The sequence below is a fragment of the Lucilia sericata genome, unplaced genomic scaffold (genome assembly GCF_015586225.1).
Source record: "Lucilia sericata isolate MDLA Ls3-8-SP2 unplaced genomic scaffold, ASM1558622v1 Contig000095F_arrow, whole genome shotgun sequence".
Taxonomy (NCBI): Eukaryota; Metazoa; Arthropoda; class Insecta; order Diptera; family Calliphoridae; genus Lucilia; species Lucilia sericata.
The window spans coordinates 295,196-367,284 of NW_023994127.1; the positions used below are offsets into that span (position 1 = coordinate 295,196).

The following is a 72,089-nucleotide window of genomic DNA, read 5'->3' on the forward strand; positions in this document are numbered from 1 at the left end:
ATTCACAAAGTTGTCTATCACACCCCATGAAATTAGGCCACTTTGCAGGTGTTCTCGGAAAGCAATCGACATCTTTGCGTTTATAGAATGTTTGGCCAAAATGAATCAATCAACATTTGCACGGGTGCTTTACGCTAGTTTGTGCAAAAAGTTCGTAAGACTGGAGTGATTGTAGAGTCTGCTAGAGTCATAGATTTTAAACTTAAATTACATAGGCCAACCAAATTTGAAAAAGTCTAAACCCAGACAACGAAGTACTTATCTAAAGGATTAGGCAGTGCTGAATCCGAATCTAGCGCCAGAATTTATCCATTACATCAGGATTTCCGGATACATATAGTCTCATGAAGACTGAAAAAACTCCTTTAGTTATAAAATGTAAATAAAACTCTTTTGTTTCAGCAAGTTCCTAAAACTGGATTGATTGTAGAGTCTGCTAGAGTCTAAACCCAGACAACGAAGTACTTATCTAATGGATTAGGCAGTGCTGAATCCGAATCCGAATCTAGCGCCAAAATTTATCCATTACATTAGGATTCGGATATTATATATACACCATATGTCATGAAGACTGAAAAAAATCCTATTTTTGGCCATATTTGAGACGCTAAAACAGCGAGAAGACGCCTTTAGTTATAAAATTTAAATAAAACTCTTTTGTTTCAGCAGAATGACGTTACTTGCCACACAGTTCATCAATCAGTTTTTAGTCATCAAATGGTCACCTTTGATGCGATTTTTAGACTTGTTCCTGAGCTTACCGTAAAAGGCCGATGTTATGCGAATAATCTAGAAATGATCCAATCTCGGGCAAACATCGCCCGAGATATTCGTGAGACCATCAACATAGCCATAAGAGTAGAGATACGAAATGAAAATAAGTTTGTTTTTTTATTTAATTTTTAAAAAGATACTTTTGTTTGGACCACCCACTATTTCGTTAAATTGTGTATTTCTAGGCATATAAACCCATTATGACTCATTTTGTTAGCTTAAAGTCTTGTTTGATTTTTTTCAATTATTTATCACTTCACTCAACTTTGCAAATTTTGAAATTTAAATAAAATAAACTATTACATAACTTCCTTCTCCACTAGACAATGTGGCACAATAATGTTAAGGAAATGTACATTTACAAATGCACATTAAAACTACAGATGTTTGAAATCATCCTCCCCAATTCCAGTAAATGCAATCTTTCAGTTAAGCATGCATTTCAAATAAATTACACACCATTAAAAAATTAAATTTATTTATTTTCAGTTTTTTTTTTTTTTTCTTGAACTAAAGAAAATACACACACAGTCAAAATATTCGTTCAAAAGAATTTGAATTAAAATTCATTATTTAATTCATTGAATGCGTAATATTCAGTTTATTTAAAGTCTAAAATTACGAATACGTACATTTCGTTTTGCATAAACACTCTTACATATAATTTTTTTGTTTAATACGCATAAAGACAGACATACGGATGAATGGACGGACTGGCGAACAAACAGTCAAAATATAAACTGTGCAACAAACAAACAAACATACGCATAAATTCGTCTATATGTACATACATATGTATGTATGTAGCTGAGTGTGTAGTATCTATGTGCGTTCACACTAAATTCGTATCTACTCTACGCATAATGATTTCATTGTTTGTCTATTGACTTTGGATTCAATTTGAACGAATGAACAAACGAACATAGAAAAAGCAAAAAAAATGCGTTTATATACATTTATGGATGTTGTATGTTGTTGTAGAAACTTGTGTCGCTGCTGTTGGTGTTGTTGTTGTTGCTGTAATTGTTGTAGTCTGCTGCGTGACCTAATTTTTTAACCCCCAACTTGCCTTGCTCCAATTCACTTTAATTTTGTTGTAAAAATGTGTGTGCGTTTCTGTAAATGACACAAATATTGAAAACGTTTTTCTTTGCACGAGTATTATTTCTATTTTGAATGCAATACGACGAAGAGTCTTTGAATGCGGAACATGAATGTAGGGAATGGAAAAGCCCTGTTGCCGCCTGCATACGATTCATGTTTATTTTTTTTAAATTTGATTTTTTTAACTTCACTGAATATTATGCAAGTTTTCTAGGAATATGAAACTTTTGTTGAACGAGCACTTATTTGGATATTTATTAGCTGACAATTAATGGAGAATTCTGCTTTTATAATACAAATGTTGGTCTAGATTTTAAATATTTTCTCAAAGATTGAATAAAAATTCGGATGAGATCATGAGATCAGTCGGGCTGCTTTGAAAAATTCCTTATATTGCCCATGGGAATCATAAAATAGCGAAGTATCTGTTAGTTTCGATATGCGGTTCTAAGAGTTAAAACTAACTTTTGTAAAATTTTAGCCTAACAGGATAATGGAACCTGTGCCGAAAATAGATTTTTTAAGATATATGTACAATCGCCTTTCCTTGGCTTTTGGAAGCTGCTATTTAATGGTACTACATATCGGACCAATTCCCAACCAATCCTTTGAGGAGTACTCTTTTCACGCGTTTGCGGAGTAGTCTCAATTTTTGCAAGGAGCATTAAAAAAGAAAATACCATTTTTCGAGAACCGGCCTTGTGGCTACAGCTTCCCCAATTTTGTAAAGGGCAGCTACACTTTCTTTTGGCGAGTTAGTGGTAACTCCCTCGCTTTTGGGATTTGATTCCTCAAAGTTATCAATAGTGGCTACTGATGCTGTTTTAATGTCCTTTTCGAGGCTTGTTGTAACAGCCCTTCCAATCGGCACCTTCCCAATTTTGAATATGACAGCTTTAGAGGCGAAGTAAGTCCTACCTTTACTCTCAGCATTTTGACCACCAAGAATTTCCAGTATACGTTCATTAGCCAGTTTACTGCCCCATCCTTGGTGTGTAGTGGTGTTTAAGAGCACCGGAAGCTGGCTCTTCTTTGTCAGTCCCCGCTTAGCGCCGTCCCAGGAAGGAGGGATGCTTTCCACCAAGTTCTTTAGGGTTCTAATACATTGGTGAGATGACAACCTCATCAACATCACGCCATTTCTGAACTCGCAGTTCACGCTCATATATTTGGATTATTTTTGGACCAGTCCCAGTCCTTTGAGGAGTACTATTTACACGCGTTTGCGGAGTAGTCTCAATTTTTGCAGAGAAATGAGTTGCGGTTGCCTTACACTCACTAGTGTTATACATAGCAAAATCCCTTAAATTGGAATAATTTACGTTTCTAGACAGTACCAAAAAAGTTGCGAATGTAATAACTGACATCATAATATCAGCTTTAGAAGATCTTGGTATTGACCTCTCAACGATCAGGTTTGTAAACGACCTGTTTGAATCGAGGATATACCGCTTCAGCATGGAATCGGCAAAGATCCAAAGAATGCCAAATAGGCCACTACTTCTGTGGAACGTCCCAATAAATAGTCTACTCAGAATATTAGACTTTCTGAAATACAAGACTGTTGCCTAAGCGGATGACGTTGCGGTAACAATATCAGGGTTTTATCAGAATACGATATCTCAAAGACTCGAGGAAGCACTTAAGTCATTAAGTCTATGGAGTATAGACACTGGAATAAGTGTAAATCCAGGCAAATCCGAGCTTGTACTATATACTAGGAAATACAAGATCGATTGCTTCAAGCTACCTTGATTGTATAGGTTTCGGATATCGAGTAACTCTTACTTGATAGCAAATTACTATGAAAACACAACATCAAAACCGGGGTGAACAAGGCAGTCGAGGCAATGAACATATATTTGCAAGACAGATTTAGGAACAAGATGGAGATTTAACCCTTAACTGGTAAACTGGAGTTTTGAAGCGGTTATTAAAGCGATTCTTTTCTATGCTGTTGTTGTTTACCCTATAACGACTTTTGTTGAAGATGTCAGCACGAACAGGAGGAAGAATCAACACCTTCATTGTCCTGCTTAAGAAGACATTAGCTTTAAATTCTTATCAGAAATATCCAGTTTCCTTTTCTCTTCTTATTATCTTTACAGGTACCATAAAAGGACCAACAGGACTCACGTTTGCGGCCTAGAAACTTTACCTAACTTATAGATTTCTATACAATTGGAGATATTTGGAAATGGAATTAAAAAAAAATCCAAAAAAGTTAAAAAGATAAAAACCTTCTTCTATACAACATTTGAAATCAATTTAAAGTTTTGTGTATCTAACAAAAAAACTAAACTTACAAAAAAGCGAAATCCGAACACTAGTATGTAATTTTTAGTATGTATTACACATTTTCTAATGCGTAACTATGATACAAACATACAGAAAATACAATATGTACATAAAATACATAAAAAGCATACATGGACGGACGGACAAATGGATGGATGGATTTTTGTATCTACACAATTACATAGACCTACAACAGTGTAGTCAAGTAAAGTATGTGCAATTCAACAACAATGAAGAAACGAAATTGGAAAAAACTGAATAGAAAGCACACAAGCAAAAAATTGCTATGAACGAAGCAAAAAAAAAAAAACACATACAACACAAGTCATCATCATCATACCACTCGTATAGCAAACCCTACGCAACATGAAGCAAAAAAAGCTGACTGAAGAAAAAAACTGCAGCAAAAACGTACATTCTACAACAGCAAATTATAGTAGAAGTATGTAGTAAGTAGGCAAAAAAATGAAAATAAAACAACCCAACCCAAATGAAGTAACGCACTAGAAAAAGAAAAATGAGGCATACTACAAAAACAACAACATCAGCAGAAGCAGCAACACAGCAATGTTGAGGCTCCAATAAATAAACACAGATACTCATACTACAACAACTATATAACGCACATACATACAACTACATATTGCGAAATAGTACGTGGTAAAATGAAAGAGCAAAAACGACAACAGCAACAACAAAAACGAAGTTAAAATATGAAAAACATATCAAAGAGCAGGAGGAGAATACCAAGAATATCTATGGGAGCATTAGGAATGCAAAAGGGGGGACAGAAAAAGCACGCACATACATACACTCAATCACACACAGAGTAAAATATCTGTATGTGTTTGTATTTGTATACAACTCTGCAAAAGTGCGTTTCCACGCATTATAAATTACACTCAGCAAAAAAGTTGAAAAAGCACACAAAATACACACAACCAGAAATCAAGAAAGAAATGAAAGAGGAAGACAACAAAAGCAAACAAAAAAAATGGCAGTCAAGTACAACAAAAAGTTACTGCTGCTTCTTCATCTCAAGTATTTACTTTATTTATTTATGTACGAGTATTTTCAATGAATGTATTTGAAGACAATGTCGAAAATGATGAAGATGAATTTAATTTATTGGAGAATATGGTGGCGCTTAAATGTGGAGCATATAATTCATGTATCGATGAGAGCTGAAGGAACTATCATGCACACGCACATAGAGCAAAAAAACACGAGCGGCATAATGCATACACTCTTTCTGATATAAATCAATCGAATTGAAACGAATACAATCATAGTCCATTAAAATATTATCTTCCCTAATTTCGCAGATTTTATATGTAATCCCTCAGAGAACCAAGCGTAACTTTTAAACATTTTGATAAATCTGAAGGTACATATCATTAAAAAAGCCTATACCAAGATATCCGTGTCTGCAGCATTGTAAAGTATTCACAGCTGCTGAAATAGTTATTACGATTAACCCAAACGTGATACGAATCCTATAAAGCTATTGAGCACTATAATGCTTTAGTACTTTCTTGATCATCTGCCTTGAGGGTCTTACATCTCAGGTGGACAAGAAACGTACCACCACCGCTCTCAAATGACTTAAGTGACAATTGTAGGACCTTTTTGCTCAAGAGCTCGAGCTACATATCTAATCCTTAGCTACGATGATGCCACTGCAGAACAGGCAAACATCGTGAACATCCGAATGCATTACTTGATAAAAGTCACGCAGCTTCACAGCATGAGACAGCACCTGTTGATTCGGAACAGAACCTAGAAATATATTTGGTAGCTCGAAATATGTCCCTAGTCTACAATTCAATCTCCTTGCCGCAAGAGTAATGCTGAGGAAAGTCAGGGAACTATCGGAATCAAGAACCATTGAAGACAAGAGATAGGGCCAAACCATGCCACCGAAGCCGGCCACTGATTAAACATATATAACTACTACAGAATGTTGGTTTAAGGGCTGATATATCTTATGCATAATGACACAGGTCTATGTACAAAGCAGCCTATGCAGAATTTCTGCACTCGATCGGTATTTCTTACCCATCGTTATATGCTGGGGAATTGTCAGGATAGCGTTCAGTAGTTGCCTGTCATTCCGTAGAGAGATCCTTATGATCATGGAAATGGAACTTATTCAAAAATTGGTAAAAGATTGGGAAAGTCTCCATGTATTGAAGATTAGTACTGATTTCGGGGAAGTTTCTCGGTGCTGTTGCCATCTCAACAGGATATATTGATTCAAGCTATGTGACTTTTTGTCGGGGCAATTATTGGGTTCAGTTGACTTTGGAAATTCCTACATCCGCAGATCGGTCCAGGAAGAGGGATCCTGATTTATTATTTTGGGTATTTCGTGCTACCCAATATGTCACTAGTTGCTGTTGCCAAACCAACAGAAGCCATCTCAGTTGTGTGGTTGTGCGACATACATATAAAGTCCAGGAATTCACTGGGGTGAGTCTTTAGATGATGAGAATGTTTGTGGGGACAAAGGCATTCTCATAGCATCAATAGGCTGTTTTCACCTGACGTTGGGTCCGCCCCTTCTATCGACCAGTGATTGCCTTCTCCTTGTCGGGGTTAGATTAAGCTTGTCTCATGACACCAATTAAACCCAACGCGGCTACTATGGAAAGATATTAGATAGCTCCAGTACTTGAGCAAAATGCACTTTTACTGGACCGGACATCCATATATGTAAATTGCCACCGGCATGTAAGATGCACAATGGGGCGGTGGTGAGTCGGTGCTTTTTAGCTCACCCAGTGGATGGAAAGACTTACCGAAACTTTAAAATTATATTCTACAACGCCGAAAACATTGGATTTCAGTCGAAATGAACACTTTAATACAATTCAGGTGGAAAAACTTAAGAAAATAGCTTTAACAGTGATCCAAACTTGCTACAAATCTATGAAAATATTTACTCCAAACATTATATACAGATCTAGTTATTTGTATCTACAACATGCCAAATTGAAATTGGTCCTCAAGCAGCAGCATCAAAACGATTTCTGCAATAAAGATTCATTTACTTGCCACGTTACAATACTCAATATACGCAACACAGAGCCACACAAAGCACAGCACAGTCATGGCAACATTAAAAATCTAAGCTCTAATATAAAATACATAGATACAGCAACAGAAAGAGAAAAAGCTAAAAAAACTACAAGAGGCATTAAATAAAATGCGTAAACAATTCACATAAATATATAGAAAGATATATCATCCACACAAATATATATATTCATGCAAACTTGCACAAAATTACTGCACAATGTTACCAATTATATGTTTGCATGTGCAGATAACAATAATGCTTCATTCCGATTGATTACATAGAAATATCCATTTGACTCTGCAGTTATTAATAAAGTTTAGTTTATGAAAGTTGACTACACCCTAGTTTACTAAGGTACAAAAGAGTATCTAATTACCTAACAAAACTTTACGCGATCAATTCGAAAATGAGGTAATGCGGTCAATGTCGAAATGCAATAAATTCACACATGCCCTGGAACCCAATTAATATGGGTTTCAGGACATGTGGGTAAATCTATTACCGACGAATGCGCATTTTATTGATCGACCTTTTATATACGAAGGTGGGAAGTGAAGATTATAGGAGCAACACTAAGTAATGGTTTCCATCTAGTTTAAAGAAAGAGACCGTAACGCCTCAAATATTTTGAGTACTTTCATAACCCCCTCCATAACAGGGGCTAAATCAACAATTTGTCTTTAATGGGTCTAATCAAGTTTGTTAGAAGCAGATGATGGTTATCTCGAGGGCAATAGGATAGAATAGTTAAAAATAAAGAATGAAAATCAAAATTTGCCAAATATTCAAAACAAAATATCTATGTTGTTCCAATATCGGTCCAAAATGGCAACGCTAATGCTCTCTACTCAAAACTAGAAGCAGATGATAGTTATCTCGAGGGCAATAGGATAGAATAGTTAAATATAAAGAATGAAAATCAAAATTTCCCAAATATTCAAAACAAAATATCTATGTTGTTCCAATATCGGTCCAAAATGGCAACGTTAATGCTCTCTACTCAAAACTAAAAGCACTCACAACAATTGCCTCCATTTCTAAATCCATTTCCAAACACAATAAATACACAACACACAGATACTCGTATACACACTCATACATATGTACATAAAAACACAATACAACAACAGTTGGAGACCGACCCTATAATTATCAAAAACCGACAAACGAACCGAAAACATGACAAACCAACGGACCGACAGACAGTCACATTGTTAAAAAAATAAATGAAGAAAACATGCAATTTTATTAGTGTGCGTGCAGTATTTGCTGAAAGCTTTTTTGCGCCATACAGATGTAGGCCGTAAACTTTGCTGCGTTTACAGCGAACAGCAAAAAAACAACATCAAACTGAACACCAGCACACCCCTCCACCAAACACTCGCTCTGAATATTAAACTTCTCAAAGGAGCAGAGGGAAGAACCAAGAAAGAAACCAAACAAAATAAAAATGTTCATAATTATGTTTGTAAATATTCTTCTAGAACGTCATTATCATCTGCTTCAACATAATTTAACATAAAACAACACAGAGAAAAGCACACACAAACAAGAAGTTCTTTTTTTTTGCTTCCGCTGCTTTAGAACGAACACTTGCTGCTTTTTACTTTTGTTGTTTAATTTTTTTGTTTTTGATTTCACTACCTCTCTCATTCTCAGTGCCATTCTTTAAAATAATATTATTTTATTATTTTTTTCTTTTTTTTTTCTCGGCTACACGTGTTTACAAAATTGCGTAAATTTTTCCATCGCTGTGAGAATTATTACTCAATTTTCGTTTTTAGTTTTTTTCTTTTTTAACTGCGTTTGCCAGAATGTGTATCTGTGTGTACAAAGTTTTATGCACAATTGTGTTTGAGTGTATCTATGAGAAATGTTTTTTTATTTAAAGAGAATTCTCTCTCTCTCTCTCTCTCGTTTCCCCTGTGAATTTAAGCTTTTTGTTTTTTGAAATGCAAATGCAAAAGCTTTATTGTGTTTGCTTAGTTAGTGTGTTTTTCTCCTATACACTATTTCTTGTATTTGTTTTATTTTTCCTCTTTATTTTGCAGCAGAGTAAATGTGTGAAGAAGAACTTGTGCCGTTTGCAATAACTATAGTTTTTTGCAGCAACTTTTAAAGCAGCAAAATAGAAGGAATGAAAGAATAAAAAATACCAGAGGATGTTATAGAGAAATAATTTCTTTAATTTTTTAAAGTTTCAATTAATACATTTTCGAAAAATTGTGTAAAATTTTGTAATTTATAGAAAATTGCAACATTCCTAACAATTTAATTTTTCAATTCAGATTAATATGTTACACACTTCACTACGTTTACAAGTCGTCACTCTTGATAAGTACCTAGAATACGTAATTTAGGGGATAAATAACGACTTTCTATAGTACTCCAACAAAAACTTGGTAATGACTTTTAGGTACTTAGTTACACAAGAACTTATTATTCAATGACTACTGCATACCGTCTACATTACTTTTAAGTACTTTTGTAATGACTTATATAATTGATCGCGTGCTAGCAACTGTTTTTTCACACACAAAATGAAACAAGTAGGAAAGTATAGTCGGCCAGTACCGACCATAAAATGTGAATATAATAGGTACGTCATATTTTACCAATTTATTAATGAAAACTTGAGTTTATAACAATTGTCTAATATAGGGTCAAATATGAGCCGATTCTCATAAAATTAGCAGGAGGGATTTACATATGTCTATACAAAAGTTATTAATGCTGGATTTTATCGTGATATTAATGTTTAGATATGTATATGTATGTACTACATATTTTTATAGATAGACATACATACTTACTACAGCATATAAGAAAATAATGAGCTTCAGAGCCCTATTCAGAAGGTACTGTTCTATGGTAGAGTGTCCCAAGAAACAGCCTTTTTAAGAATCTAATGTAGGAATACCTTTCAATCGATGCGTGTTAATGTACTGAACACGAGAAAAAAAATCTAACTTTTCGAAGTGGGTCTTCAAAGGTTCCGTAATTTTGAGCTATTTATGGGAAAAAAATTTTTTTAGAGTATATTTGGTCCATTAAGTAGTATATTTGGTCCACCATCAAAAAAGATGGGGTATATTGTATTTGTCATTCCGTTTGTAACACTTTGATATATTGGTTGTAGACCCATAAAAGTATATATGTATATTCTGGATCCCTATTAAATTCTAAGACGATCTAGCCATGTCCGTCCGTCTGTTTGTTGTAGACACGATAGAACACGATAGACAGCTGAAATTTTGCACAAATACTTTCATTGAAAATGGGCAATATCGGCCCACGTTTTCGGATAGCCCCCATACAAGTGGACCCCCGAAAAAAATCTTCAATGGACATATCTGGCTAATAAATATGAGTATAGCGTTGAAATTCAACATAAATAAGTTTCATATGAGCCAAAATCTCCCTACCAAATTTTATGAGGATCGGTCCATAATTGACCCTTCCCCCCATATAAGGTCCCCTTCAGAAGATGACTATAACGTTCATTACTGTCCTAAAAATACGAATAAAGCGATGAAATTTGACATAAATAAGTTTCTTACAAACCAAAGCCTCTATACCAAATTTTATGTAGATCGGTCCCATATAAGATCCCCTTCAGAAAATGACTTTAACAATCATTACTGGCCTAAAAATACGTGTACAGTTAAGAAATTTGATATAAGAAACTTTTATAGGAACGTAAATCTTCCTACCGAGTTTCATGCGGAAAGTGTCGTTAACTCTCCCTTCAATTCGAAATGTGTTGTTAATTCAAAAGTGCTCGGTCTATAATTGACTTATGTAAGTTATATTCTAAATATCACACTGATGTTTATAGGGGAGCATCCCTTTTACGGCATACGGTTTGATGGTGGGTATATGAGATTCGGCACAGCTGAATATAACACTCTCACTTGTTAGTATAGAGCCGATTTGTGTAGAACCAATATTTCTATGCATTAAGCATGTGTACACGGTTGTCAGATCTTTCAATGTTGGCAGATCTGGCAATGTACTGACAATGGAAAAAGATGTTAGCAACAGGATGGTCGTAAGAAAAACATACATATTGCCAGACAATAAATTTAACTGCCAACAAAAATTGTCAGTTCACACTGTTGTCAGATTGTTGTATTGCAAAAGTTGCCAGATTTTATTTTAGCTGCATATGTCCTTTTAAGTCACCGTGTTACCAATTGAAAACATTTATCTGACATTGGTTCCATTCGCACATCTGACAATAAAAATTGACAGACAATTATCTGGCAATGGGAACGTAAAGTGTTTACACGATTTTTAGATGTCTCACAATACTATTGTTTTACAATATACTGGCAATGTTTTTTCTGACAACGTTGGAGGACAAAAAGTTGGAAGTTGACACAGTTGTTAGACATTTTCTGAAAAATTGTCTGCCAATGTTGTAAGATCTGATAGCCCTGTATACATAACTTTACATACATCAGCTCAAACACAATATTCACTTCCCACTAAAGTGGTATAGGGTAGGGTAGTAGGATTCTCTAAATCGACTTTCGAACAATGGACTTTTTGTCTGAAAAAGTCGTATTCGACTATTTTGTTAAAAAATGCTTTGTACATATACATAAATCGAAATAGGATTTTTGTTTTTTTGCGTAAAACATTTTAACTCACTATTTTTAATGACTTATTTAAGTACACTAATTTGTGAGCCACTAGAATTTTGTGTATTGATAGAAGGCGGTCAATATCCTTTTTTCCCATACTTCCCTGGATACTTAGAAGTAACATTTGTAAAAATGAGTTTGCATAGTATAGCAGATTTCGGCATTGAAACTGGTGATTATATCAGTATTGATTTGTATCGTGCTCATACATATGTAGATACATATCGCTCATTTACTACAAGACTGGCGTGATGGTGACGGATATGATACCGGTATAAAGGTAGACAGTTAATGAATACCAGTGTTTATACTGAATCGTTATTGATAACGGTATTCAATTTAAAACGATATTTAATTGGTAACGGCATTAATAACGGTATCGGTTGCTAACCATAGTAATTTAAAAATAGTTTTTCTTTGAGATATAATAAATCGCGTCAGAGAATGCCGCTATTCAGTTTATAACGCTATTTAACCTGTATCGGTTCACTTTTCAAAAGATTTTTCCTTAAGATATCAAAAATCGCCTCAGACAAAATACAAAAATCAAAGTAAAATATCATTTTATTTTAAACTGATATTTCAAAACGGATTTTACGTCCCAAAATTATGTTGACTATACCCTAACTAAGATGCGGCAAAGTAACTAATAACCTAGTCAAACTTTACACCATCGTTATGGGCGAGGAGAATCCGAAAATTAAATCTTGAAACTTTGACCTATCTAGTCTCTCTCCCAACTGTATTACAGTCCAAATATACAATTGAGATTCAATTCTACCCTATGGGCCTATTGCTATGGGCCTGTTCTTCTTAATTCGAACGAACAAGTTTTTTCTAGTTTTATGTATGTTGAAAATAATAAAGAAATGTTTGTTCACATTTATAGGAACAGACAAGAAGTATCCAAATACATAGCTCAATAATACGGGAAATTTTGTAAAATTTAATATTACAAAAGTATTCTTGGAAAATATTAAAAATCTGGTAATACATATGCAGAACATTGTTAAATTTCATTGTCAAATTGTTAACATTTTCAAACAATACATTTTATTTACAGGATTTAAAAAATCATTAGTTTAGTTAAAAAACCGCATTAAAAACAATAATTTTATTTGATGGGAATAAAAAATCTAAAACTTGATAAAAATGTTCGACTTTCTTGAATAATACCAATTTATTTTGTTTAAAAATTAATTTTCATTCATTGTTATAGACAATAGATTTTCAAGAACTCTACAAAAGAAAGAAAAAATTGTAAATGAATTGAATAGCAACTATTATGCATTATTCATCTATAGAAAACTACATTTCATCAACATAAATAAATAGAAATCCGGTAATTTGCATATGAGATATTAGAAAGAAAAAATGAAATACACACAAAAAGGATTTACAACATTTCGCCTAGATAAACTCACCCCAAAAATCAAACATAGATTTCGAAAAAAAAGAAAAACAGGCACATAAGGATAATAATAAATGCACTGCAGACAAATGACAGGGAAAACATGCAATTTAACCCTTTAAAGAATTGAATTGAAATGAAACGAATGAACAAAAAAGCATAAAAAATGTCACAAATTGGAAAAACTAATAAAATGAAAATAATCAAATAGAAATATGTATACACACACACATGCAAACTCATACAGCTAGTAGTCACATAGTACATACGAAACAGGATATAAAAGAAAATCCTTAAGAAAAATCCAATTGAAAAAAGGGATACACACAGTAAAAATGCTGCATATTGCAAATGCGTTAAAAGGAAAAAATCTAGTAAAACATACACACACACTCACTCACTATTATACAAAATTCCAATTGTATTAATAAAGAGAACTTTGGAAGATTGAGTTAATTTAATTGAGTCAGCAGCAGAGAGTAAGAGAATTACATTTTGTTTCATTTTTCTTAGAGCGAGGGCTGCAAAGAGAATGGGAAATGCAAATACATAAAAACTAAAATAAACTTATAGAAAAAAATTCTGCATTTGCAATAAACACACTTACACACATTAGTACCCGGCAGAACATGGTACTAATTTACTCTTAAGGATTGTGGTAGCCTCCGGCCAGACTGATTAAAAAACAAACTATAAACCTACCGAATGCAAAAATGTTTGAACTAAATTCCTGATAGATAGATAGATAGATAGATAGATAGATAGATAGATAGATAGATAGATAGATAGATAGATAGATAGATAGATAGATAGATAGATAGATAGATAGATAGATAGATAGATAGATAGATAGATAGATAGATGAAGGCCTAACAATAACCATTCTTCAAGTTTTAAAAACTTTTTACTCTCTCTTGTATAATGACATGCTGATCGCCATAATTGGATGCTGTATGTCCAAATAGGATTTAATAGAATTTATACTTGTCAATACTCCGTTTTAATTTGTGATGGATTAGCTAATGCACAACTTCAACTTCATTATAATTCTTTTGGTGACTTAATCAGATGAGGCCATGGTAACATTATTGAATGTGATATGTCATGATCTTCTTCAGGAGCATTTAGTCGAATGAATGTAAGTTTAGCCTTTATCATATTATCTGCGATATCTTCCGATATTTGGAACTAACACCCAGTTTTAAGATTGCATTAAACAGTGATAGCAACAGTATTGCCACATTGGAATGCTTTTTAATCACATTTGGTCTTATTAAGTCATATCCTGGTTAAATCATTGATCAAAGAACTGGTTCTATGGAACGGTTCTGGTACCAGTTTTCTTATCAATGATTTTTTCCGAATTTGTCGCTTTCGGAACTAGTTCTACAAAAACTTACACATTATTTAGAACAGTTCTTTTCCCAGCGAATTTTATTTGAAATTGTCCTATTAGATTCTCGTGAATCGATCTTTTCGTCATATTTTACTACTGTCTGGAATAGGACCTTTAATGGGCGGTTGTGTCAATTATGAACCGACCTCTTGAATGTAAATAAAAAAATATAGAGGAAAATCCGATATTTAGAGATTTGGCCGATTTAAAATGCAAAATTTTTGAGACAAAGTATGAACTCATAGATATCTGGACCCTTCCTTTAAATACGAACAGAAAGACTAGTTAAATCGTCTTTGCTATATTATCCTATAGAAGCAATAAAAATTGGAACTGATGCCTAATTGATTTGTTAGATTTTCGGTTGTATATAGCTACATAAGGTGGACAACAGCAGATACTACAAAACCGACTAAATCTATTCGCTTAAAATATTTTAATTTATGTGAAAATCGGTGGGAATCCCTACCATAGATTACATTCTCTAGATCCCACAGCAGACACACGACATCGGTTCATGAATTAAAAAAAGTTGACAATTGCTTACTTTAAACTCGCCGGGTACGAATGTTTGGCATAAAACAAATTTAAGAAAAAACAAAACAAACCACCGAAATGTTTAGCACACATGTATACACCAACACAAGCGCACACACAGCTGACACAGTCGCATTTAAGCAGAGCTGCTCAAATTATACAGAGACAGAGAGAAAATAACTCTTTTTTGCAGAGAGAGAGAGGAAATGACTGTATTTGTTTTTTTATTTTGCTTTTGCTAATGCGTTCGTTAGTTCTGGGCTTTTTTTATGTTCAAAAGATTTGCACTTTGTTTTGTTGTTGTTGTGATGGTGGTGGCAGTGTTAGTAAGTGGCTGTGGCTATGTGTGAGTGTTGCGTTTGCTGCGCTCTCACAACTCTGCAAGCGCTTTTTATTTTAGTTTTTATTTTGTTATTTGCTTTGGTTTTTTGCCTATTGTTGTTATTGAATTCTTATACAAACAACAACAAAAAATCCACCTTTTTCAGACTAACTTAGTAGTGGTGGAGGTTGCTGTTCTTGTTGTTGTTGTAAAGCGTGTGTGTTTGTACAGCAAATGAATATTTATTTTTTTTGAGCAAGCAATGTTTTTTTCTATTTTCTTGTTATTATTGTTTCTCTTATGCGCTGCTTTAATGCTCTGTTAGACGCTGCTACGATTGTCATTCTTGTGTATATTTTTTTTGCAGCTTACAAAGTGGCGCCGCTGGCAGCGAAAGTTCTTCACACACAAGACTACACACAAACCCAAATATTTCTTATGAGTTTGACGCTGATTTAAAGACCTGGGCCGTTGTGTAGTGGAAGAAAAAAGTACATTGAGTTGGATTTGTAAAGTTTGAAAAGGCATTTGAAATGTTCGCAGCAACTGCAAAGCGTAATACGCGCTGCTCTCTAACTCTCTGAGAGCGCAATAGCGATGCCACTAATTTAGCGAAACATACAGACAGTGTGGTCTTTTAGTGGTGGTGGGCCAGAAACGCAATTCACAAATTTCATGTTCGTCTATTCGGACCTAGGTTTCGGAGGTGCTCGCTCGCTTGTCGCAGTGTGTGCACTAAATGTCTCGTAACGTTTTTTCTTAAGTTTTTGTTCAAAAATATCACAAGCAAAATTATTCAAAAAAAAAAAAAATAAATTAAATTTTACTAAAAGCTAAAAAAAACACAAATAAACATATGAAGAAATTAACAACAAAAAAGTTAAAAGATTTAAAAACAAATAAAAAAAATTACACAATTATGGCAAAAAAGCGGTAAATTAAAAATTTTTAAAAAATATTTTACAAAAACAAAAAATAAAAACATAATAAAAAGTGTTCAAAATATGTAATATTAAAGTGCTTTTGTTTAAAAATAAATTCTAAAGTGCATTTATTTAAAAAAAATTAATAAATTACAAACTTTTCTTTACCACTGTATTGTTTATGGATTATTAAACCTCTTCGTCATCATCATCATCACTTTATAATTTTTTTGCGGATTACTATTAAAAAAAGGATAAAGCACAACAACTACAAAAAACTATTTTTTACAATTCTCTTTCATTGTTAATTGGCGGCTAAGTATTCCTACTTTTCTTCTACTTATTTTCTATCACACAATATTTTTCTTAATTTACCAACCAACACATGCAAACACTAACTTTACACAACCAACAACTACACTTGCATTTTAAGTTCCGGGGCTTTTTAAAAGTTTCCACTTTGTGTTTTTACAAAAAAAAAAAAAAAATCCTTAAAAGCCAGCTTAAGTGCAACAAATCAAAGGAAAATTAGCGCAATTTTCGGAAAACACAACAACAGCAAAAACTTTGCAAATTATAAATACTTAAAGCACAAAAATGTTTTTCATTATTGGCGGCACAAAATGCAAAATAAAAGAAAGAAAACAAAAATGAAGTTTTCAAATACACTCGCGAAAAATTGTTAGTTAAGGTTGTAAACAAAAAGTTTCAACTTTCAAGAAAAAAAGAAGAAAGAAGGGAAAGAAGCTAAATTGGGCAATTAATGAATAATAATTAATACAAATTTTAAATATTCTTAACAAAATTTGAAATATTTTTAACAAAATTATAAATTTTTTAAAAAAATTTCAAAATTATAAAAAAATTTAATAAAATATTGTAAAAATTTTTAACAAAATTATAAATTTTTGGTTTAAAATTAAAAAATAAACATTTTGCAAATTTTATTTCTTCTTAAATTGAACCTAAAGCCACTTATAGTTTTAAAAAATTTTAATTTTGTTCTGTACTGTCGCAGAATTCTAATCCGATCGAAAGTGTTACTACTTCAGTATTTTGCTTCTTTAGAAAAAATATGTAAACCGAAATGAAACCAATTTGAAGGTTGAATTGAAATACATTTGTAATTGTTGTTATTTTTTAAGTTTTAATCAAGATACCTATTTAACAAAAATAATTCCAATATCGATTGGTATGGATCAGGCCTGATAAATATGGTATAAAAACCTGTAAATTATGGCCGATATAGTTGAACTCAGTTTGCAGTGGTGCAGTGAGTAAAACATTTAACTAACAAACCGAAGTTCCTTGTTCGTATTCTAGCTGGCTCTTTTTATTATTAAAAAATAAAACAACTTACTAAACAACTTCTTTGTAAGAGGAATTGCAAGAACTTCTTTAACTCCCTATTTGTAAGCGAGCTTAGAAGTACTTGCCTCCAATGACAACACCGTGTTAAAATAATGACTTAAAATGCTAATGAAGAAGTAGTTTTTTAGCTCATTACTTTTCAATGTAAGTTTGTTCACCTGAAAGATCAAAAATTTTTTAAAATATTTTCATCAAAATTTTTAAAATATTTTCATCAAAAGAATATTTTTATAAAATCGAAAGTTAAAAGCGCTATAATATTCTAAGGTTTTATAACTGGATATTTGTTATTATCATAATAAGCTATATTTTATTAAAATTGTTAGATAAATTCAAACTTTATTTGCAATTCAAAAGTGCAAAATTTCAAAACTTAAACAAAACTACTAAATTTTAAATAAATTCAATATTTCATAAATCGAATTCAATGAAAATAGGCCCATATATAAGCATCTTTTCGTTAAATTAATACTAATTTTTAAATAGTTTTTGATTTCTTATAAAATCTTGAAAAATTACAAATTTTCAAACTAGTTTTCTATCAAAATACGATATCAACACTTAATTCTTAATAAAATTAAAAATTTTGTAATAAAATTTAATAAAAAGTATGTAATTTGATTCATAATACATTAACCTTTGTAAACTCATTATAATATACAATTTTTGATAATTTTTACAATTTTAAAGAATTTTAGAAAAACTATTTTCAATTTTGCATTTCTTTGAGATTCTATTACTTAAATATGAAACAAATCAAAAGTTTTTTATTGATTTTTATATATATAACTTCAGAAAAGAATTTTTCATGAATTTTCGAAAATTTTTTTTTAATTTTTCCAAAATATGCTTATTTTGATGAAAACCAAATGCCATCACATAACTTTAAATAAAATCAATACTTATCAATTGATTTTAATTAAATTTCCAAACCTGAAAATGTCTTCTGCATATCTTTGCTGAGTTTAATTTTCAAATATTTTCAATTTTCAATTCAATTTTGAAAAATATTTTTAAAATTTTAACAATTTAGAAATTCATATTAAGAATTTCTTTCATATTTTTATTAAAATTTATTCGCAAAAATTTTGTTGTATTGGTGGTATTTCTTTTTTTAATTTATTAGTTCTTTTTATCTAAATTAATTTATAATTTACACATAAAAATTTGGTATTAATATGCTAATTTTTTTCGTTATAAATTAAGCAGCAAATTTTAAAAATAAACTTTAAAAAAGAATTACAAATTTTTTTTGTTGATGATCTTATTTGAATATTTATGAAAATAATAAATGTCTAAGATTGTTAGATCAAGAGTTTAAAAATAACCTGCTATAATTAGAGAATAACTTAGAAAATTTTCAAAAAAAAAAGGAAAAATTAAAAAAATGTTAAATTTTAAACGAGATCTTCGCTATATTTTTGGCAAATGATAAAATACAATTTCAAAAATAATATTAAGGGAAGCTATAGTAAATAATATTGAAAATAGTTTTAAAAAGAGATTTTTTCCTAATTTTATAGGAAGTTTTTTAATATTTTAATCTATTTTAGCAGCTGGCCAGTGTTGTCAAGTGCAAAAGTCACTACTTTTCACTCAACTAAACTTTTTCGTGCAAAATAGTTTTCTTTACAAAACATTTCTTTTTTAAAGAATCAGTTTTTAAATCTTCTTCTTTCCATCCTCTTTATTTTTTTTTGCAAAAATTGTAACTTTTCAAAACATTTCCTTTGAAAAGAATCAGTTTTTATTGGGTTTATGTAGGAAAACTAGACTTAGTTCCACAACTAGTTATGGAACGCATGGTAATACCCTGTACTCGGTTAATTTTGGCGTTAAGACCAATCTTTTAAGTTCGAAATTGTCACCACTGGAGCTGGTTCTACGGTAGCTTCACAGCGTCGACACTCGTTCTATAAAACGGTCCTGAAACTAATTCTTTAATCAACGGTTCAAAACTATAGTTCTAGTTAAGCTTAAGAGATCACTCAACAGCCATTTCTCAAGGCAATATTTCAAAATTTTTAATATATTTTTCTGTTTTGTAAATTTTTTATTTCGATGAAAAGATATTTGTTTAATTTTTCAATTGAGAAGTTGTTTCAGAATTTGTTTGCGTTCCACTGAACTTCTTAGAAGTATATATTTGCAAATCTCTACAATATTCCATAGAACGGATTTCTGAACTAATGCCGCCATCACTAGTTACAAGCAATTTTTCTATTTCGATGAAAAGAATTTTTTTTAAATTTTTGAAAATTCTTCAACTAAGAAGTTATTTCAGAACTTTTATAAGTTCCACTGAACTCCTTAGAATTATTTTGGAACCCCGATAAATCCTGAAGTGGTTCCGTTTGTTCCTTTTCTAGATTTCGTTTTTTTTTTTTAGAATAAATTCTAAAATTGTTGCTGAGTTTCATTTGTTACTAGTGGTGCCCGGTCCGCCTTGATTAGCCATGTGAACTCTACACGTAAAGATCATATATATACCCATCAAATTTTAAAATAATCGGTTGATCGGTTTAGGTGTATTTGACTAATTGACCATCTGTCCATCTGTCGGACAAATTTAAAACTTTACAGGAACTCGTCTCACGTTCCCTGGAACATATATTGGAAATTTTGTCCTATCAGGCACCTGATTTATTTATGTAGGTTATTGCAAGAAATTCATTTTTGCAAAACTGCAGCTGATTTTGCTAGATTTTTACCAACATTTTTCTATGAGTGTTTAACAAACTCATCAAGTACTCTCACACAGTCATTCTCTTCTTTCTTTTTATTATTATATTATGCTTTTTTATTCATATTCAAATTTAAATTTTATATGCTTATTGAAGCATTATTGCTGTTTTTGTTGTTGTTGGTGTTTTAAGTTATCATTTTGAGTCATGCAAGCGCAATCCTGTTTCTAACAATATTTTTTTTTTTTTTGAGAGAAAACACAAAAAAGTAAAAACTGCATTAAACAACTTTTAATAAAACAAACAAAATCAAAATAGCAGTAGCAACAACAACAAGAAAACAAATCAAGTTTCTTTTTTTCTTACCACCACAAATACAAAAACTAAACTACTGCTGCTGCACTAATATTTATCCTTTTAAATAAAAACCAACCCCCTTCTCTTAGTATTCTCAATAAAAGAAGAAAAAACTACTCTTTAGATATTACAGCAAAAAAATATGTATATAAATAACAACAACAACTAAAGCCGCATGCAAAGTGTATGAAATAAAAATGTCGTTGTTGTATTTTTACATTAAGCAAACGAGTAATAATCACAATGATGATGATGATGATGATGAACGACAACGAACACGATTATTACTCAATCCTTATAAAACGAGTACAAACTCGTGTAAAAACAAACAGCAAAAACAAGTTTTTTTTTGGCATTTGTTGGTTATTGTTGTGTGTTTGAAAGTGTGTGTTTTCATGTGAGTTTTGTGTGTTGTGCATGTGTTTAAAAAAACTGCAATGCTGCAGTTTACAACCACCCTGCTGAAGCTCTTACTTCTTGGGAGTTGTAATAAAATACATTTTTTGTAAAATATCAACATATTGCTGCACATTTTCATATTCTTAGTTGAAGTATAAAGAAAAATTGTTTTAATTTTTTTTTTTTTGGATTTTTGATTTATTAACTTGAACAGGGTGCAGTTTTCTAACCCCTAAATGAGAAATGTTTGAAATTCTTATTGGAAAAAAGTGAATAGTGAAAGAGAATTTATTATTTAGCAAAACATACTATTGTTCTGGTTGAAACAATTAGGAAAACTAAATTTTTGGAGAAAAATCTTAAGCAATCAGATGTTTTTGGTGAAGAGGTTTAATTAATCCCAATATTTAAAACTTATTTTCCAAAATTTCTATAAAAATCCTTTAAAATGCTAAAATAATCCTTTTCATTTACTCTTTCCTTACAGAAATTTTCGTTTAATGTAAACAACAACGCCATTTTAGGCAATAATTGACACAGAGATTTTTGAATTTGGAATAAAAATGTCAACGCAGGAAATGCAGCAACAGCAGACAGCATTAGCCACAACAACTTTAAGCAGCAATAAAAATAATGCAGCAATTTCAAAGGGTCAACAAATCTCATACAATCATCAAGAGAAAACCCTAAAAGTTGTAATGTGAAAATTAAATAAATTGAAAACATGAAACATTTTTGGCATAAAAATTAAACAAAATTCATAACAAAAGTTTCAAAAACGAAAAAAAAATTCAAATAAAACAAAAAAATTTAATAAATAATTGGCTTAACTAAAACAAAAATTCAAAATAAATCTTGAAAATTAAACCAAAAAAAAAGCAAGAAAAAAAGTTTGGCTAAATATAAAAATTAAACATTTTTTGGGCAATACTATACAAAAATCAATTCTTTTTTTATAAAAAAATAAGTGTAAAAAGTTGTATAAAATCTAAAAAAAAACAAACAATTTTTGGCATAAAATCTTTTCAATAACATAAAAATATTTAAAAATCTATAAATTTATTTAAACAAAAAAATTATGTAAAAAAAGGATAAAATATTTAAACCCTAAAAATATAATTAAATCACAAATATATTAATATAAATATATTACTTATAACTATTAAAATAAATTAATCAATTACCTTACCCTTATATAAAATATTTAAAATTTTTGTATAAATTTATGTAACTTTTTAACTAAACGCATTTAATACAAAAGAAAAAAACAACACAAAAAAGCAACAAGTGTAAATTTTCTTTTTTTGTAAAATTTAATCTATAACACAAAAACAAAACTAAAACAACAACAACTTTTCACAAAAATTGGGACCTATTTTCAAAATTATTGGTTTGGACTCACCACAAGCAAACGTTTCCAGCTTTAAAAGTTAGAAAGTTTGTGCAAAAATTTCGTTTCGATCGTAATTATAAAAAAAAAGTAAATAAAATATTTCATTAATAAAAAAACTTTTTATATAAAATATTGAAAAAAAAAAAAATTAAAACAATTAAAATTATTGTATATTGTGAAAAGTGTAAAAACAACTTTAAAAGGACAACAACAACAACAACAAATTTCAACAAGGAACAACAACACTTAAATATAATTTTGCATTTGATAAAATAAAGGTGAGTTTGAAAATTTATTTATAAATAAAAAATGTATAAATTTTTGTCAGCATTATTATTTTTGAAAATTTATTTAATTTGTAGCAATTGTAGTATTACATTCAAGATCTAGAAGGTTTAGTTTTTGGCATTTTCTAATTTTTTTTCCAAAAAGAAGTCTTATTACTTAATTTGAAATAAAATTAATAAATAGGCATCGTTTTTAATAAAATATACCTCATTAAATTCATAATATATTAAGCTTGATAATGATAGTAATTTCTTTAAATTCTATTAATTTTTAAATTTTTTTACGAATTTTTAAAAACAAACTAATTTTCAATTTAGAGTTATAGCCAAAATGAGATAACATTACATAATTACATAATTATAAATAAAATCAAAAACTCTACTTTGGTTTCAATATTATATAGCAGATTTTGTTTGTAGCATAAACAGCTTTGGGATCTTAGAATAGTTTCATATTTTGTTACTTTTTCGAATTTTTACAAAAATTTAAAAATTTAAAATTTGTCAATTTTGACTTTCAAACTAAATGAGTTTCTCTCACCTAATTTTGAATAAAATCGGTCTTAATGAATCAATTGTAATAAAATATATCTCATTAAATTTGTAATATATTTAGCTTGATGATGATAGTAATTTCTTTAAATTCTATTCATGTTTAGATATTTTACGAATTTTTAAAAACAAACTAATTTTCAATTTTGAGTTATAGCCAAAATGTGATAACATTATATAATTATAAATAAAATCTAAAGCTCTGCTTTGATTTCAATATTTTATAGAGGATTTTGTTTGCAACATTTTTAGCTTTAGGATCTTAGAATAGTTTCACATTTTGTTACTTTTTCGAATTTTTACAAAATTTTAAAAATTTAAAATTTTTCAATTTTGACTTTCTATATAAATGAGTTACTCTCACTTAATTGAGAATAAAATCGGTCTTAATGGATCTATTGTATTAAAATATAGATGATTGTATGTGTAACATATTTAGCTGGATGATGATAGTATTTTCTTTAAATTCTATTAATTTTTCGATTTTTTATGATTTTATAAAAATAAACAAATTTTAAATTTTGATTTATAGCCAAAATGTGATAACATTACATAATTATTAATAAAAACAACATTTCTACTTTGATTTCAATATAAAATATCAGATTTTCTTTCTAACATATTTAGCTTTGGGATCTGAGAATAGTTTAACTTTCTGTTAATTTCTTGATTTTTTACAAAATTTTATAAATTTAAAATTTTTCAATTTTGACTTTCTATCTAAATGAGTTCATCTCACTTAATTGTGAATAAAATCGGTCATAATGAAACAATTGTAATAAAATATTCCTTATTGAATTTGCAATATATTAAGCTTGATGATGATAGTAACTTCTTTAAATTCTATTAAGTTTTAGATTTTTACGAATTTTTAAAAATAAACAAATTTTCAATTTTGAGTTATAGCCAAAATGTGATAACATTATATAATTATAAATAAAATCCATAATTCTGTTTCGATTTCCATATTATTTATCAAATGTTTGTTTGTAACGTTATTAGCTTTAAGATCTTAGAACAGTTTAGCATTTTGTTACTTTTTCGATTTTTTACAAAATTTTGAAAATATTAAATTTTTCAATTTTAACTTTCAATATAAATGAGTTACTCTCTCTTAATTGTAAATAAAATTGATCATGATGGATTGAATGTACAAAGCTATAGCTCATTTAATCTACAATATTTTAAACTTTTTGTTCTTAAAAATTTCATTCCATTTTGTTATTTTTAAATATTAAAAATAAATTCAATTTAGCTTTTCCACCAAAATCAAATATTCTCACTTAATTGTGTATAAAATTAACCATTTGCTTTGAGTTTTATGAAATAGGGCTGCTTTAATTGCCAACAGTTTAAGCTTTAAGCTAATAAAACTATTTTATCATTTTGTAAGTTTTTAGATTTTTTACAAATTTTTAAAAATTCAAAATTATTTTCGCTTTTGCTATTGAGATATTATTACATAATTGTAAATAAAATCATTATTTGTTTAGCAATTTTAATAAATTATATTTGGTTTTATTGGCAATATATTAAGGTTTATTACTGGTTAATTATATTTGAGTTTTGTAGGTTTTTAGATTTTTTAGCAATTTTTAAAAATTAAAAATTTTACAATTTTACTAGAAAATTTTTCTGCCAAAAAATTTTTTTATTTTTTTAGTGCTAAGAACTTTAAAAAGTGTAATTTTTTAATGTTTATTTGAAAATTTTTTACTTTAATGTCTAAATATTTCTTTTATTATGTATTTGTTTAATAGAATCATTACATTTTATAATTTCCTTTAACAATAAGACCATATATGAAATAAAATGAAAATAATTCCAAAAAAGAAATTTCCAAACATTTACTGCATATTAATGTTAATTAAATTAATAATAAAAAACATGAATGAATAAAATGTAATTTAAATGCATTAAATTTCACAAAATATAGTCAGGCCACACAGTCAAATACTCATATAACGTACAAGTACATTTTCAAAAGTAACAAACTTCCGAATTTTTTTCCAAAAAACCAACCCCAATAATGCACAAGTATATAACTTTATTAAATGTATAAAGAAAAAACTTAACTGCATAAATTAAATAAACATAAAATAATAACTTTTCTTTGTAGGTTTAATATTTTAGTAGATTTCTAAATTATTATTACTACAACTAAAATAAAAAAAATAACTTAAATATACACAAAGTTTGAGTCAAACAAAAGTTGCGTATTTTTTTTTGTTGAACATTTTTTTCTTTACAAAAGTGCGTTTAAATGAATGAAGTTTTTAGTTTTTTATTTTTTTTTTTTTTTTTTCATTTTACTATCTACATCTAAATTTCGTTTGTTTTTTTATTATTGTAATTATTGCCACATACAGTCTCAGTACAAGTTAAGTGTAAATTATACTGAATTGTGCGTAACGCATAGATACTTTGCTTGCTAACAACTGCACACATAGTTACATACAAATGTACATATGTAAGTATGTATCTGTGTGTATATGTTTGCTGTTAATTTTTTTTGTATGAATGACGTTATGTTGTACTGTATATATTTGTTGTAAATGAGCTCATTGCGTTGTTGTGACCTACTTTTTTTCTATTTTTTTTAGATTGGTTTCACACACAAACATACATTTCTGAGTTTTTTTTTTCTGTAGCTCTCTAACAAAATACGCACTTTATTAAATGCAGCTAGCGTTAGCAAACACGCACATTACAATTTTATGCTGTTTGAACCGCATGTTTGCTTGTCAGTCTGTCTGTCTGTCCCTCCGTACGTCCGTCTGTCTGTCAATTTTTCAATGTTGTAGAGAGTGTAGCCAACAAACCCTCCCCTCTTCTTTATAAATTTAATATTGTTGTTCCGTCATACATGTTAAACAATGAGAAATTGTTTGAAAATCTGCTTGCAAACATTTCAAAATTTTACAAAAAAGCTTTAGTTACAATACCCTACACTAGGCGTTAGAAGTGGGTAGAGTCATTCTCAATTTAAGGATAAATGTTTTAAAAATGAATTTAAAGTCTGCAGTTTAAAATCACATGAATTCTTTTAAAAAGATCTGGAGTCACTTTTAACAAAATATGTAAAACTTTTGGAAACAAGAAAATTTTGAAAATGTTTAAATTAATCGGTAATAGAGGTATATATGTATATGAGTTCCTCCAACTCCCACTGGAGCATAGGGCACCAGCCGACCGCCAACGGATCCGGTTATTTGCAATAGCTCTTAATTGATTCCAGGTTAAGCATAGGTTGTTCATTTCGGATTCAGTGGAACGTCGCTATGTTTTACGTGGTCTGCCGGCTTTTCGATCTGACTGGTGAAATGGATTCCATCTTAATGCATGCTTGGTCACATTGTCATTATTCCTACGCATAGTATGTCCAATCCACTGCGACTTGCGTACACGTATGACTGTAGCTATGGGTTTTTGGCCAGTTTGATAGTAGCTCCGAGTTTGAAATGGTTCTAGGCCAGAATATGCAGAGTATTCTTCTGAGGCAACGGTTCACAAAAGTTTGTAGTCGGTGGGTAGTGCTACGTCCAGGTTGTACATCCATAGAGAAGTAGAGGTATGAGTGAGTTTAATTGAATCAATAGTTTTCAAAGTAGAGTACTTTTCTTAATAGAATATATGTATTCAAGTCGTTGTAATAACAATACAAAATCGTTAAATTAATGACGATTCATTTATATAATGAAGCGTTGTTATTATATTGACGAAATTTTATTAGTTATTTAATGATATCTTATATTTTAAATACATATGGTGAAGTTATTTATATATTCTATATTAATAACAAAATTTCTTTATATTTACGAAAATGTTCATTAATGCAGTGCCTACAATAATTGCAATGATTTCAATTACAAAATCATTAATATAATGAACAAAAACATAATATTTATGAAGTTTTGTTAGAGTAAAATCAAAAACATTGTTTTCTAAAACATTATTTCCTCCATTTATTTTACTTAATAGCGATTTCTTCATTATGATTTCGCCATTTTTTCTCTATCTAACTATTACATTAACTAAAGCTACGCAATTTTTCTTTTTTTTTTAGCTTAATACACAATTTAGAAATTCTCACAATTCTCTACATACACACACCAGCAGGCCCCCATTATTGGGGTGTGGTTTATGGTCGTATGTAACTCAACATGAGAAACTTTTTCTGCTGCATTTAACTAACAAAAAAAAAAAAAAAACTATGCAAATATTTAACACTTTCAACACTTAACAAAATTAGTAAATAATAGATATAAACATTTTAACACATTTAAATAAAAACCGGGTATTGAAAACTTGAAAACATCTAAATTTGTTAATCTACCTTTATATAAAAGTTTTACTTACCAGGTAAATATCTACATTCATATGTACATAAAAAGGAAATGCGTATTTTTTAAATTTACAAAAAAAGTTTTTTTGTAAAACAAGCTTTTGTTAAGTTGTTTTAGATTTTGAATCTAAAGAAATTCATTTACACAAAATACTCAAGATTTACCTAGACAGACGGACGCAATTACAACTTTGTTAACGTGTTAAGGTTTCCGTTTTTAACGATTTCCCGAAACGCTTGATTGTTTTAAACATTTGTTGTTTTAAGTCTTTGTTTTATTTTTTACATCTTTAAAGTTCTTGGAATTTGTTTTGTACTCGACAATAAAAAAATCTAACTGAATTCATTACATGAAGTACATTTTCTAAACGAAATTTAGAACGCAATTTAATGCGCATTCAAGGCCTTGTTCTTTAGTAAATAAAAAAGTAATCTTTAGTGATCTTAACCACATCTCATTTTCAATTAACTTCGCATAATTTGAAAGCGATTTGATTGAATATCTAGCAAACAATCTCTAAATGATCGTTGCCATGATAATTGGATCTTCGATCCGAAACAACTCGAGTCATACTCGGCCAAAGTTTGACAGCTCAACGACAGCTATATCTAAAACAAGTTTTTCCCCCGGAAAGAACTCTAGGCCACAGTTGAACTGTTACAAGCTTTGGTAAAAAGTATTATGGGAAAATTTAATAAAATTTTAATTTTGAAAAATTCATAAAAAATCGAAAAAAATCTAAAATTAAGAATTTGCTTTAAGGTCATAAAGCCAGTTGACTGGCAAATAAAATTAAAATAAATTTCTTTAAAATCGATTAGTAAATGTTGCTTTTATACACAATTAAGTGATTGTAACTCATATCAGCTGAAATGAAAATTTGAAAATTTTTACATATTTTCAAAAAATCCTAAAAAATCGAAAAAGAATCAGATAAAAACAGAATTCATACAGTTTAAACATAAATATGTTATCAACAAAATAAAAATTATTTTATTAAAATTAAAGCAGAAATTTGCATCTAGTAAGCGATTAAATGATAGTAATCACCAGAGTTAAAATACAAAATTTTGAATTTTTTTATTTTTAAAAATTCATAATAAATCGAAAACGTATTGAAATAAGATGAAATTTTTACAGCTTAAAGCTTAACGTATGGCGAATGAAATAAAATATATTTCATTAAAACTAATGCAATAATATTGATTTTAAGCACTATTAAGTGATGTTACATTATATTGGCCGAAAAAAATATATTAAAAAATTTTGGATTTTTAAAAAATTCTTAAAAATTTTAAATCCATCATGAACCGAATTAAATTCCTTTAGCATAAAGCTAAATATATTACAAATAAAATAAAATATATTTCATTTAAATCTATAAACAAATATTAAGTTTGAACACTTTAAAACAATGATAACTCCCTTTAGCTGAAAGGCAAATTTAAAAAATTTGGTAGTTTGGTAGTTTTGGACATAAAGCTAAATATGTTCAAAATTAAATAAAAAATATTTCATGGAAATCGATAAGCAAAACACTGTTTTATTAACAATTAAATGATTATAACTCGTTTTAGAAGAAATTAAATTTTGAAAAATTTTGTAATTTTAAAAATTTATAAAAAATCAGAAACAAGATAGAACATAACTCAAATTCTTTGGACATAGAGCTAAATATGTTCAAAATTAAATAAAAAATATTTCATATAAATCAATTAGCAAAATACTGTTTTATTAACAATTAAATGATTATAACTTATTTCAGGGGAAATTAAATTTTAAAAAATTTTAACATTTAAAAATTCCTAAAAAATCGAAGATGATCGGGAATAGGTTTCTATTCTCAGATTATAAAGCTAAATAAAATGTGAATAAAATAAAATATATTTCTTAGAAATCGCTTAATAAATATAGGTTTTATAGTTAATTAAGCGACTTGACCCATTATATCAATTTTTTTTTTAATTTTTAACAAAAGTTCATAATGTCAAACACCTGCTGGATAGCTAAACATAAATCAATTTCTTTTTCGTAAAATGACATTTTAAAGACCTAATTTTATTTAACTAAAATTTGTTATTACACAATTTTTTTTAAATATTTATAAAAATCTAAAATTCTAGTCATACAATAATTATGAATTTTTTTATTTTTATATAATCATATTTATTAAATCAATATAATTACAATATATAATTACAACTTAAAGCTCAGTAAAGCTTTTTTTTACAAAACAATGAACAATTTCAATGACGTACGCGGAAGTTTGAAAATTGAATTTACAAAATATTAGAAAAAAACCCATCAAATCAAAATTCAAACCTACAGCAACATTATTTTGTTAAACATATAAACAAACAAATATATTTAAAATGTTAAAGTTTTTGTTGTAACAAATTACACAAATGGCCCTCAGGCCCTAGAAAAAAGCAGCAACAACAACATTAATAGAATATGTATTCAAAAGTACGCACAAACACAAACGAATTTTAGAAATATGTATATAAAAAACTGTATAAATTTATTACAAAATATTAAAAAAAAATAATCTTAACAATAGAAAAATACATTTATTTTTCTTGAGTACATATTAGAAATTTTGAAAAAAAGCTTTTTTTACAAAACGCTTAGAAGATCACAAGTTTTAACGTAAAAAAAAACACATAAAAAATCAAGCAAAGGGAATAGTTTGTATGGCAACACAAATCTATAAAATAAATACATAAATATAAATAAATAAAATTGAGCAACAACATTATCATCATTATGATCATGATCATCAGCCGAAATAGGCCTATTATACATACTACACTTTAAAAGTGCAAAAGAATACGCACGCAAAACGCACTGAGGAAAAAAGCTTTTTTTTATTTCTGAATTCCCTTTACTTCTCTTTTATAAATTCATATTTTTTGTTGGTACATTATTGACGATTGGCTGACAGACAGCCTACACAAAATACTAGTTGGTAGGCATATTTTTTCTAGTTGGTTTAATAAAGTTTTGTTATCTGCAAACCATGTGTCCAAAAAAAATATTGTTTAGATGACTTTTAGTCAATTTGTCTGTCCGTCCTTCTTCTATCTTTAGGTCTATTTCTAGTTTATGCTTTTTTATTTTCGCTTTTATAAATATACAAGGCAAAAAAAAAAAGAATTCAAATGATTATTTGAGTGCGTGCAAGTGTGTGTGTGTGCGAGCTAATGATTTAACAATAGTGCGTATTATAGTTAGGAGCATATGTTTAGGTGCAGTTTATCATAAATTATTTTATTAATTACAATTTTAATTTAAAATTTATAAAAAAGTCAACATTATTAGGCCGATTTAAAAGAGCCTATATTTTATTTTATTCCCAGCATATTAGCTTTAAGATCCAAAAATAAAAATTATAACTTTTGCTACTTTTCGATTTATATTAAGTTTTCATTTCTATGAAAAATGAAGTATTATTACTTAAATTAGAATAAAATCGTATTTTATACCTCGATTTTAACAAAATATATATTGTTTTATTCTTAACATATCAGGCTTTCAAGTCTTAAATTATTACTGAATTTTTTAAAGTTTTTGAATTTTTATGAATTTTTAAAAATTTTAAAAAATTTTCAATTTTGCATTTCTGTCGAAATAAGGCATTTTCATTTCAAGGCGAATAACATGGGAAGTTATGATCCGATTTAAATATAATATATGCTGATTTATTTGCAACGTATCTAGATTTTAATTTTGAAAGTGCTTTATGATTTGTTTTTGATTTTTTATGAATTTTTAAAATCGAAAATTTTTCAAGTTTGATTTTATTGGAAAAATGAGATAACATCACTTAAATGTAAATAAAATCAATATTTATTAACCTATTTTACCAAAACATATATCTTTTTAATTACAACATATTTTGCTTTATATCCTACAACCTTACCCTGGGTTCTTCGCTACCTTTATCGAAGTTAAATTAAACCGAAATTTTGATTACAAATGTATAGAATATGAATACTCTCATAAATTTATTATAATAAAGTACATTTTCGTCACTATAAAAACACCATATGCTTTCGGGTTTTTGTACCAATGAAAAACTCTCTTCCTTTAGATTCTCAGGTATGTTTAATTAAATCTTCTGATTTTATGGAAAAATTTTTTTTTTTTAAATTACAGTATTTCTATTTTCATATGCATTCCCAGCAAAAACTTGGTAATGACCCTTTGTACCCTTTTATAGGTTCTAAACAATTAAAACCATGTTTTAAAAATATTTTAAAAATTCAACATCTTAGTAGAAACCTATTAATAAATATTTATATGTTAAAACCAATAATTAGAAAAAATAATATTTTATAAAAAAATTAAAAAAAGTACTATTTTTATCCCTTAAAAGTCCAAATTTCATAAAAGTACCAAACTTGTATTGGTAATTTTTCAACAGGGTAGGAATATGATATACATTTTACTTTTTTGTTTACAGGTTTAAAAGGTACAAGGTCTAGAGGTCTACAAGGTCTAAAAAAAGTACCAAAATACAGGTTTTACCCGTTTACTATTAAAAAAGAACTGAATTTCGAAAAGGTACGCGATCGCAGATTTTTCGAATAAACAACGATAAGTGTAACATTTTTGTATATCAGTTTTAGTTTAGGTCATGTTTAGGTCATGTTTCCTTGATGAAAAACCCTCATCTTGGTAACGAGGTGCTACCAGTACCTCTAGTCTGCCGGGACTATAAACTGGTAAGGTCAGTTCACTTCTCGGATTTTCCTTGGAATGATTTGACATGGGGTCGAACCAGAGAACTATATAATCTGGTACTACGGGTGGCCAGTTGCCCGCAGGACTTGTCCTGACTGGTCAGTTGGTTGGTGTATGCGGATCCTTAGAGAATCCTTAGAGAATCCACATTACCAAAAATACAACTGCTGTCGAAATATCTTGATTATAGAAACATTGAGGTTGTGCTAAAAAACTATTTGCTTATTTCAAAATTCCACTGCCCCTAAACATATGCCCCCTAATGCTCATCAGTCACTCACAGTCATATTTATGCGTTATATACATTTTCTTTAGCTATATGCGTTCATAAGTGTTAAAAATATATAATTTTTTTCCTCGGTGCGTGTAAATAAATCTACAAATAATAATCATAAAAAAATCAGCCCAAACTAAAAAAATATTGCTTCATCAAAATTCAAACATTTAACAAAAAAATTGTATATTTTTCCTATTTAACAAATATTTCAAGTGTGAATGTTTATACAACAATGATTACAACAACCTTGCAGTAAATTTATTGCTTCTTTTTAACAAAAAAAGCGAAAACTATCAGAAAAAAAGCTTTTTTTTGTTCGTAAAAGATTGACTGCGTTGGTGCGTATACGCACTATAGTGCGAGTGTGTGCGAGTAGTTTAAATTTAAGCTTTTTTCGTCTTCCTCATTCTTCTTATTTATATTTTATTTTCAATAAAGTTGTTGTTGTTGTTGCTGTTGTGGTGTGCTTTAAAGAGTACAACACATTTTTAATTATGTTGTGCGAGCTCAAGGTTTTTTCTATTTATTTTTGTTGTTGTTGCTGTTGATTTTAAATAAAAATATGCCTATTGTTGTTGGTGTTTGTTGTAGTTTGCTGTCACTGCCACTGCTAAATGTTGTTACTGTTGCTGCCTGGCTGCTATTTTAAATTGTAGTTGTTGCTATTTCTATGTTATCAACTAATGCTGCTGCTGCTGCTGTTAATTGTTGTTGTTGTTGTTTACGCACTCTTTTTGGTTCCGCATTTATGGCTGCCAAAAAAATGAGTGCGTGTGAGTGCGTATGTTTGTTCTTAGTTTTTCTAGCTTTTTTGTTTGTTAAAGCAGCGGCGCACTATTTAGTTTGTTTTCATATTGTATTCTATTTGCCTCCTCTGCCCCCGTTGCCCTAATTAGCTTTTAGTTTTGATGCCCTGCTTCTCTCCACTTATTTACAATAACCCACCGAGAGCCCTCATTTATTTTTTTTCAGTTTTATTTCCCCAATTTAACATGTTGTTGTAGACCTTGGATTTTTTTTCGTTTGCGAGCTTCTATGTATAATTGTTGTTGTATGCGTTGAAAAAGTGCGTTTGCTGGTGTTGTCCCATTTCTATGCGTATGCGTGTTTGTCTCGTTACTATTTTGATTAAACTTTTCGTCTATATACAAGTTTTTTTCTGCTATTTTGTGGTCTGACATAAGCTAATTTTTTTCCATTTCATTCGCAATAAATTGTGCGTTAAGTTTTTTGAAGTCTTTATACTAGTGTGTTTTTTTGTTCTTTTATGTTTTTGTTATTTTTTGCAGTGTAAAATTTTATGTTATTTGAAAATTCTATTAAAAATAAATGGATTTTTGATCTTCTTAGAAAAAGGTAAGATAAATTAGAAATATTTTATATGAAATATTTATGTTTAATGTGACAGATGTATTTGTTACAAATGGTTGCGTTCCATATTTTAGCATAACTCGATAACTATTGGCGTGATTGGTTTGAATTATATACCAACAACTATTAATTTGAATTAGTTTCAAAATATGCTAACATACATTTTTAACAATCTCTATTGTTTTTAAGATATGTATTTAAAAAGTTACATTTATGCAAAATTATTTTTTTTTTTTTTTTAAATTCATAAAAAATCAAAAAACCCTGATTCTTGAATTTTATTTAGAGGGAATAAAACTACATATGGTGCTTATAAAATGAGCTTTATTGCATTCTGATCGTTTAAAAAATGTCCATTTTATTCAGAATTATAAAAAGATAATAAATTTTGCAAGAAAAAATAAATTTTTGATTTTGAAAAATTCATAAAAACCCTAAAACACCAGAAAAGAGATTATTTTTTTCACAAAATAAAGCTAAATATGTTTCAAGTAAAATATGATATATTTCATAAAAATCCATTTAAAATTTTTTTATTCACATTTAAGTAATGATATCTCGTATTGGAAAAAAATTCGAAATTGAAAATTATTTGATTTTTAAAAATTCATAAAAAATCAAAAACGTTGCCTAATGAGTTTGCATTCTTACACCTTAAAGCTAAATATGTTGCTAAGAAAACCAGATATGTTTCATTAAAATCGCTTGATAAATTTTATTCACAATTAAGTGAAGATAACTCATTTTGGCAAACACTAAAATTTGAGAAATTTTTGAATTTTAAAAATTCATAAAAAAACGAAAATAATAAAAAATGAGTTTATTTCTTTTGCAACATGAATCTAAATATGTTGCAAATAAAATGAGCCATATTTCAATAAAATCATTCTATAAATTTTAATGTTATTTGCTTTTAAATAAACATAACTCATTTTCACAGAAATTTAATATTAAAATTTTTTCTATATTTAAAAATTCTTAAAAAATCAAACCCATTGCCAAATGAGTTTATATTATCAAGCCTTAAAGTTAAACATGTTGCTAATACAAAGATATATATTTCATTAAAATCGCTTGATAAATTTTGATTTTATTCACATTTAAGTGAAGATAACTAATTTTGGCAAACACTTAAATTTGAAAATTTTAAATTTTAAAAATTCATAAAAAATCCAAAATAATACTAAATGAGTTTATTTCTGTTGCAACATGAATCTTAATATGTTGCAAATAAAATGAGACGTATTTCATTAAAATCAATCTATAAATTTTAATTTTATCCACTTTTAAGTAATCACAACTCATTTTGACAGAAATTTAATATTGAAAAATGTTTGATTTTTAAAAATTCATAAAAATCGAAAATGACCCTAAATTACGTTATATTCATAGGCTTCTTAAAGGTAAAACTGTGGCAAATAAAATAAGTCATATTTCATTAAAATGGTTGCATAAATGATGAACATATTTACAATTAAGTGATCATACATTTACATTTAAAAACTAGCAAAAATAGCTACTTTTATTTGTTATATATTAAGCAAACTAATATGCGAAATTAGACATTTAAATCACAATATGCTCCTGCAATCGATTTCATTTTAACTCCACAAATTGCTGTAATAAAATTACAAATCTAGACTTTTACATTTTGATTTCTCTTACAATTACCTCCAAATTAAAAGAAGAAAAAAAAATCACTGCATTTTGTCAATCTAAAAAGTGCATTTGAAATTAATTACAAAATAATTAACCACTTCCGTTTCACATAAAGTGCTGTTGTATACATAGGCCCATACTAACGAAATGAAGCTCGGCACAAACAAACACGGAAGTAAAACAGAAAAACGAAAAATTACATGGAAGAACTAACTGGTATGGGAATCTTAACATTTAATTAGCCTTCTTTTCGTAAACCTTCTTCATCACATAACAAAACATGCACTTAAATTAAAATAGAATTACAACAGCTCTTTTTTTTGTCGTATTAGACTAATTTCCCAAAATTTATGTTGTTTTAGACGTTTTTAAGGGAAATTTGTCAAATAATATGTGAAACAGACTAAAACAAAACATGAAATTTATTGTAACGACAACATTAAACTCAAAATCATTAGAAACAATGCAGTTTGAAAAGCAGCCAAATTACAAGCCATAGGAAGCAGCCACACAGCCATAGGAAGCTAAACAGCCAGCCAGCCACTTCATTACAAGTCAAATCATTTCAAGTGCACTCGAAAGCAACAAAAACAAAGAATGAAGAAAAATCTCAATAATAATAAAAACAGCAGAAACAAAGAAAATAAGAAATTGTTTTTGGTAACAAAGTAGAAGGTAGTTAAAAGCCATAAAGAGAAATATAACAAGAAGGGTTAAAACAATATTTAACCAGCAACAAATGCTGCTGCAATGTGCATGTTAAAATGGGGAAAAAAACGTTATTAGGCACTTACTGCCATACACACACACACTCTTGCCACAACATGTATATTCATGCAACAAAGCATACACGACACGCATGATGGCAAATTGTACCGTAATATTTGTACTCGATTTTTCTTTTTCGTTTAACAATTTCCAGCGGATGAAAACAAAATTACCGCTAAAATATCTACCAGCATATGCTGCAAGCTTTCATTTTCGAAATTAGGTTTTTTTTTTGGAGTAAACAGAGTAAAGTTTTTATAGCATCGCTAGGGAGAGAAAAAGTACCAAAAATTAGTTAGTCAGTTAATTATTTTGTTAGTTAGTTAGTTAGTTAGTTAGTTAGTTAGTTAGTTAGTTAGTTAGTTAGTTAGTTAGTTAGTTAGTTAGTTAGTTAGTTAGTTAGTTAGTTAGTTAGTTAGTTAGTTAGTTAGTTAGTTAGTTAGTTAGTTAGTTAGTTAGTTAGTTAGTTAGTTAGTTAGTTAGTTAGTTAGTTAGTTAGTTAGTTAGTTAGTTAGTTAGTTAGTTAGTTAGTAGTTAGTTAGTTAGTTAGTTAGTTAGTTAGTTAGTTAGTTAGTTAGTTAGTTAGTTAGTTAGTTAGTTAGTTAGTTAGTTAGTTAGTTAGTTAGTTAGTTAGTTAGTTAGTTAGTTAGTTAGTTAGTTAGTAGTTAGTTAGTTAGTTAGTTAGTTAGTTAGTTAGTTAGTTAGTTAGTTAGTTAGTTAGTTAGTTAGTTAGTTAGTTAGTTAGTTAGTTAGTTAGTTAGTTAGTTAGTTAGTTAGTTAGTTAGTTAGTTAGTTAGTTAGTTAGTTAGTTAGTTAGTTAGTTAGTTAGTTAGTAGTTAGTTAGTTAGTTAGTTAGTTAGTTAGTAGTTAGTTAGTAGTTAGTTAGTTAGTTAGTTAGTAGTTAGTTAGTTAGTTAGTTAGTTAGTTAGTTAGTTAGTTAGTTAGTTAGTAGTTAGTTAGTTAGTTAGTAGTTAGTTAGTTAGTTTGAAAGGAGGATGTAAATATATACATCAAATCCAAAGAAATACACCTAAACCTCTATCGGGCACTTTTTGTGCTCCATAACCGGTGCCTCAGGTGAGAATAGAACCCACCACCTCCGGTCTACCAGACTAGAAAACTAACCACTGACCTACCGGAGGTCACAATGAGGACATGAGTGAGAGAAATTTTTCGTAATTTTTACAAATTCCCCAAAATTTGTACAATTACTTATTAGTAATTTTTTGTTCTAAAAATTTTACTTTTTTAATTTTCTATAATATATATCGAAAGCTCTATAAGAAGAAAATTTTTTGTTCTTCATTGGTACACAAAAGCATAAAGGTAGCAAAGCACCCAGGGTAAGCTAGTAAACTCCTAAAAAATATTTCCCTTATGCCGGCTAATTCCAAAATAGAAACCCTACTTCCCAACAATCAGCAATGCTTTTCAAGTCCCCTCTTTTTTTGGACAATTTTTCTACTTGCAACAACAAAAAATTTCAACCTGAGTTCACTTAATAAAGTAAACACCCCCCACATCCCCCTAACAAAATTTGTTGCTGCTGTTGTGTGTGTGTCTTCTGATGCATTTGTAATTAAAGTGTAGTGAGCGAAGAGCTAGCAGCAGCCAGCAAACAAGCAAATGAGTCAATGGAAATTGTGGTGAATTTGGTTGCAAAAACTCCTCCAAAATGTCGTCTAAAAAGCTGGCAAGTGAAAATTTTGTTTTATTTGCAATTTCTTTACGTTAGGATTTTTACAAGTTGAGTGCACTTCAAAGTAACAATTCAATTTCATGGTTTAAAAATGGCCGTATATTTTTTTATTATTTTGCATTTCTACTTCAGCTTCGCTGCTTTTATGATGTCGCAATTTATGTTCTTTAAAAGAAAAAAATAATTATTAAAGAGTTAAAAAAAATCTTCATATGCAACTTGTTTTTGTTTTTAAAATTGTTGCTTTATGTAATCTAAATTTTAAAAACCATTTTTTTATAACTGGGTTACATTACACCGCCAGAATGTGCATTTGAAATTTCGTTTCATTTGGTTCAACCATGCATGTCAATTTTACCGCTATAACCATCATTAATATTAGGGTTTGGGGAAACTCCCTTAGAGTTAGAGTTGTCCAATAAATGCAGTTTAAATAGCATGAGAATTTTTATTTTTTCAAAAAATCTGAAATCTTATATAATTTTTTTTAATTTGAATATTTCTCTTATTATGTTTGTATTTTAATTAATTTCTTCTTTAAAAACTAATGTTTATGTTTTGTTTTTTTCTTTCCAGGTAATTACTCACTTGTTAAACCAATTACAATGACATTTCATTTGTAAGTACTTATTTCAAATTAAAATTTGTATATTTCTTCTGATTAAAATCAAGAATATCTCAACCATAAAATCCCTATGAAACATGTCTAATCACAATTTTTTGTTTGTCATGAAACCTTTGATCTAATTTCGAAGAAAAACGGCAATGACAGAGATAGTTTACCAGTATTTAAGTGTCATTTCCTTATGCTAAAATTTTCTCTTAATACACTCGTGTAAGAATACGTGGCATTATACTACTCTCAGACATTTTCATTCTGTGGAAGAGTCTCGTCCTGTTTTCTTCGTAGTAGGGGGACCCTAGTCTATAGTCTAGTCTTTAGCCTATAGTCAACTATAGACTTTAGTCTAGTCTGTAGTCTACTATAGACAATATAGTCTAGTCTATAGTCTACTAAAGAATACAGCCTACTACAGACTATAGTCTAGTCTAGAGTCTACTCCAGACTTTAGTCTATAGTCTACTATAGACAATATAGACTAGTCTATAGACAATATGGACTAGTCTATAGTCTACTACAGAAAATAGTCCAGTTTATAGTCTACCATAGACTATAGTCGAGTCTATAGTCTATTATAGAATATAAACTAGTCTATTATAGAATATAAACTAGTCTATTATAGAATACAAACTAGTCTATAGTCTAGTCCATAGTCTAGTCTATAGTCTAGTCTAAAGTCTAGTCTAAAGTCTAGTCTATAGTCTAGTCTATAGTCTAGTCTATAGTCTAGTCTATAGTCTAGTCTATAGTTTAGTCTATAGTCTAGTCTATAGTCTAGTCTATAGTCTAGTCTAGTCTATAGTCTAGTCTATAGTCTGGTCTATAGTCTAGTCTATAGTCTAGTCTACAGTCTAGTCTATAGTCTAGTCTATAGTCTAGTCTATAGTCTAGTCTATAGTCTAGTCTATAGTCTAGTCTATAGTCTAGTCTATAGTCTAGTCTATAGTCTAGTCTATAGTCTAGTCTATAGTCTAGTCTATAGTCTAGTCTATAGTCTAGTCTATAGTCTAGTCTATAGTCTAGTCTATAGTCTAGTCTATAGTCTAGTCTATAGTCTGGTCTATAGTCTAGTCTATAGTCTAGTCTATAGTCTATTCTATAGTCTAGTCTATAGTCTAGTCTATAGTCTAGTCTATAGTCTAGTCTATAGTCTAGTCTATAGTCTAGTCTATAGTCTAGTCTATAGTCTAGTCTATAGTCTAGTCTATAGTCTCGTCTATAGTCTAGTCTATAGTCTAGTCTATAGTTTAGTCTATAGTCTAGTCTATAGTCTAGTCTATAGTCTAGTCTATAGTCTAGTCTATAGTCTAATCTATAGTCTAGTCTATAATCTAGTCTATAGTCTAGTCTATAGTCTAGTCTAGTCTATAGTCTAGTCTAGTCTATAATCTAGCCTATAGTCTAGTCTATAGTCTAGTCTATAGTCTAGTCTATAGTCTAGTCTATAGTCTAGTCTATAGTCTAGTCTATAGTCTAGTCTATAGTCTAGTCTATAGTCTAGTCTATAGTTTAGTCTATAGTCTAGTCTATAGTTTAGTCTAAAGTATAGTTTATAGTCTAGTCTATAGTCTAGTCCACTATGTTCAGTAATGTACTGTAAGCGTACATATCATTGAATTTATGTTTTCAGCCATTTTGTTCTTTGGTATCTAGTATTAGGTGTTAGAAAAATATTGCAATTTTATTATTCTTCCTATTTTCCTCCATTTTGTTTAGTTATGAAAATTAAATTTCATTGCAGATATTTTCCATTAAAAAAATTACTTGTATAACCATTTTCCTTTTTATACTTTTTTTGCAACCAGAGAGACAAAATTGCAATTAATTGTTTTATTTCCTTTAGTTTTTTTTCAGACATAAATGTCTGATGTATGCATTTAGAAACGAGCAAATATGTATTTCCATTTGTCTAACTACTTTATAAAACAACAGGATTTTCTATATTTTAGAAAATATAGAAAAAAAAAACTCTTGTTGTAATATTTTCTATGTATTTTATTACATTTTTGTGCACATACGACCCGTAGAAACGCCCTCAACTGGAGTTAAAAAATTTTGCCCAGAGTAGCAAACCAAGCGTATAAAATATAAAATGAAAATAGAACTAAAATAAACTAAAACTAAACAACAGTATTTAAAATAAGAAAAATTGTGAAAAAAACTAAAGTATGCAGTATTTTCTACAATTTACTATTTTAACAGGCCACCTACCTACCACCAACACTCACTTGCCTTTACAAATATATTTGTAGTTTAAATATAAAATACTTGAGTTTTTATGCAAAAAAAAAAAACATGGCAAAAATGCTTAAAAAAAGGAACTAAAAGTAGTGGTCATCGTACAAACATATAATAAAGAGTAAAAGCAACAACAACAGCAAACCAACAACTCTTCAACTATAACTCTGATGAATTTTATGCATTTATAGTTTTTTATGCATTTTCCATTTAGCAAAAAACGAGATACATGGAAAAAAAGGACGAGAAGTACTGTTTTTTTAACAACGACAACAACAAAAAATAAATCCTTTTAAAAATTTCTCTGTATATGTAAAATATACCGTTATATTGGCTTGCTGTGTTGTTGTTTTTTTTTGCTCTGTGTTAGTTTTTTCTTGTTTTTTCAATATGAATTTTTGTGATTTCCTGTTTTACAAAAGTCAACTTCCGTTCTATAGGAGTTCGCCCAGGGTTGTATTTTTTTGTTGTGTTTTTTTTCCTCTTTCGGTTCTAAGTCTATAGTTGTGTTGCTATAACATTTTTGTTTGAGTTGAGTTGTATGTATTAATGTTAGTTGTAAAGTTTAGTTTTTTAAGCTAATAGAAAAGTTTTTTTTGTTGCTTTAGTCTAAATATTAGAAAAATCATGCAATACTTATATGCAAAAATAAAATTATACTTACACTGGGGAGGTTTAGTTGGAGAAGACAGTATAACAAGGATTCTAAAGCATGGTTTTAATTAGTAAGTTTTTATATAAATTTTATCAAACTATGTACTATTTTTAAATATTAATTGTATTAAATAATTGCAAGGTTAATTTGCAAGAAAATTAGTAAGTTTTGGGCAACAAAAATTTTTATTTTAACAAATATTTTAGATTTTTAAAAAAATTCTTAAAAAAATTTAGAAATTCAATTCCCAAAAAAACTATGATGTATTAGTATTACGACGAGTTTTATTTTATTAAAATTATCAATAAATGTTAAATAATATTCAGTATTAAAGAAATACAAAACTAAATATTTTGAATTTTTAAAAATTCATAATAAATCGAAAATGACTTTAAATATAATATTCTATTCCGGGTCCATAAAACTAGATATGTTACAAGCAAATCTGCATATATTTGAAAATCGATGTACAAATGTTTACTTTATTCGCAGTTAAGTGAAAGTATCACTTTGTGACTAAAATGAAAAATTGAACAAAAATTTAGATTTTTTTTAAATTCATAAAAAATCTAAAACTTCCTAAAAATAGCGGGTTTGTTTTACAATTATAAAAACAATAAATTTTTAATAAAACAAAACATATTTCATTAAAATAGCTGCAATAAAAGTGATGTTAATCGCCATCAAAGTGGCACAATTTGACTGAAATGAAAAGTAAAAAAAAAATTTGTTGTATTTAAAAATTTGTTAAAAATCGAAAATTTTAAAAATTTGAGTTTTTATTTTACGATCCTAAAGCTTAATATGTTGTTAATAAAATGAGATATAAATCATTAAAATCGATGTATAAATTCTGATTCTATTCATAATAAAGTGTTAGTATCTAATTTGGACAGAAATTCAAAATTGAGAATATCTGTTCTTTAAAAAATCGTAAAAAATCGTAAGTTCTAAAAATTTGAACTTTTATTTATTTAAAATCTCAAAGCTTAATATGTTATACATAAAATTAGATATATTTTATTAATATCGATATATAAAAGCAGATTTTATTCATAAAAAAGCTTTAATATCTAATTTTGACAGAAATTAAAAATAAAAAATTTTTAATTTTTAAAATTCCTTAAAAATCGAAAGTTTTAACAATTTGAGCTTTTATATTACAAACTCAAAGCTTTAAAAATTATAAATAAAATGAGATATATTTTATGAAAATCGATGTATAAATACCGATTTTATTTATAATAAAGTGTTAGTACCTAATTTTGTAAGAAATTCAAAATTGAGAGTGTCTGTTCTTTACAAATTCGTAAAAAATCGCAAGTTCTAAATATTTGAGCTTTTATTTTAAAATCTCAAAGCTTAATATGTTATACATAAAATGAGATATATTTTATTAAAATCGATATAAAAATTCAGATTTTATTCATAATAAAGTGTTATTATCTAATTTTGACTGAAATTCAAAAGGGAAAATATTTGCTCTTTTCAAATTCAAAAGTTCTAAAAATTTGAGCTTTTATTTAACAATCGCAAAGCTTAATATGTTAAGAATACAATGAAATATATTTTATTAAAATCGATGTAATTTTAACAGAAAAGCAAAATTAAAAAAAATGGGTTTTTAAAAATTTGTAAAAAATCGAAAGCTTAAAAAATTTCAGTTTTTATTATACCATCTGAAAGCTTAATATATTGTTAACAAATTGGAGTATATTTTATAAAAAACAATGTGTAAAAGATAATTTTAATAAATATAAAGTGCTGGCATCTAATTTTGAGAGAAATACTAAATTGAAAATGTCTGTTTTTTAAAAATTCGTAAAAATTTAAAAATTTTTAAAATTTTAGCTTTTGTTTTGCGACCTGAAAGCTTAATAAGTTATAAATAAAATAAGATATATTTTATAAAAATCGATATATAAATGCCGATTTTATTAATTATAAAGTACTGGTATCTAGTTTTAACAAAAAATGTTTTCTCTTTAAAAATTGTTAAAAAGTTTTGCGACTTAAAAGTTTAATGTTATATAAATTGAATAAGATATATTTTACAAAAATCGATGTAAAATATCCGATTTTATTCATAAAAAAGTGTTGGTGCATAATTAAGGCATAAGTTTAAGTAGTTAGTTTGAAAAGAGGAAGTATATGCAGGATATTCGAAGACATATAACTAGAATAAACTATAGTGCTTGTTAAGCCTTCTAGTGGGAACTGAACCCATTGAATAAAATTAAAATAAAAGGACACCCATCTCTTACTTGAGGACATATATTACATTTAAATTTTTCCATCATTTTAAATATGACCAACAAGAGAATGCAAAAATATCATCAGCATCATCATTCCTGTTAACTCCAACCTGCCTGCAGTATTTGCACTATTTATTTAATACTAGAAGAGGAAGAAGAAGAAAAAAACAACACACTTGTATGCAGAAGAAATTAAATAAAAAAATCTTGTTCTTTTTTTTGCAACATGTTTTGGTTTTTGCAACCAGTAAAAGTACATGACTATGAAAACGAGCAAAAATGGAAATGGAATCCAATAGCAACAACAAAATTATGCTGCAGTATGTTTTGTCCATTCTATATTCGGTATAAAATAGTTTCAACTTGATATTTACCCATCCATAGTTACACAAAAAAAAAATGCAAGCCATACATGGTAAACTAAAAGGACTATAGAAAAAGGATACACCTAAATTTTCATACACATACAGGCTGTCAGGTTTTTTTTTTAGCTTTAAATGCATATTTTATACATATAACAGTAGATATAGATAGATATGCATATAGTACCCGGTAATTCTGGAAGTCAGACCTTAAATACTACTCCAGGAGATTAGTCCTAAAAAGTGACTATCAGTTAGTCATCACTTGGTCTCACTTACTGTTAATCCAATTAGCTTTGTGATGAGTAATTTGAATACGTTTATCTCTTAAGAAAACATTAGTTACATAACACATCACTGCTAAACTATCGCGGAGACAATGCTTCCGTTATTGGCCCTAGGTAAACTATAGAGTGGTTATATTAAATATATTGTCAATTGTGTCTAAGTAATCAGAGATTAGTGTTGTTTTAAGTCTAGTTATTTTGGTGCAAATATCACTACTCCTGGGGACTTTAACTCAGGAATATTGGGTTCTTGGCCATGTATACCCTGTCTATCTGTATATGATTAGTTTTTCTACATATGTATGGATATGTGAAAATGTACATATCTATATATTGTACAATGTTATTATATTATTGTTTTTGTTGCTGCAATTGCTGTTGTTCATTGTTGTTATCTTTTAGTTGCTTTTTACTGCAATATATTGGGCGTGTTTGCAGTTTTGTTTTAAATTGCAGTTAGTTGCAGAAAACATTTTTGTTGCAGGTTCTTTTTTTACTACATTTTGTATAAAAAGTTTTATTTGTAGAGTTGTTTTTTGCCTAGATTATATGATAAATTTTCTTTTTTTCTTTTAGTGTTTAATTCATTTGCAGTCGGTCTCTTTTAGTCTTTTTTTTTAACTGCTATTTTTTTAGTTTGCTAATATTAGTTATATAAATGGTTTTTTTCCTCTCATATTTCATTTTTGGTGTTTTTAACTAAAATGCTGGAAAAAAGTTATTTTATGATAAAACTGTACTGTACTGTACTTTTGCTAGAAAAGTTTGTTAAAAATGCAAAATGTGAGAATGAGAAAAATGATAACTGAAATGCAGTTTTTGTTGAGATTTAATAAATTGAATTAAAAAAAACATTTTTAATTGGAAAGTGTTTTTCACACAACTGTACTTCGAAATGATTGAACAAAGTTTTAGGTATTTATATTAAATTTTTGTTATAATTTAAAAAAATATTTAAATAAAAGTTTAATTAAATATGTAAACAATATTTGGCCTTAAAATCAACGGACTGGTTATAGTGGGCGTGGCATCTCCCATATAAAGAAAATATTTAATCAGTATATCTTAGATTATATAACAATTGGAGTTCTAACGGAGCCGCTTTAGCATCATTATGAATACTTTAGAAAAAAATGGGTTGACTTAAAATAGGAGGCGTGGCACCTTCCTCATGAAGTAAATACAAAAATTTGTATAACTGCGAAATCATCAAAGCTAGAATCCTTAAATTTTGCATGAATAAGTTTGACATCCGTGTGAACATTTGGATAATATATTGGGAGGTAAATTATAAGGGGCGTGGCACCTAACAAATTAATTAAATACAAAAATTCTTATATTTGAGAAATCATAAGAACTGGAATCCTAAACTTTTCTACGAACAACTTTAAAATATATTTGAACATTTGGCGAACAAAATTAGAGGAATGGCTATAGTAGGCGGGTACATCCCACATAAAAAAAATATTAAGTTAGTACATCTGAGCAAATAAAACTGTTAGAGTAATCAATTTTTTTAGGAGCCACTTTAGCAACAATTTGGAATATATAAGATTTAAGATACAAATTGGCGTATAAGAAATATCTAAGAAACTTTTAAACCTAGAATTCTCAAATTTTGCACGAACAACTTCCAAATCCTTATAAAATTTTAGACAAACTAGCACTAGCTCTGAAACCATCAGAGCTAGAATCCTTAAATTTTGTATGAACAATTTTGACATCTTGTCGGAGCCACTTTAGTATCATTATGAATATTTTAGAAAAAATTTGTTGACTTAAAAAGGGGGCGTGGCATGAATTAAATAGAAAAATTTGTATATCTGCGAAATCATCAGAACTAGAATCCTCAAATTTTGCATAAACAACTTTGACATCCGTGTGGACATTTGGATAATATATTGAGGTGTAAATAATAAGGTGCGTGGCATCTACCATATGAATTAAATACAAAAATTCTTATATTTGAGAAATCATAAGAACTAGAATCCTAAACTTTTCCACGAACAACTTTAAAATACATTTGAACATTTGGTGAAAAAATTAGAGGAATGGCTATAGTGGGCGGGTAACTCCCACATAAAGAAATTATTATATGAGTATATCTGAGCAAATAAAACTGTTAGAATACTCAAATCTTGTCGGAGTCACTTTAGCAACAATTTGAATATATAAGGTTTAAGATACAAATTGGAGTATAAGAAATAAGGGGCGTGGCACCTTCAATATTGATTAAATATAAAAAATCGTATATCTAAAAAACTTTTAAACCTAGAGTTCTCAAATTTTGCACTTTTAGACGGACTAGCACTAGGGGGCATGGCACATCCACGTGAACTAAATACAAAAATTCTTATGGCTGGAAAACTATTAGAGCTAGAAACCTTAAATTTTGCGTGAACAACTTTGATATCCATAAGAACATTTATATAATATATTGACGTATAAATAATAAGGGGCGTGGCTCCTCCCATATGATATAATACAAAAAATCCAAGAATCTTTTAAATATATAATTCTCAAACTATAAATGAAAACTTTGAATCTTTTAAACATATAATTCTCAAACTATGAATGAAAACTTTGAAATGCCTATGAACATTTGAAAATAAAATGGATGGACTAGTACTAGGGGGCGTGGCACCTCTACATGGATTAAATACAAATTATTCATATATCTGAAAAACTATTAGATCTAGAATCCTAAAATTTGCATAAACAACTTTGATGTCCACGTGAACATGTGTATAATATATTGGCGAAAAATAATATGAGGCGTGGCACTTCCCATTTGAATTAAATACAAAAATTCTTATATCTGTGACACTATTACATCTAGAATCCTTAAATTGCATGAACAACTTTGACATCCATATGAACATTTATGTAATATATTGGCGAATAAATAATAAGGGGCGTGCCACCTCCCATATGAATTAAATACAAAAATCCTTAAATTTTGCACGAGCAACATTGAAAAAATGCTTGAACTAAATACTAAAGAAAAAATATAAAATTGTAAAAAGTTCTTTTAATAATATAATTTTAAGAGCAGCGAAGCACACTGGGTATAGCTAGTTTTGTATAATATGAATGTTTTTGATAAAATTTTGCGTTTAATTTGATGTTTATAACAAAGTTCTGATAAAATTTCTATTTATAGATAATTTTTGGATACAATTTTTAAACAAAAGAAATATTTCTCCTTTTTTAGAAAATTTTCAATCAATTTTTTGTTAAATTTTCTAAAATGTTTTAAGAACATTTACCAACAAATTGTCTCCTTAAAGAAATTTTTCCAAAACTTTAGTTTTTATAAATATCGATAAATAAAATTTATTATTTTTAATAAATTGACAAATATTGAGAACAACCCTATAACTATAAACCTCCCTAATACATATACTAGGCTTAAAATAAAATATAATAAATGTTAAAAAACATGCAATCTAGCCAAAGGCAAGGAAAAATAAACTTAAATAAATGCATTTTTTTGCCAAACTCACATGCAAGGAGCATCAGTACTGGCAGCCTGGCAGGCCCTGAAAACAAAAGAAAAAAAAACAGAACTCCACTTGCAACCACTTGGTTACAATATCCTGTATGGTGTTTTGTTGCAATGCAGTAGAAAATAAAATTCAACTTTATTTTCACACACACATACATATATACACTCTCTCTGCATTTAAACATCAAGTATTATATTATTTATATTTGCCATTGTTTTTGTTGTTGCTGTGGAAAAAAACGAAAGCAAACATAGTTGCATTTATTTTAAGGCAATACTTTTGTTGCTGTAGTATCCTTGCCACCCTTTTGACATTCCACTCAATTCTATTTTAATTCTATAGCACTATTTATTTCCTGGTATTTGTTCGTTTTTTGTTCTTTATTTTTAAAGGAAAACAATTTTATTTTAAAAAAAAACTAAACTTTGGCGCAATGCACAGTTTTTAAAGTCGTCCTAGTAGTAGTAAAGTCTGGCATAAGTTATGCACACCCAGCAGTTTAAACTGATAAAGATAGTAAGTAGTCTTTTTAGTTTAACATTTTTATGAAAAAGTAATTACTAGCTTGACTTCAATTTGACCTTTTGTTATAAAAATGTACTACAATTGATTACTTTTAATACCACTGGTAATCTAGTGGGTAGTCAATTACTAACCAAGTAAGCTTACAGCTGTCATTTTACGGTACTTTCAACAAATTTATTACTGTGATTCAATTAAAATCTGTCTTTAAGCCAATTCTCTGATCAGCAGTAATCCCTAGTGAATTGTAGTAATTGGGGATAGTTTTCCAGAACTGTTGGGTTTCTTTATATTCCTTTTAGGTTGGTAGTAGAGTCGTTATAGTAGAGTTTGTATATTTTTGTAGTAAAAAGTTGTATGTTGTAATAACGTGTTGTTGTTGTTGCTGTTTTACATTTTCTATAAATTTTTTTTCCTGCTCTCTGTATGCCACTCATGCACAACCCCCATTATGCATTCGAGTAGTCATAAACTTTATACTCCTTCTAAATGGTTGCGACGTGTCTCTGTAAAATTGTATTTGTGTATAAGTTTGTTTTTGTATGTGATCCTTGCAGTCAGTTGAGGTCGGGAGACAGGAATTTAAAGGAGCCTTTTTGTAATTGGAATTGTCATTAGAAAAAGGGGGTTAAAAACTTTTTTGACTTTCGTAAGGGAATTTCTCGGGAATCTCGAGAATCACGAACTTAGAATAGAAAGAAAATCTACTGAAACTTTCTTTCTTTTCTTAAAAAAGGAAATTTTCCACACAAGAACTAATTAATTAATGTTTCATTAATAGCGGTCCGAGAAGGTCCAAAACCCTCTATGTTGTTTCAATTCCTTCAAATCTTTCACTCACTACTTTAACATTTATTGTACGAGTAGTTGTTAAATATATGTACAAGTAGCTTGCCTGGTTGTGTGTCTGTCTGCCTTGCAAACAGTTGGGCCCCTTCTTCCTGTTCCGTTCACAAATAATACCATCTAGAAGAGAATATTTGTTTGTTGGATTGTTTACTTGCCTGAATGGCTGTTATCCTGTTAAAATAAACTGCCAGTGTAACTACTGCCTGCGCCATTGTATACGCCTGGCAGTGAGTATGGTTGGGCCAAGGAAAAGTGAAAGTTTTGTGTTCATACTCATGCTGTTGCTACTACTACTCCAACAACGACGTCTAACAGACTGCTGTTGCCATTGTTGCGCTGCTTTAGCTGCGTTTCCTGGTTTAGTTGGTTATGTAAGACTTTACTATATGCATGGTGGTGATGATGATGATGTTGATGACGATGAATATTCCGTTTGGCGCATTTTGTAAGTCTGCAGTTTTTTCCTAACACACACACACTAGCCATTAGAGTAAAACTTTGTTTTACTGGGGTTTTTTTTTCGGGTAATAAATGTGATGCATAGTTTGAAAAGAGTTTGTGAACATGGAAATGGAAAGCGCTGCCTCAACCACCCTCTATTTGCTACAACATTTGTTTTGTAAAATTCACGTGCTTTAAGGGTCTTTCTATGATTTAAAAACGGCTGACTACAACGTCAGTGATAATGACGATAATGATGACGATTATAATGACGTTGTTAGTAAAAAGTACTGCAAGCTTTTTGTCTCTCTAAACCAACTAAAAAGGTTTAGAAATGCTCTTGTATTGACTTTGCTTGCCAGTCTATGTTCCATTATCTGTTTTCTTCCTAGTAAAAAAAAACACTTGCCACTTCCACAGCTTATTACAAGAGTTTTCATACAAAAGCCTTTTCTAACTCTAGTTTCCCATATAGTCTGCTGCTACTGCTTCCTATATGTTGCTGTTGTTTCTAAAAAAGTTGTTTGTTTTTTTTTACAGTTTGTTTCATTTGTTATTTTATCATTGATTTTTGCTTTTTGCAATCGGTTTCATACATTCATTCTAACTAAATCCCCCTTCTAATAGAATTTTTAGAGAAGATTTTCCGTTGTTTGCCATTGTTTGTGTAAAGAAATGACAGTTTTTTGTGCCTCTTACTGCTGCTAATGCTGTTGTTGAAGGTTTTTTTTTTTTTTGTTTTTGCCTCATACAAGTGCATTTGAGGAAAGAGCTCTTTTCATATTCTAATTTTAATGCAGAGGATATTTTCATAAAAAAAATTAGAAAACTGCTTATAATAAATGTGTAAATAAGGCTTTAACATTGTTTGAATTAATAATTAAATTTTTAATTGAATTCAATTTAATGTAACTTTTTAAAATTGCAACAAAGAGCTTATGCCTTTTTCCCCTTATTAGATTAACTTTTTATTTGAGCCACTTTAATACTTTTCTCTTTGTCTTAACTATTGATCTTTTATGCTTTCGAATCATTGTTATCAACTAGGAATGCCTAGTCTGAAATCTCGATACCGGTTTTTCCCGGGATGTTTCGCCATTAATAAATCTCGAATCCTGAATGAAGATTTTGAGTTTTTCATACATAAATTTATGAAATTCCGAAGTATCCCGGAATTCTGAAATATCCCGGAAAGTCATGAATTCTGGGATTTATAAAAGTCCGCCCGTTCGACATACCTATTATCATACTAAGGTAGTCATTTAGTTAGTTAGTTAGTTAGTTAGTTAGTTAGTTAGTTAGCTACTTAGTTAGTTAGTTAGTTAGTTAGTTAGTTATCAAAATCTAGTTAGAATTGTCAATTTGTACAAACCAAACATTGCACAAAAAAATCTCAGACTTAAAAGGAAATGAGAAAAATTCTATATCGATACCCTATATTCAAAAAGTGCTAAATCAATAAAGTCTAGTTTTCAGGAAAGCAAAAAAACTATTTAATTCGTGAAATATTGCACTAAAAGACAATATTTCTTCCATAATACGTTTTTAACATCCTTACTAATTCTTACCTATGAAAAAATTTTAATATTTTGCACATTTTAGCGACTTATTTAAGATAGCACTTTTTGGTCGACAAAAAAACAAATATTTGCTCTAAGTTAGCATGTTTTGTTCAAAGAATAGAACAAAAATTTCTTCTAATAATATGAAATGTTTTTTTTTTTTTTTTTTTAAAGGGATATAAGTCAAGCCAGTAAGTCCAATAAGATGTATTTACACCATTTAAGTAGAAAAACTCATGGCATATCTGCTTGTTTACTATTCCTTATTCTCAATACAAATATTTTAAATTATGAAAAGTTTTTGAATATAAAAAGTACCAATATTTTTTGAATAATACTCCATAATTTGCACATTTAAAGACTTTTTTATAATCAAAATTCTAAATTGGAACCATAGAATATTATAGATCTTAGTGTTATAAACGATTTCTGAAATAACTTTAAATTTTTCGAAAAAACATTATTTAAAGTCTAAAACCGGCTTTATATACAAATATATAAATGATCATATCTTAAAAACTATACATTCAATTTATTAATCTTCACCTGTTTTGTGTTCAGCATGTTCATCTTGTTAATATACAAAATAAATTTTAAATAAATTTGAAGTTTTAAAAAATGTTGTAAAATTTGTATGGAAGTTAGCACTTATTTTCTTCAATAAAAATTTAACTTTGAGATAGCATATTAACAAAAATTGTTGTTAAAAGTGCAAAAATTACATTTTTGGTTTCAAATTTATACCAGACGTGGATCATGCATTGAGGAATCCTTTTGCATCAAAAACTCACTTTGCCCAAAATTGAGTTCGCACTTTTTGAATATAGGGTCACGATATAGTATAACGATAAACATACATATTTATATCTTCAATGCTTTAAAATTTCAACATAAAAATATTTTTGTTCTAACAAAGTTTACACAAAAAAAAAAATACACTCAAACACAAATAAATGAGTCTTAAAAAAAGTCTCTATTTATAGTAAAGTTGCAACGTAGTTGTCATCCTTTGAGTATAGAAATAAATGTCTCTACATATGTAAGTGTAAATGTGTGATTCCTGCTGCTGTTTTTAACTAAAATTTTATCATACATTTTACAGTCCTGATTCTAACAAACAAGCCACCACCAATTCATTCATACAGTCAGTCCGTGTGGTTGCAAACTGCTGCTGCTGCCTCCCAACCCTCTGAAATGAAATGTGCATACAAAACCCAAACATATGAAGTGAACTCTCGCTCTCTCTTTTGTGCAAAAAAGGAGCTCACCACTCTCTCTGCATTTGTTTGCTTGTTTAAAAGGATTTTGTTCGGCTGCTGCTGCTGTGCTGCATTCAAATGTGTTTGATTGTATCTTTAGGTTTTCTCTTTCGTATGGTTTGTTGGGTGGCAGGATGTCAAGCAGGCTGCCTGTCATATAGTTAACAAAGTGTGGCATGTGAGTGTGTGTTTTTGCGTTAGAGTTGGCAGCATGAACGGGGCTGTCTATCAGTGTTAGAGTGTTGGTAATTTGCTTGCATTTTCTATTTATCTGTAAACTTTTTTCTATAATTTTTTTTCTCTATAGAAAAATTTTACTTATTTATGTTTGTATTTTTGTTGTTTTTAGTAAAAAGGTTTTGTTTTTTTTTTTTTTTTTTTTTTGTATTCTTTTCTTATTTTTGCTTTTAACATTTTGTTTTTAAAACAAATTTTGTTTGTGTTTTTTTGGAGTTTATTTTGTGTTGTTTTTTTATTGCAGAAAAACAAGTTAGCAGCAGTTAACTGTATTGTATGCACTTGAAATATTGTTGTACTTTATCCTAGAGATTGCAATTAAAAAAGTTAGCTTAACTTTTTTTATTATTATTCTTTATATTTTTCCATTTTTATGCCTGAAAGAAGTTATTTTTATATAAAAAAAGTTAATTTTCCTGCTGGAGTTTGTTAAAACTCTGGCAAAAAAAAAAAGGATTTAAAAGTTGTAGAGAAAATAAACATACAAAATTTGGTATTTAATGTTTAATTGAAAAGGAAACATTGATTTTGGAAGCAATATTTGAACAATTTTCCCCAAATTCATCTTTCTATAAAAAACCTTTTAAAAAAATCGAAAAAGCTTTTTATAGAATATAAATGAAAATCTTTCGATAGAAGGGAACTTTTCGAGAGAATTGTTTGAAAATCTATAGTTTAGTTTGTTTGAAGGATTTATGATTCTTCAGATCCGAAGACCTATGTTGGACCAATAAAGGGGAATTATTATCAAATTAGTTACAAAATTGTTCAAAAAAATCAAAAATGTTAATTGTTATAAACAAATATTTCAAACAATTTCTTTAAAGTCTAGTCAATATTACTTATTCCCAGCAGTTTAAGAAGAAAACAAACAAAAACTGTAGTTAAATAATCAAAAAGACCTTGAAAATTTCAAATTATTCATATAACCGACTGATTGACTGAATGACTGACTAGTTGCTGAACATATAAATAATTATAATTTAATGTTAATTAAATTTCATTTTTTCAAAATGTTTTTTGTTTGTTTAAAATTCCTATGCATTTTAACAAAATGCATTTGTAACGTTAAACATTTTTGAAGAAAATACAAAAAAAAATGAAAACATTCACAGACAATAAGCTTTAAAATATACACCAACAAAATACTATATATTGACAAGCAATAAGAAAAAACGTTAAAAATATGTAAAAAAGCTACAACACACACACATGTACTAACAGACTGTTTGTTGTATCTGGTATCTTTAAGACGGTATCTATATATTTCTTCTTCTTTTTTGTATTTATTATAATAAAATGAAAATAAAAAATCAAAAAAAAAAAAAAAAAAAAAAAAAAAAAAAAAACTGTATCTTGAACTTGAACTTGAATTTTTATAAAATAAAAGTTACCACACAAACATTTAAATACACACAATATGAATGTAAAAAAAGGCGAAAAAAACTAAAATATATAAAAATAATGTTAATAAAAGAAAATTACAGAAAAAAAGTAAAAGTAAAAAAAGAAAAGATATATATTATTCGTTATTAAAGCTTTAATGTCTTCCAAAATGTTTGATAATCATCATCAGCATGAAGAGCCAAACAACATCTTTATTGTCTAAAAGAAATGATGATTCACATTCACCATCATCATGTTGAACATCTTAAAGTAGGAATACTGCTGGTTATTCCCATGTATTTAAAGCAGTGATCTGCTGACATAGTCCAACGGATGGAATAACTAACATTTACATTAAATATGATAAAGATTTTTTCCAACCAGTTTTCCACAGAGTTAAGTTTTATGTTTTTGAAAAATATTTCTATAAGTTTCTCTTTGTGTTGTTCACTGATTTGTATACTACTTGTGCGAACTAAGTATGTAGTTCCAGTATAAAAGGAAAATAAATGTGTTTTCTCTGCTTTATTTTATAGATATTTTACAGCAGCCAGATAAATTATACTTTCATTTTCTATAAGATATTAAAAGTACATATCTTGACGTTTGTGTATTTTTTGTGCTTTTTCATTTTGCCGCTATATATTTATATATGTAATATTTGTAAAGTCAGTTACATGTGATACTGCAGACTTTTTTTGTTGACTAACTCACGTACTTTTATATACCAATACAACTTTTAGATCTGTATACATTTAAGTACAAGATTTTTCTAATAATTTTTCGATAAAAAGTTAATATTTTGAAACCCTTTTCAAAAATCAGGAATTTTTTTAAATATTTTTAACAAATAGATTTTAAGTAAACCATTTGATAAAATCGGAATATTTCCAAAATCTTTATATAATTTTTCCAAATTGAAGATTTCTTACAAAAGCTTTTTAGAATGAAGGTTCTAAAAATTTTGAAAAAGAGCTTCCAATACGAAGAAGGCAGTGTTGTAGTCTGTCAGTATGGAGGTTTAGAGTTCGAATACCGCCAGAGAAACTCGTAAAGGCCTAGGTGCAATTCTGCGTATCTACACAGATGGAAAAAGAAATATACACGACTGGTACCAAATTGACACCAAAGAGTTTATAATTTGTAACTAACTAACTAACTAACTAACTAACTAACTAACTAACTAACTAACTAACTAACTAACTAACTAACTAACTAACTAACTAACTAACTAACTAACTAACTAACTAACTAACTAACTAACTAACTAACTAACTAACTAACTAACTAACTAACTAACTAACTAACTAACTAACTAACTAACTAACTAACTAACTAACTAACTAACTAACTAACTAACTAACTAACTAACTAACTAACTAACTAACTAACTAACTAACTAACTAACTAACTAACTAACTAACTAACTAACTAACTAACTAACTAACTAACTAACTAACTAACTAACTAACTAACTAACTAACTAACTAACTAACTAACTAACTAACTAACTAACTAACTAACTAACTAACTAACTAACTAACTAACTAACTAACTAACTAACTAACTAACTAACTAACTAACTAACTAACTAACTAACTAACTAACTAACTAACTAACTAACTAACTAACTAACTAACTAACTAACTAACTAACTAACTAACTAACTAACTAACTAACTAACTAACTAACTAACTATGTAACTAACTAAGTAACTAACAAACAAACAAACAAACTAACTACACTGGAAATAATCCACGAAATAATCGCACATTGCATTGAAATGTTTCGTAATATATACGAAACTATACAAAATCTAACAAAGTCTATACGAAAAAAATATATTAAAAATGGTTTTCGTATTTTTATAAATTATGAGAGGGTTTAATGAATATTTCGTATTATACAAGACATTTTCATAAATATTACGAAAAAAGTAGTTACGAAGCTTTTTACTTTTTTAAATCTTTTGAAGAATTGTCCATATTTAGAGAAACATTTGAAATTTTTTTTCGAAACTTTCTTGTAAAAATTAAGTATTTTGCTTTAAAACTTTACATTTAAGATCTTATGTTTAAAAAGAATTGTTTTTAAATTTGTTGACTTTTTCTAACGTCTTTCAAACACATGCTACAATATTCCCCATTTAACACTGCATTTTAGTCCTAGTGTCTATTTTTTATCACTCCTTCTCCTTGACAGTATTCTACCCACCACATTTTTAGTTTTGTGTCGCATTGTGCAAATGGATTTAATGCTTGCGGCAAAATTTATTTTATATTTTTTTCTCCTTCGTATATTATTTACTTGTTGTGTTTTTATTTTGGCGCAAAACTTTTACTGGGGTGTATTTTAAAGTAGTCTTTTTTTTCCAAGACAAGAAGACACTGGTATTTATTAGAGTGTGACGCATCTAACATGCAAGTTAATGCAAATGAAAATTTTGGATTTTCAAACTTTTACTTTTCTTGCTAGAAAGAAGAAAGTTGTCGTTATTGTATTTGTATTCAAAATCTTTCTAAAAATATTTTTCAGTTTAAAAGAAATAGGGTTCGTTTCCCATTGGAGACTCTGTTCTTCTTTACTATAATTTGTAAATGTAAGAAATCTGCATGATCGGATGGATAGCAACTTTTAAATATGGACATAATGTATATCATATGAAAGGTATTTAAAAAGCCTTTACCACACTAATAGATAGTAGGTAGTTTTTATATTAAAGTTCTTTTTTCAAACTTTAAAACTAATTTATAAATTTTTTTCTTGTTTTCTTGCAGGTAAATCCTAAATTTTGTTTATTATTATCCATAATGACAGTGAGTTTTGAAAATAAATGTTATCTTTTACCAATAATTTCAAATTTCTTTAAAATATAATTATACAATTTTTAAGTATTTTTTCGCAATTTGTTTATTGAATTTGTTGAATGTCATTAGCAAAGTCATAAACAAACCAAAGTGCTGAATGAGACACGAACAAATTAAAACGAAAGCGAAAAAAAAATTTTGTTTAACATGCAAAAATGCGCTAGACAGACAGCATTTGCAAATTTTGACTAACATTAGCCTGCTGCTGTTGTTGCTGCTGCCTCCACAGCAATCAAGGAAAGTCAAGCAAAAGTGTTTTTTTTAGCAGCAGCAAACTAAATTCGCGTGTTGTTGGCTAAACGTCTCCATGAATATTTGACTGACGGACGGACGAACAAACCAAATGTTTGCTTGCAGTTTTTAAATGACAATTTTGAATTTTGTTTATAAAAAAAATGTTTAAGACAAAAAAATTTCAAATCCAACAGCATTGAGAATGCACAAATAAATATTTATTTGTGTGTGAGAATATAATTTTTTGTCAAAAATATCAAAATTAATGAGATAATCGCTAAATAAATTTTAATAAAAATATATACACTTTGAACAATAAGCAAAAAAAAATTAATATTTATTTAAGTACATATGCATGGGTTTTTTGTTTTCAAATGACATTCAATTCAATAAATATCCGCAATTACACTGCATGACAAGTTTGCAAAAAAAAAAAAAAAACTTCAGCCAATTCCGTTTAAATCGTTAGCAAATCTTTAAAATAAACAAAAAATTCCAATTAAATCTCAAAATTAGATAAAAAAATAAACTATTATGAGACAAAAAATCAGGTTTAAAGCTTTAGAGCTTTAACAGTTTATTAAATTTGATTTAATTCGACTACAGTTAATAAAATTTCCAACAAATATGATGCAAAAGATTTTCTCTAAAACCTACACAAAAATCCCTAAACTGCTAAACAAATAGAAAGAAAAACCTAACTAAAATTATGTAGTATATTTTTGGGGGTATTAAAAAGTCATATAATAACACAAAAGTAGTGCATAAAGAGCAGGCGTAGTATATAGACAGACTTCAGTGTATATATTTCGTTTTGCTCACATGATTGCATGACACACAATACGCAACCCGGCAAAATGAAGAAGTTGGGGGAGGCAGTAAGTACCTATATATAAATATATAAAAGGACACGAGGGCCAGGAAAATGTGTGTGTTTGTAATAGGAAAAAAGCGCACTTTTGCAACCTAACAAATGTAGTTTTTTCTCTTGATATTTTCCGAAATACTATTAGGTACATACATACAAACATATGTATATGTAGTGGTAGATAAAGCTCATCATAAACAGAATCATGTTTATAATAGAGGACTATAAAGGACATTATTGTGTTACAAGAAATGTTCCAAAAAACTGTGAAAATGAGGCATAAAATTCAATTCCAATGACGCAAGCTTCAACACATCAATAGGGTTACAAGTTTGCTCTACAAATACCAAAAAAAAAAATAGAAAACTTAAACTAGAATTTGCCTCAAAAAAGTTTATTCTTTTAAAAATCTAACTTAACCTTAACATTTTTTTGGTACAAAATATATCGTCTTGTTGCATGACATAACATTTTGGTTCTCACCTTATGATTATGAAATTCCAAGAATTTTAAACATTCTCGTTGAATCTAGAGAAAAATAAAGAACAAAATAACAAAACACATTCCTTTTCGCCATAAAACCACAATGAAGAGGAAAACAAAAGCGAACGAAATACAAAGAAGGATTAACAAAGAGAATTCTTTTAAAAACAAACGAAAAATTGTGCGGCAGGAAGAAAAAAAAACATGATTGAGCCACAAGAACATCACCACTGTCAACTGTGGAGCAAAAACAGTGTTGTCAACACTAGCTGGTGCACAAAAACCGTTTAAGCTTTAAGTTCACGCTGAGAGATGCGAATACAAAAAAAAATGTCTCTCTCTAAACAGAGACATCAACACACTGGTAAATCCACTTTAAAGGAAAAGGGATCTTATGAAAATTACATTAAAATCAGCTCAGGAAGTTAAAAAATTTTGATTTTTCGCATTTTTGATTCCCTTTAAAGATCTTTAATTTAGTTCATATTATTTTCAATTGCATTTATTTCAAAACAATATTTCAACTGAAGAAATCTAACAATTTTTAACTTCCGATCATTAAAAACCATTCAAATTAAAGCAAACAGTAGACAACACTGCGCTCATAACGTCTAACTCTCAAAACAAATATCCTTGAAAAAGAAAGCTTTATTAGTATATGTAAGTGCAAAAAATTGCTTTTTAAAGGCAACAGAGAATGACTGATCGTTTAAAGAGAGTCCATAAAATATTTTTGTTTAAAATAAACAGCAACAACAATCGAAATATCAGACGCACATGCAGAGTGCAAACACCAACACTTATTCAATATTTCAACTAAATTCGTTTTTTGGGGTTTTACTCAACAAACAACGATCGTGATACAATAATACTATTTGCAGCAACAAACTAAATTGCAAATAAAAAACCAAAAAAAAAGAAAGAAACGGAAAAGATAAATCAAAAAACAAAAAAACTGCAAACAAAATAATAATAACAAAACAAGTAACAAATACTTTAAAACTAAATAAAAAACAACAAAAGCAACAACAAATAACTGCATTTGACCTTGTTTCGTTTTCGAGAATTTGCAACAACAACAAAAACGACGACGACAACATCAATAATAATAATAATAAAAAACCGTAAAATAAAAGACGAAAACAAAATCCAAACAAATGCGTCATGTGAGTAAAATAATAAAGACAGTCAATGAGTCTCTAAAAGAACGAGAGATAGAGAGAGAGAATTGGCGAGAGTTCGAACAATAATAAAAACAAGTTAGAAATTAAGAAATTTTCTATACTAACGATCGTTAAAGATCATGTGAGGAGCACTCTACTTTAGAAAATCCTCTAACCAAACGAGGTTTTGTTTGAAGTAAGGTAAGGTTAGGCTTACGATCTTGCAGTTTACTTTTTACGTTATCCATATGGCTGATACTTAGAAATTCTGGGTTAATCTATTTAATAGAACTTTTCATGTTCCTATTTACTTTATAAAGATCAGTAATTTTGCTGAATCCTTTACTTAAAGTTCTTCTAGATCGTGGGAGTTTCAGGGATTACTACCCTGAAGTTGTCTAGCAAACAGGTTTAGAATAACTTGATTTAAAAAGATTCACTTTTCGTGGCCTTCATTTAAACTACATGTCACCCGGTTATCGGTCGATTAATTAATAAATCGATATCAAATTATTTCTATAAACTTCTCGGAAACATTTGGAAACCTATTGGATGAGAGATTCACTTTTAACGATCATTTTCTGAAATGCTTTTAATCGATTGTGAAATTTTATAAATGTGAGCAATTTCTAAATACTTCTGTTGAAATTTTTTTTAACGATCTCTCTCGATAACATTCTGAGATTCACTTTTAACGATCCTTTTCTGAAATGCTTTTGATCGATTGTCAAATTTTATAAATGTGAGCGATTTCTAAACACTTCTGGCGAATAAATGATCGTATTTTCTATACAAATAGGTGATCACTTTGTTTTGACTTTAACTCGTTTTTAAATATTCACTTTGCGTGATCTCCTTTTAAAGTTTTTCAACTGATTTTTCATGATCTATCGATTGATTTTAATTGATTGAGAATTTAAAGTAACTGATCTCTAAAGATTTCTGGGAAACATTTGGTGTTATGTCGTTGCGAATTGCATCATGTACTTTGAAACAATGTCTCGGCGATTAAATGTCTTCATTTGCAATACAAGCCTTAATTCTTTGCCAAATGGACCAATCTCTAATGACTTTGGGAAACAAATTACATTCACTTTTCCTCTATAATACCCTCAGGATCACACGTTGGAGAGATTCACTTTTCGTTAACCTCTTTTGCAGTATTTTTACTCGATCTATAGATTAATTTTGATCGATCGAGCGATATCTGATGACTTTGAGAAACAAATTATATTCACTTCTCCTTTATCATCACGTGGTCACATGTTCGAAAGATTCACTTTTCGCGATCCTCTTTTGCAGTAATTTTTCTCGATCTACAGATTAATTTTGTCGATTGTAAATTTTTTGTAAACATAACCGATCTCTAAAGACTTTGGGAAACAAATGCTCTTCTCCTCTATAATACGCTCATGATCACACGGTCTCTTTTTCTAAATAATCCAAAAGAGGATCATTTATTTCGAAACGATGTGTTAACGAACAACTGTGGTTCGTTACCATGTTTTCAAGATTTCCTTGTCACGATCCTTATTTAAAGAACAGCAACTTTTTCACTTTTTTCAATTCGCTTTTCGCGATCCTTATTTAAAGTACAGCAGCTGATTTTTTCTCGACCGATCGATTTTGATAGATATTGCAGTTCCACTTACCTCCATGTGCTTTATTCAAGAATAACTTTTGTTGATTTGATCTTTCCTTAAAGTATTGATTTTCAGTTTACTCTCCCGTTATCTTTTAATTAAGTTCTAGCGATTTTTTCCATAAGATCAAGGGTTACCAAAATATGTTTATTCTTCGAAAACTTCAGAAAAAAGCAACTGATGTTTTCTCGACCGGTCTTTGATCGATATTGCAGTTCCGCTTACAAGAATTACTTTTGTTGATTTGATCTCTCCTTAAGGTATTGATTTTCGATTTGCTCTCCCGTTATTAAGTTCTAGCGATTTTTTCCTAGTGATCTCTCTATATGATCAAAATATGTTTATTCTTGGAAAACTTCAAAATAAAGTTAATTTTCATTCTGATGCAATATTGTTTAAAATGTTTGAAATTGATTTCTTAACAGAAATCGGCGCATATAAATTCATTTAAATAAATGTCTAATGATCATGATCATCATGTTGTTGATGTTGAAAATGACGTTATTTGGCGCAGCAAAATTGAAAAATTTTTGTGCAGCACAAGTGGTTTTTGCTACTTTAACTGATTGTTTTAAATGAATTTATTTATTATTATTATAATTTGTATTGCTGTTGTTGTTGCCATTGTTGTTATTGTTTTATTTTCTTTTTCAAGGTTTTATATCTGTGTGTCACACACTGAAGATACAAAGAGCAAACGGCAACAACAAAAACAACAATGAATCGCATTTTGAAATTTTAAAATACATTCATTTCTGGTTCTCATTATTTATACGACTACAATAAAAAACGTAAGCGGGAAATGCGCATCTTTAAAATGAAAAAAAAAAATCACATCTAAAATTCTGATTAATTTGTTTGCAACGATCGTTTTTTCGCTTTTTCTCTTTAGTATACAAACATTTGTTTGAATGTTTTTTGCTGCAGTAAATTTATTTGATTTTATTAGAATCATAAGCAGTTAAGTATGTTGTTCTTGGTCAGTTTTTTTTTACAAATTTATCACCATCTTAAGATTAAATAATACATATTTCTGTTATTATTTTATAATATTCTAATGTGGTTTTGGGTTTGTTTTTTTTTCTACATATAATTTTATTAGCATACAACCTAGAATGCGTTGCTATTTAGATTGTTTATATTTGAAATTTTTATGTATTTTTATCACAATTTAAAATTAAAGTGGAAAGACAGACTATTGAAATTAGGACACTCGTGTGCAGTAAAAAAATTGCTGTTAATGTTTTCATTAGCAGCAATTAATTGTGTAGAGCAGCAAATGTGTGTTTACTGATCAAATAAATATTATTAGACACAAAAGACGTCAAAGCAATGATCGTTATACAGAGTCACCAAAAGACAAGAGAATACGAATTGCTTAACCCAGAAAATTTTAAACAAAACTTTCATTTTAAAGCTTTTTTTGCTTTCTATTAAACTTTAAGCTTTAAACTGAAACATATTAAGACTCTTTGTAACGATCACTGATTTAAAATATTTTCAATATTTGAAGCTAATTTTTTCAACTACACATTCATGCATTTAGCAATAAATAGTTGAAAATGTATTTATTTTAGCAATGTTGCTGCGACTGTTAGCTTGCTTGCATGTATTTTATGCCCTGCGTCACAAAAAATATTGTTTTAAATTATAACAACAAACACACAAATTTATACTTTTAAATAAAGAAATTTAAATATTTGTGTGCGTTTTTTATGTTCGTCTTTCCCACCGTCCGTCCGTCTGTCCCTACAACAATTGCCTTATTGCAAAAGTCAGTCAGAGCAGCTCAACTGCTTCATATTTAGTTGTACAAGTACTCTTTGTATGAGTTGTATTCAAATCAATTCACATAAATAATAATTATTTTTATTTTTTTACTTTACTGAGAGCTGCAAACAGCACAAAACGCTAGACACATGCTGTAGTCGTTTGCTGGTGTTTTTATGCATTATTTTTTTGTTATTTCTATTTTTTTTTTATTAGCTTTTGCATTTCAATGCCATTTTTATTTATATTTGTTTTTAGCGGTTTATTTAATTAATCAAATAAGTATGTACTACTTAAACATATTTATTTATTTTTTATTTTTTTTTTAATATGGAATAAAACGGAAAGTTACATAAACATTTTTTTTAATAAGCGCCTATTGAAGTGGAAAAAAATGTCTTAACAGTAAATAATTTCCGGAATGTGTAATCATGTTGTTATTAATTATAAATATTTATAAATAGATCTAACGTGTTTCAATTTTTGGAGTTCTATGATCAATCGTTTTAAAAAGATTAGCATACGATTTATTAATGTTTTTCCTGCTTTGATTTTGATCGTTTTTCAAATGAGATCGTGAGATCGCTTTTCAAATGAGACCGATCTTTTAAGATGATGGGAAAACCAATGTTTCCAATACCTTTTTACAATGCTTCAGCTATAAAAAATGCCGACCTTACTCGTTTTTATCGATTATTCGACTTTTATAGATCATTTTGCTACTATGATCTATAAATTGATTTGGATCAATTGTCATATTGGTATACAGCTCAAACTATGCGAATTCTTTTTACCAATAGGAGATCACTTCCACTTGACTTCACCCACTTTAAAAGATTTACTTTTCACGTTGATCTTTTAAAGAACTACAACCGATTTCAATAGATTTCTGACAAAGAAATTGGTACATCGTTCAAATGGATTTTTTTTTTTGCAAAATGCTTCCGCGATCACAGGAACTATTTTCTAAACAATTCAAGTTTCTAAAAAGCTTTGTTTAGATTTTATGTTCATGTGAACTGCTACAACCGATCTTTCTAGATTGTTTTTGATCGATAGTCGATTTAGGTAAATGTGTTCGATCTTTTAAGACCTTTAAGAAACAAATGACGATCACTTCCAATGATCCTCTTTTAAAGTTCAACAATAGATTTTTCTTGGTCTATCGATCAATTTAGATCAGTTATCAACATGTGTTAGTGTTACCGATCGATAAAACCTCTAAAAGCGATCACCCACCTTCACTTCTATGACCTTACTTGTTTTAAAATATTAACTTTTCATTATCCTCTTTCAAAGTTTTACAACAGATTTTTCTCGGCCTAACGTTTAATAAGATCAGTTATCAAATTGTGTTAATGTGATCGATCTATAAAACCTTCTAGGTAACTAAAGCGATCACCTTCCTCGATTAAAGTTCTACATCCGATTTTCTCGTTGTATCGTTTAATTTAGATTCGTTATCACGTACCTTCTAACTAAAGCGATTACCCGCTTCAATTTGGGAAACAAATACGATCACATTATATATCTTCACTCGTTTTTAAAGTTTCACTTTTTCATGATCCTCTTTTAAAGATCTATAACCGATTTCTCTCGAACTATCGATCAATTTAAAACAGTTATCAATATGCGTAATAGTGACCGATCTATAATACCTTCTTACAAAATTGATCACTCGCTCCCATTTGTAAAACAAATGCGATCACTTCATATATCTTCACTCGTTTTTAAATATTCACTTTTTCATGATCCTCGATTAAAATTCTACAACCGATTTTCACGTTGTATCGTTTAATTTAGATTCGTTATCACCTACCTTCTAACTAAAGCGATTACTCGCTTCAATTTGGGAAACAAATACGATCACATTATATATCTTCACTCGTTTTTAAAGTTTCACTTTTTCATGATCCTCTTTTAAAGTTCTATAACCGATTTCTCTCGATCTATCGACCAATTTAAAACGGTTATGCGTAATAGTGACCGACTTTTTCATGATCCTCGATTAAAGTTCTACAACCGATTTTCACGTTGTATCGTTTAATTTAGATTCGTTATCACCAGGGAAACCGAAAACATGCTCTAAAAAAAGTGTTTTAAGCGCTTTAAATATGCCGTAAAAAACTCAAAATATGCTCTTAAAATTTAAAAAATATGCTCCAAAAATAATTATTTTAAATTATATTTTAACATTGAAAAGCTTAAAAAGACTGAAATTGTAATGAAATAATAAATATTTAATGTCATATTTCATCCTATTAGATTTTTTATAATTGATTCATCTGATAGTTTGAAGAACTAGTTTAATAGAACTCTGTTTTACGTTCAGATAACCAAGAAATAACATGAAGCCATTTGGTCCCCAAAAAAACATATTTCAAACGACAAAGTTTGATACATTTCTTCCAATTGTAGTCATAGCTTCTAAACTGAAATTTTAATCGGTGTTGTCATAAAATCCAATAATAACACTGTAAGTAAAATTTCAACTTTCAAAAAGACACAGAAAAATGCCGAAACACGTGAACTTAATTTTCGGTCGTAGAATCTAGTGGCATACTCTGTTTTAAAAAGTTAGGTCAAAATTGGATTTTGAGATATTGGATTTTAAAGTTTACACTGTTTCTGAGGTGTTTTTTGATTATTTAAATTAAAAAAACTTTCACGCATAGAAAATTATGAATTAATTATGCATATACATATATTTAGCTTTTTATAATTAGTTCGTGAAAACTTTTTTCAAAAATTTAAAAATTAAAAACTCACCTCATAAACAGTTCATACTTTAAAACACAATATCTCCCGATTTTGACCTAAATTTTCAAAACGGAGTAAGCCACTAGATTCTACGACCCAAAATTAAGTTTAGGTGTCTCGGCGTTTTTCTGTGTCTTTTTGTCATACTTACAGTGTTATCAATACTATTTTTTAAACGATAAAAATAGATTGGTGTCATGAAATCCAAAGTAATCGGTTTTATGTCAGATTTAAAATTTAATGCTTTATTGAATAAAAAATATAACATTGGTTTTCATGAGACTAATGTATTTTTTGCAGTTTTCAAGTTCTACAAAGAAAATAATTTTTTTTCAAAATTGTAAAATAGGCTAAAAAATTAAAAAAAAAAAATATTTTTTTAAATATAGTTTTGAAAAGAAAATTAAAAATGTACAAAAATGAAAAAAAGCGAAAAACTTCAAAATATGCACTAAAAGAGTAAAATATGCTCTAAAAACTCGAAAATATGCCTTAAATATGCTACAAAAGTCAAATCATGCAAAATTATGCTCTTATGGGCAAAATATGCAAAAATATGCTCTAACAAATCGATGCCAAAATTCTTAAATTGGTCTGAAACGTGTAAATATCTTATCCATGAGTCCATACGACGCACCACAAAAAACATGTATTTGCATATTTTGGTTTCCCTGGTTATCACCTACCTTCTAACTAAAGCGATTACTCGCTTCAATTTGGGAAACAAATACGATCACATTATATATCTTCACTCGTTTTTAAAGTTTCACTTTTTCATGATCCTCTTTTAAAGTTCTATAACCGATTTCTCTCGATCTATCGACCAATTTAAAACGGTTATGCGTAATAGTGACCGATCTATAATACCTTCTAACTAAAGCGATCACTCGCTCCCATTTGTAAAACAAATGCGATCACTTGCTATGTCTTCTCTCTTTTTAAAAGATTTTTTTTCATGATCCTCTTTTAAAGTCCTTTAATTGATTTTTCTCGGTGTATCCTTTAATGTAGATCGGTTATCAAATTGTGTTAGTGTGATCGATATAAAAAACATTCAAAAGCAATCACCAGCCCCTTTTGGAAAACAATTGGCGATAATTTCCTGTGACATTACTCGTTTAAAAATATTCGCTTTTTATGATTCTCTTTTAAAGTTCCATAATTAATTATTCTTGGTCTATCGATCATTTTAGATCCATTATAAAATTTTGTTAGTGTGACCGATCTATAAATTACTATCACTTTCTGTGATCTTACTCGTTTTAAGAGATTTACTGTTTACGATCCTATTTTAAAGTTTTACGATTGAGTCTTTCGATCAATTTAGATCGGTTATCAAATCTATAAAACATTCCGATCTGGTTCTGGACCATACTTATTTTAAAAGATTCGCTTTTCACGATCCTCTTTTAAAGTTCTACAATTGATCAATTTAGAACTATTTTCTAGATCTATTGATTGTTTTTGATCAAATGTCAAATTGTTTAAACGTGATCGATCTCTAAAGGTTTCCAGGTTATATACATACATACCATTTTGTATTAAACGATGCTCCATCGATCACAAGTTATGGTTTTTTAACATATACGAAAAGAGATCGCTAAATTTTCCTTAAAAGTATTAACGTGTTTTTTTCTATGCCCAACGATCTTCTTCTCCAGAAGGTAGAGATATAATTTATTTTGAAAATGGCGTTAACCAAATTTACAACACTTTTAGAGGCTGTAACCAAAACTATTTCTAAAACGCCATTTTTTAAAATATAAAATGATCACAACTGTAAATGTGTGCAAAATTATAATTATATTTACAAAGCTCTTAAGAAGCTTTTTCTTCCTCTAACAAACTACTATACTTAACAATAAACTACTTTATATATAAATATAGCCTTTCTTGTCTTACATTATGCATTTCCAATTAATAAAATGCACGATTGCTATGTACCAATGATCTTGTTGCTGACATTTCAAAACGAACGAACGAACTAACGAAAATTGTTTGTAGAAAGCTTTAAAACGAGTGAATGCATGCAGTTTTGCAAAACAAACGAGAACTTCGTTTTTTGTTATAATAAAACGATTAATAATAAAAACAAACGATCGTGTGAGTACATACATATATTAGCGAATCATTTAATTTGTGATTATTTGTTGTTGTTGTTTTATTGCATACATGTGCATTTTAGTGGAAACAATAAGAAAACCAGCAACCAATCAGAGTATAAAGAGTAAAATGAGAAATGGCAAGGAAATTAAAACTTATGTAAGTGTTTAATGCAAGTGAATAGTACAGTAGTGGTCAAATAAAAAATGACCCTAAATGATTTTGATTTGTTTTAAAAATTTTTAATAGAAAATTAAATTCTTTTAAGGTAACGACAACAAATATTTGCTGCAACCCCTAATTAAGTGTAGTTATTATGTTTTTCCTTTTTACAAATCCAAACTGTCATTCAATTAATGCATTTTTTCAAGCTGTGTCAATCATCTTTTTACAAAAATTCAATCATTGTAATGTTTTATTTATGCAGTTCTAAATCAAGAAAAAATCTTAAAAAAACTGAAAATTGCAACCCCTTAAAAAAAGGTTTCAGATTTTCACTTTGCTCCGAGAGTGTGCATCCAAAACTCACCCTTTATACTTTTAAACTGGAAATTTTTAAGAATGACAGACAGTTTGCTATAGACCGACAACACAACATGCAAGATGTAAAGAAGTTGTTGGTTGCAGTTTAAGGGTGAATTAATTTTGTTGGGTTTTTTTTTAATGAAAACAAGTTTGAATTGTAGTTTGTATTATTCTTGTCATAATCTAATGTGCATCAGTGTTTACAAAAACGAGCACGTGCTGTGTGATAAAAGCGTTAGCGAGAATGGGTGTGTGTGTGTGTTTGCTGTATCCTGTGCATTTTTCCATATAGAAAATTGCATTTAACTTTAATATTATTGTTGTAACAATAAACGTTTGCCGATGATTTCTAAAGGTTTTTTTTAGACAAAGTTTTAAAGTCTTGAAGAGTGGTTTGTGTTGTTGTTATTTAGGGGTTGATGCATGTTTCAAAATTATATGTTTGTTGTCACCGCTTTTGTTTCTTTTTTTGTGGTCTTATCAATGGTGTGTGTGTGTAAAAATACTGCTACAGTGGCGCTTGTAACTTTAATCTTGTATTTTGTATTCTTTTAAATCTCTAAAATTGAACTGCATCATGTGACTTTTAGACTAATTAAAATTCCTTTTTTTGTAACAATGTGTTACATCTTGTTTTGTTGTTGTTTATAACAAGGGTTCCTTTTGTGTAAAAGGGTTTCTTTTACATCGGGGTTTTTTAAGATTTTAAAATAAACCAGTTTTTTGTGAGTCAAATTAGTTTTTGGGCAAATGAACACATAAATGTCATTTTACATGATTTGGTGACAATATTTTTCTTTCTGGAAAGTGAAACTAATTAAGCATACATGTCCTTTAAACATTTGAAATCATAAAATATAAAAAATCTAATTAATTTTTTAAAAAATTTCAAAAAAATCTTAAACAATTTAAAATTAACATTTTCTGTCTTCAGTCTTAAAACTATGTATGTATGTGACAAACAAAAAGAACCATAATTTATCAAAATCGCGTTTTAAATTTTGATATTATCCACAGTTTAGTGTTAATAGCTCATGTTTTATAAAGTAGTGAATTTAAAAATAATAAAACTTTTAAAATTTTAACTCGATTTTAAAGTGAAATGGTTGATTTTATTTCTAACAGTTGTATTTTATTACCAAATTGTAAAAAGTAACATTGTCAATCCTTTTCGGTTTTTGATGAATTTTTGAAAATTAAAAAATGTAAAATTTTGTATTTCTATTAAAATGTGGTATCACTTAATTGTTAATAAAATCAATAATAATGCAACGATTTTAATAAAACATAAATCATTATATTTGCAATATCTTTAGCTTTAAGATCTGAGAAAAGTTTAGCATTTGTGACCGTTTTCGATTTTTGATGAATTTTTAAAAAAAGAAAATTTTAAAATTATGCATTTCGGCTTAAATGTGATACCACTTTTAAATAGTAAATAAAATTTAAAATTAAATTTCGATTTTAATGAAATAAATGTTATATTATTCACAGCAAGTTTAGCTTTAATATCTATAAAAAGATTTGGTTTCGATTTTCATTTTCGATTTTTTACAAATTTTTTAAAATCAAAAACTTTTAATTTAGCTTATCAATCAAAATGATAAGTGATAATAAGCATCAAATTGTTATTACAATCAAAAGTTATTCCTTGATTTTTGTTAAAAATATCTTATTTTATTTGCCACTAATCGAGTGTTACTGCTTGAGAATAGAACTGTATTTGTTATTGTTTTAGATTTTTGATGAATTTTTAAATTTCAAAAATATTTTAAACTTGCAGTTCTGTGTAAATGAGATATTATTACTTAATTTTAAATAAAATCATAATTTGTGCATTGATTTTTATAAAAAAATATCTCCTTTTATTTACAGCAAATTTAGCTTTATTATTTACAAAAAGAATTTCATTATTCTAGCTCATCGATTTTTTACAAATTTTTGAAAATCAAAAATGATAAATTTTCTATTTCAATAGTAATGAGTTATAAATAAGAAATTTTCAATAAAATCAAAAGTTATCTATCGATTTTAATCAAGAATATCTCATTTAATTTGCCACTATTCAAGCCTTATTATCTGATAATAAATCTGTATTTGTTGTTGTTTTCGATTTTTAATGAATTTTTAAAGTTGAAAAATATTTCAATTTTGCATTTCTTGGAAAATGAGTAGCATTACTTAATTATATATAAAATAAATATTTGTATAGCAATTGAAATGAAATGAATTGTTACATATTTAGCTTTCAGAGGATATAAACAGAATTTCATTTGAAGTCATATTAGATTTTTAATTAATTTTTGAAAACCAAATATATTTCAATTTTTGTATTTCAGTTAATTAAATACATTTGCTTGATGGCTAATAAAAGTCTTATTTATTCATCGATTTTAATAAACTATAGCTTATTTTAATTGCATTATATGTAACTGTAAGATCTAGGTCCAGAATAGTAATTTTGTTAATTTTCAGATTTTATTACGAATTTTTTAAATTAAATTTTTATTGAAAAATTTGTATTTCTCCCTCGTTTTTAAATATTTTTAAATCTATAAAGCAATTAATTTGAACATGTTTGCATGACTTCGATTAGTATAAGTTCGACCTATTCTTTAACCACATCGGATAATGGTTCTAGAGATATGCTGAATTGTTATGTGACTCCAAAAGGTTAAGCTTTGTAACTTCAAAAAGTTAAGCTTTGGAAAAAAGTTTTCGCTCTTTTTTATAGTAATATCTGAGATAGTTTTTAATACCTTATAATGTCCTTTAAGGGGACCACTTAAGAGTTACATATTTAACTGATTTCTAATTAAATCATTAATATATTTTTTATTTATTTTTAAAAAAATGTTTTAGCTCATATTGAATCTAAAACTTATTGATTTATTTAATTCAATTAAATTTTACCAACCATCTCTTTCTTTCTTTTCCATTCTTCTCTGCCTAAATGTTTACAATTTTTATGCATTTCATTTTCACATACTACCAACATATATACATATATACATCAGCCTGTATGTATCCAAAAATAAAAGAAAAATATTTGATATTTTCCTTATTTACTTTAACATTCTCCAC

At 28.5% G+C, this 72,089-nt stretch overlaps 1 long non-coding RNA gene across 1 annotated transcript; it reads left to right on the forward strand.

Moving 5' to 3' along the window:
* The first annotated feature begins 16,445 nt into the window (after window positions 1-16,445).
* LOC119599888 lies at window positions 16,446-22,002 on the forward strand. Its single transcript, XR_005231104.1, has 2 exons — window positions 16,446-16,506; window positions 21,795-22,002. It is a non-coding gene; the product is annotated as an uncharacterized LOC119599888 (long non-coding RNA).
* Window positions 22,003-72,089: the final 50,087 nt, after the last annotated feature.